The sequence below is a fragment of the Perognathus longimembris genome, chromosome 3 (genome assembly GCF_023159225.1).
Source record: "Perognathus longimembris pacificus isolate PPM17 chromosome 3, ASM2315922v1, whole genome shotgun sequence".
Taxonomy (NCBI): Eukaryota; Metazoa; Chordata; class Mammalia; order Rodentia; family Heteromyidae; genus Perognathus; species Perognathus longimembris.
In genome coordinates this window covers 42,124,304-42,196,392 of record NC_063163.1, presented here as the reverse complement: position 1 = coordinate 42,196,392, position 72,089 = coordinate 42,124,304, and positions in this window count along the sequence as shown.

The window sequence follows — 72,089 nt, the reverse complement described above, 5'->3', positions numbered from 1 at the left end:
TTGTGTGTGTGCCAGTCTTGGGGCTTGAACTCAGGGTCTGGGTGCTGTCCTTGAGCTAGCACTCTACCACTTAATGTGAATGTTCATCTACTTTGTTTAAGGAAGATTAATGGGGTGCTGTCCTGGGTCTCACTGGGAATACTGTACACTGTTGTTGATTATGTGAATTTTTTAAAAAATAAGCTCCCAAATCCAGAACTTTAAGCCACATTGATGTTTCCTGTTGGGACTAAGATCTTTGGAATTACTTATTAATTGCTTATTACTCTTTTTCTGGGACAGGCCCCACTTCGAGGGAACCGGTATCACACAAAAGAAGGCATAGGCCCTATTGTCTCTGCTGCTGCTGAAGAACTTTAGTAGGTAGTGGGCTCTTCTGGGCTTTCCCTAGAACTCAGGTCTTTTTCATGAGGATCCTACAATTTTCTTAGGTGTTTTGAATCATTTTCTTGCTTCACTGAAAGTGTTGTCTTGCTCAGGACTTATTGCCTTTTCCTGTTAGAGAGATTAATCCTTCCCACTTTTCTCCTCATAGGCAGTGTTTAATCCCAGTGCATGCTGAGTGTTTCTCTCAGAGGTGTAATTAGTCTGTGTTCTACTTGAGCTGCAGGGACTTCAGCTGGAAGTATTAGGAATTGTAGCCTCAGCAGTGTGTGGTCAGCAGCAGGGAGTGGTCTTCTCCCAACAGAAAAACTTTCTGCAGTCTTCATTTGAATGTCTCTCAGCCTGTCCATACTCCCGCCCCTCTCCTTCCTGCTGTCTCCTTATTGGCTGTCACTGACTTGCATAGGGTTTTGCCTTATGAGGAACTTCGTTCTCTCCCAGAGAACAAGAGCTAGTATCTTCAAAGAGAAGACTCTCAAAAGATCTGTATTGGCTAGCTCTCTCTTGCACACGAGTGGGACAGAATGAGTTTCCCAAGTGAGGCAGAGTGGCCATCATCCCTGTGCACTTGGAGGAGCCCAGAGAGCTTCTCTGGTGTCTGACACATAGATCACGCACTCCAGGCAGTGGGGCTCTTCTAGAAGTGTTAGAAGATCTGTTTACTTCTAGTCTTGACTGCCAGTGACTTCTTGTCAGGGCCATCCTCTGATCTAGAAGCACCCACTAAATAGAACAGACTCCCCCTACAGGCATGAAGGAGAAGAGCAGGAAGCCTGGAAAGAAAAGCCAGCAACAAAATGAGCAAACAAAATTGCAATATTAACACCATCTGTTTTACACCCCAGTGGGCAACAAAACAAAACAAAAAACCCCAACTAATGTGATTATCTTTAGGGATTGCCAGGGTATCTATTGGCTTTCTGTTATGGAGCCACATACTTGGACAATCGATTTGGAAGGAGAAAAGGGTTTTCTTGGCTTATGGTTTCAGCACTTTCAGTCTATGGTTTCTTGTCCCTGTTGCTTTGAACTTTGTTTACTGTGATGTGGAGGAGGAGGCCTGTTCACCTCATGACATCTGGGAAGGGGATAGGAGGGAGAGAAGGAAGGGAGGAAGAGACACAAGGCCTTTCCATAGGACACAGGTTCCTTTCCATAGCATGTTCCCAATGAGCTAACTTCCTTCCATCAGGCCGACTTCCTTCCATCAGGCCGACTTCCTAAATGTTCTATCATCTCTCAATAGTGTCACAGGCTGGGGTCCAAGCCTTCAGTCTATGGGCCTTGGGAGAGCATTCCAGCTTCAAAATATTTGGAACCTTCTTGTCCCCTTCACTTAAAGTTTTTACACCCTAAATATACTTAGAGAAAAATAAAAAATAATACCACTCACGTTGAAGAAAAGAAAAGAAAAATCCTCTGGTGTCTTGCTGGGTAGAGAGGACCACTTTTTTCCCCCTTTTATTTTGGTACAGATTCCAGTAACCTTTTTCCTATGTTTATTTTTTTTTAAAGTGCTCTGGAAGTTAGAGGATTCACACTTTTCCTAAGTGGTTTTTTTTTTTTTTTTGTCTTCATCCTCTTGCTGAACGGAGGCTTCTGTTCTGAGCTCATCCTAAGAGATGTGTAGGCTGAGTACTTTCCAAGTCACAGGAAGAGGACTCCCCTCACTCTCATTTCAAATGCAAGACCCCCTGTTGTGCAGGTTCCTGGCCAGAAATGGCAAGGTGAGCCCTGGAGGTGAGCATGTCCCCAGGTGCATCCTGGGAAGTGATGGTCATATTGTAGCCAAGGCAGGGATGATGGTGGCCACAGAGTTTATCTGGCTCCCTCCCAACCATGGAATTGGGGCACTGCTCGCACTGGCTAATGAAGGATGCTAGAGTCTGTACATATCCACCTTCTACCCCCCGGGGAGGCAGAAACCAATTACCTGCTTTAGAGCCAGTCAAACCTTTCCTGTGTTTCGCATGAGTCTGAGTTCCTCTATTTTGATGTGTCTCAAAGGGGAGCTAATTAAAGGTGTTAAATGACTAAGTAGTGTGGATCTTCAGAGCCCTTGAGACAGGTGTAGGCGAAGCTCCCACTCAGAAGGGAAACACTCTAATAAATGCCTGTGAAGACCCTCAGACTTTCATCTTGCAGCCAAATCACTGCTTAGGCCAAATTGCCAATAGGCTGTTCTGAAGAGATGATTCTGTGATGGCTTTGTTTTCCTCCTATCTTTCTTCATCATTTGCTTTGTCTCTCAGATAGACAATGCACACACACACACACAGTGATAAAAAACATGCTCTGTCTCCCTGTGTAGTATGAAGGCTATGAAAGGAAGAGTCAGTATGTGTGAGGGAATGCCAGGAAATTTTCAGGGTAAAAGTAAGTGCTACCATAGCATGTGGAAAGGCACAGCTTTCTGTTATGGTGTCTTCCCTACTTACAGTTTAACTAGAGTATGTATCGGACACACACATACAGTTTGTGCCAGTACTGGGGCAAGGTTTTGAATGCTTTTCCACTCAAGGCTGGTGCTGTATCTCTTTAGCTCCAGCTGTACACTTCTCGCTTTTTGGTAGTTAATCAGAGATAAGAGTCTCATGAATTTTCCTGCCCAGGCTGCATTTGAACTTTGATCCTCAGATCTCAGCTTCAAGAGTAGTTAGGATTACAGGCAGGAGCAACTACTATCTGGCTAAGTGTTCTGTTTCTTTGGCTAGGAACAGCTGTAATATATACTTAAAAAAACTGGAACTCACCTATTTTAAAAACATTTTGTTTCAACTATAGATGAAATGTATAAATAAAATATGTAAAATATTTATAAATTTATCAAAGACACACACACACACACACACACACACACACACACACACACACACACATTCTGCTTTTCCCTGTCAAGCTATCTGTCTGGTTTGAAGCCTTTGGAAATCACTCTTCTAAGGATCAGGCTGGGGCTAATTTGCACACAGTTGCAGAATCAGTCAGGGTAATTCCATAAAATTCTCTACCACTAGTAGGTGTTTGCTAAGGAAGTAATGCTCTCCCCTCAGCTCTGCTTGCAAAGCTTTGAGTCACAATACATCATCTTAAATCACCACGGTAAGTTAAGTACTGTGTTGTCAGTGAGCAGGATTTTCCGTTTCTCTGCAGTTTGGATCTGTTCCAGATACTTATTGAATAATGACGCTGGAATATTTTGGCCTCATTGTAAGAATAAGGGGGAAAAAAAAACCTACCTCAGAGTCTCATTATGCAAAGTAAAGCTTCTCAACTAATGATCTTTTCTATTTTTTTTGAGATAGTGGACAAAAGCTAAAATTTTAAGAACTTCTTCGATTTGAATGTTTTTAGCCTTTCCCCTAACAAGGAGCCTGTAATGATAAGTCATTTGTTCATCTTTTTTTCCCCCTAGTTCTGGAGCTTGAACTCTGGGTCTGAAGGCTGTCCCAAGCCTCTTTGTGCTCAAGGGTAGCAGTCCACTTGAGCCACAGCACCACTTCTGGCTTTTTCTGTGATTAATTGGAGATAAGAGTCACATGGACTTTCCTGCCCCAGTCTGCTTTGAACATCGATCCTTAGATTTCAGCTTCCTGAGTAGCTATGATTACATGTACGAGCCACCAGTGCCTGGATGGATATTTGTTCATCTTAAAAATTTTTAAAAAATTGTTATTATAAAGGTGATATACAGAGGCCTTGCAGTTATATAAGTCAGGTAAAGAGTACATTTCTTTTTGGACAGTGTCACCTCTTTCCTCATCTCTTCTAGTTAATTTGCTCATCTTAAAAGGGTAAAATTTACTGCTGTTTAGAACCCCCTCTGGCAATCATTTGTGTTTGGTGATCTTTCTGGATCCCCACAGATTCTAATGGTTGGCTTGTGTTTTGATGTCAAAAGACTGCCAACGGCTGAACGATTAAGATTTTAGTTTTAGACAACTTGATTGTTCCCTCTCACTTAAAATATAGAAACAGTGCCTATGCAGAAGCACAAATGCTACTAATTGCTCTTTGTTTCTCTGGCTTCCAAACACTCACATTGTATCACAGGTTAATGTGATCCCTTAATGTTCCCTTAATGTTACATTATAAACTTTCTCCATAATTTTATCCTTGGCAGTTGGAAGATAGCAGTATTTCTACAAACTGAATACACTGCATATCAATGTAATTTATCTTATTATAGGATCCCCTGGATCTTCCATTAAAAGTATTAAATATGTCTACTGAGCTATAATTCATACCCAATCCACCTACTTGAAGTACAGAGTCCAGTGGCTTTTTAGTAGTTTTACTATTTATGATGGTCACTCCTGTGTACTCTGAGAGCATTGCCATCATCCTGTAGTCATTGTGAGACACCCGTCCTTCTTTCCAGCCCACCCCCAGGCCTGGGGGTGTAGATTTGCCCCATCTGAACTCAGGCAATGTGTGATTCTTTATGTCTGACAGCACTTAGTGTAACATTTTCAAGATCTACCTAAGTGGTGGTCTCTGTCAATAATTTCTTCTTTTTTATATTACTGAATAATCTGTTTCATGTAGAGACCATATTTTGTTTACTCTGTCAGTTGTTTGGCATTTTAATTTAGGTTTCATTTTTTTCTCAGTATTATTAAGGCATAGTTGACAAATTGTATACATTTGTGATATGCCGTGTGATATTTTGATAACATGTATACTGTGAAGCGTATATCTAGTCAATTAACATGTCAGCCAACAATTTTTTTGTCAGAAAAATATCTTTTTAGCAACTCTCAAGTATAAAATATACTGTTATGAACAAGTCAACATGCTGTAAAATAGATCTTCACAATGTGCTGAAATTATCCAACTGAAATGTTGTGCACTTTGGCCAACATTTTTCAGTACCCCTCTGGCTGCCTCATCCTTGTCCTTAGCAACCACCATTCTACTCTCTACTACATTTGGATTCCACATCTCAGTGAGGTCACATGACGTGCCACTTTCTATGCCTGGTGTATTTCATTTACTCCATTTAACATCGTTTATACATGTTGCAAATGACAAGATGGCCATTTCTTTTAGTTGAATAACATTTTTGTCTCTCTCTGTCACTCCATATATGCATATTATGTCTGTTTGTGTATGTATGAGTGTATCTATATCTCCTATCCATCTATACACACACACACACACACACACACACACACACACTCCCACTCTTTATTGGGTCATCAGTTGCTGGGCACATGGGCTGATATCATTCTTTGTTTACTATGAATGATGCTCCAATGAACATGAAAGTTTAGATATCTCAGTGACATAGTGCTACTCACAAGCAGGATTGCTGGATCATTGGGTTCTATTTCTAGTGTATAAGGAGCCTCCATATTGTCTTCTGTAATGGATGCACTCATTTACATTCTTACCAACAGTATGTGAAGCTTTTCTCTACATGCTCACGAACACTTATGTTTGATCTTTTTAATGATGCACATTCTAACAGCTGCGAAGTGATATTATGGTTTTAATATGCATTTCCCTCATGAATAATGATGCGGAACACTTCTTTTGTGTATCTTTTAACTGTTTGTATGTTGTCTTTGAGACATGTCTGTCTGGGTCCTTTGCCTATTTTCAATTGCTTTTTCTTTTTCCTATTGAGCTTGAATTCCTTATGTCCAATTCACGTGTTGCACGTGTCTCCCATTCTCTGGGTTGTTCTTTACTCTGCTGGCAATTCCTTTGTTATGTAGATGCTTTTTCTGGTTTGATGTAGTCAAATCACATCTCACCTTGCTTGCCTCTGATTGCAGCTATGAGCTGTCCCATGTCTAGTCAGGGGCCTGCAGAATAGGCAGCGTCCCACTTACAGAGCAGGAGGCGTCTCCATTTCCTACCCCATGGCTTCTCCCGTGGACAGAGAAGAACAGGTGCAAGAGCAGGGCAGCTGCTGCTCTAGCAAGGCACTCATCAATGGAGGATGGGAGATGTCTCTTCCTCTAGGCAGAAACAATTCTGGAAGCCAACCTCTCTACCACTTTCTTGCTTGCTTATTTCTGCACGCGGGGTTGGCGGGGGCACTCTGCAATCTTTGATTTGCTCTTATATCCCAAGGACATTCAGAAGATGCTGTCTTTTAGGACATAAATTGGTGCAGGTTCTTTTTTTCCCTAATTTTTAATTGGCAGGTATTAGTTGTACAAAGGGGTAGATTCCATTCTGAGGATCCCTGTACACACAATGTCCCACAACCCAAACCATCCCCTTGATCACTGTCCCTCCTTTCCCTCTGCCCTTCCTATCCCAAATAATCTATTCCAAAGGCTCTTATGTTGGGACCTCTTCAATATCAAGAGCACCTTGATGGGAGCTTCAAAGGTGCTCAAGTCTCAGCATATGACTACACACACATATAAATATATGGACACATATATCTGTATATAATTATACAGATGTATAATGTATACATGTCACATATACATTGTATTCATGTATACATATGATATGGATATCTGCATATATACATATTGTGTGTACATATATACATATACACATATATATACATACACATTGCATATATGCATACACATATACATTTATATATACATATGTACATAAATATATCTGTATGCACAGATAAACAGGATATAAGTTTACATAAGAACCTTCTTGGAGGAGGAGAAGGAGGAAAAGCAAGATAGTGAATAACCTTTTAGGTGTATCACAACTATGTATGGAAGCAGCATAAAGAGCCTCCAAGAAATCTGATAGGGGCTTGGAGGTGGTGAAAGAGGAGCAGGCTCCATTGGAGGGTGCCAGCCAGAGGAAGTTGGGCTAACAAGGTTGACAGAGGATAAACATTGTTGAAATGGATTGTAGGCAAACGTGAAAATTGAATAGTGAAACTTCTTGACATTGTATTGGGAAGAAGAGAGCAGAGAGAGTGATAAATGCGGGGAATCTGGGAGAGTGTAGACATGTGTGGAAATGTCCCTCTGAAATCCTGCCTTGTGTATAGCTAATGTATGCCAATAGAAAAGGATGGCTCCAGCCCAGCTTCAGTTGTGTTCTGTTTCACATTGTCCCTCCGCTACCAGCGCTCTCTGTTCTATTTTCCCAACAAGATGGCCAGATTTAGCAAACAAAGCATAGGACATCCAGTGACAGCTGACTTTTTGATAAACAATGCATAAATTTTCAGTACAAGTAAGTTCTCTGCATCTTGTATTTTTTTTTTTTCTGGCAACCTTATGCCCATACTCCTGTGCTTTTCTGAAATGGCATGCAGATGAGAGTTCAGGAAGACCACTGCCCACTGAGAGAATAAAATGCTGGTATTACTTGCAATGGGCAAGCAGAATGCTGCTTTTTTGCTAGCTCCTTGCTCAACTTGAGCACAAGGAAGTGAAGAGTCATGGTGAAGACTTGCATTTCTGTTCACTGGTCCCTTCAGCGGTTCCTTTGGTCATGGTCATCAGGTTTGCATCATGGGCTAAGAGAAGGAAGGATAACACATTTTGGGGGATGTCTCTGTGGGGGCTTTGAGCCTGAGTTTTCTTGGCCTCAGCTTGAGGTGCATGCTGTACATGTGGTGGGAAAAAGAAAACTTCCCTTCTGAATCTTGTATCTGTGAGAGCAAAGCTACATCAAGAGAATCCTAGGCTTTCTCTTCTTCTTTTATTTTTTTTTTTTGGCCAGTCCTGGGCCTTGGACTCAGGGCCTAAGCACTGTCCCTGGCTTCTTCCCGCTCAAGGCTAGCACTCTGCCACTTGAGCCACAGCGCCGCTTCTGGCCGTTTTCTGTATATGTGGTGCTGGGGAATCGAACCTAGGGCCTCGTGTATCCGAGGCAGGCACTCTTGCCACTAGGCTATATCCCCAGCCCCTGGGCTTTCTCTTCTAAAGCTGAGATCAAACTTGCTTTTGTTATTGCTTGTATTTCACCAGCATGTGGACTTGGTAAAAACCATATGTTACCTTATTCAGCTTCTTTCCTTTTTCCTTGTTTAAATATTTAACATTCGATTTTTGTTTGGCTCCCTTTTTGAGAACTTGAGTCTTCCTTCAGATGAGACTCTTCCATTGGTGAGGCATTCAATTTTGATGCACCTCACATTCTTTGTGTGTGAGCCCATATCTTTCTAAATTCCCTGAATTTGTTTCTGAAGCCCTTTGTAAACAATGTGAGGGAATCCAGCACTACCCAGATCCTCCAGGATCACCCGGGTTCTCACATGTCAAGGTATGACAGCTCATCACTTAGCTCCTGCCATAGGAAATTGCCCTGGACTAAAGGGAACTGCCCCCCTCCCCCCAATTTGGGACAGCCTGCTTTCCACTCCTGGTGATAGCCGAGGAGGTGGTGGTACAAAGGGCTGGTCATGTGCACAGGAGTTGGGACAATTTCACCTTAATATTGGGGGGTCTCTTTGGACGATTTGTCTGTGTCCATTGTAATAAATACATTGCTTAAATCTCATTTTTTTTGTTGTTAAAAACAGGTTATATGCTAAAAATTCCTTAAAAACAATGGAGTTCAATTCCAAGTGCGTTTTGTTGTTGTTGGTGGTGGGGCTTGAACTCAGGGCTGGGTACTGTCCCTAAGCTCTTTTACTCAAGGCTAGCACTCTATCACTTGAGTCACATCACCACTTTTGTGTGTGTGTGTGTGTGTGTGTGTGTGTGTGTGTGTGTGTGCGTGTGTGTGTGTGTGTCTAATTGGAGATAAGAGTCTCATGGACCTTCCTGCCCAGGCTGTTTTCCAATCACTATTCTCAGATCTCAGCCTCCTGAGCAGCTAGTATTACAGGTGAGAGCCACCTGTGTTCTGCTACATTGTATTCCTGACTGTATTCTCCTCCTTTTCTCCTCTTCATTTCCCCTTGACTCCATCCCACCCCTTTTAAGTACCCACTTCTGGTGTTTATTTTGTTGGACTTTCACTTTGCTTTTCTAAAAAATTACATTATTTGAGTTCTTTCTTGAGCCTACCATAGTTCAGTTAATACATTTGTACACACTTGCATACCACCCCATGTATTTACTTATAATGTTTTATAAGCTAAATCTAGCTTCCACATATAAGGGAAAGCATCTACTCTTTGTCTCTCTGGCCTGGCTTATTTCACTGGACACAATTTTTTCTAGGCCTTTAAATTCACTTTAGCATATTTTGTGTGTATTGATGTCTCACATTGCTTATGACATTACACCTTCATGAAGGCTGGTCTGGCTTTTGGTAAAATGCTTACAGTCCTGCTGATTGCCCCTATCTTTGCTTGTCCTCATACCTTTAACAACATCCTCCGCTCTACATAGATAGTGAATGGAGTTGACAGTCTATTGAGTTAAATTCTTTGTGGGCTTCCCACCATTAAAGAAGTAGGCTTTAAACTATGTTTGGTGGAGCTCTTTTGGTTCGGAAGTAGACCTCAAAGGCTGTGGGTGAGGAGGAAGTGAGCCTAAGTTAGCAGTGAGGGGGGTACTTAAGTTCCCCCTTGGAACTTAAGTTCCAAGTTCCACACTGGCCAGTTCAACTGTGGTTTCTGGTGTATCTAGTTCCAGATTTTCCTAAACATTTTAAGAAATTAAAAGGATATTGTGTGTGTGTGTGTGTGTGTGTGTGTGTGTGTACTCACACAAGTGCACACATGTGTGCTGGTCCTGGGGCTTGAACTCAGGGCCTGGGCATTGCTCCTGAGCTTCTTTTGCTCAAGGGGAGCATTCTACCACTGGAGCCAAAAGCTCTATCTCCAGGTTTTGGTGGTTAATTGGTTAAGAGTCTCACAGACCTTTCCTGCCCAGGCTAGCTTCAAACAGCCATCCTCAGATCTCAGCCTCCTGAGTAGCTAGCACTACATAGTATTACAGGCATAAGCCACTGGCATCCAGCTAAAAGTATGTTTTTTTTAAAAAGCTCCTTTTTCTGTGATATGAGTTATATATCTACATATAAATGTGTATATAATATATTTACAGTTCAAATTGTTACATATACTATAGGATAATGATAGCCATACCCTTCCTTTTTTTCCATTTCAACAACAAGAATAAATCAGGGGGAATATTTGTATGCTAAATCAGGAGAAACTTCAGCATCTTTCTTTCAGGACAGCCCTGACTTGTGAGCTCTAGTTGCCTATACTACCTATGTGAAGAGCTGAAGTAAAGATACCACACTCCCCCACAGGAATGACAGATGTTGTTCTGACTTCTTGTGGCCACAAGGTGGCACTGTGGGCAACTGGTCATTTTGACAGATGAGGCCAGTTTGTTTCTGGCTCAGGTCTATGCTGACCACTCTTTGAAGGCTGGTCTGTAGTGGTAGATGGTCCACTATCTTTGTGCTATCATTAGTTAAGTGCGCCCCACACCCACAATCTCAGGGACACAGCTCTTGATATTCAGTGCTTTGTAGCTCATATGAAGTCACTTGCCCAAACACCAGAACCCTGTGAGAACTGTTAACGAATTGATTCTGGGCTTGCTGTTTGCAAAGCAATCCCTTACCTTCTCTTGTAGTTTATGTTACTAGAGGTTGAACAGCTTTACATTTTCCAACTCCTAACCTATAAAGGGTTTTATTTCATTACCTTTCTTGGAGACAAGGACACTCTGTACCCTTCACCTTAATGGTGGTTATCCTGATGTCCTCCAGTGGCTACAATGCCTTCCCTACAAACCTTACCTTCTATGGTGGTTCACCTATCATGAACTGAAGATGGATTCCCAGCAGGACTTGCTAGAGAAAGGAGGAAACACAAGCAGGAAAGGAAGAAAAGAGATTGTTGCTGTTTGCTGACATCATGAAGTTATGTGTAGAGAAGACCCTAAAAGTTGCACCTCAAATCCCCTAATAAGAGTAGCCTAGTTGTTGGATGCAAAACTATCCCAGACAAGTCAGTATCTCTGAGCTGTGTGTGTGTGTGTGTGTGTGTAAATCAGAGGCAGAGAGCTTATTTAGCATGTACAAGGTCTTGAGTTTAGTCCCCAGCACTACAAGAAAATGAAACAGTCAAGATTGTCTTTTCCATTTAATAACAATCACACTTTTGTAAATCAATCACAAGAAAATATCATTTGAATAACTACAAAATAATAAAATACTGTGGCATGAATTTACAAAAGGTGAAAAATCTAAAATAAAAAATTATAGATTTTTTTTTGCCAGTCCTGGGGCTTGAACTCAGGCCTGAGCACTGTTTCTGAGCTTTCTTTGCTCAAGGATAGCACTCTACCACTTGAGCCACAGTGCTACTTCTGCCTTTTCTGTTTATGTGTTACTGAGGAATTAAACACAGGGCTTCATACATGCTAGGCAAGCACTCTACCACTGAGCCACGTTCTCAGCCTACAGAATGTTTTGACTCATAAATTTATACTTGAATTGAAGCCACTTTGAACAACTACTTAAAGGTAATAAAAAATAAAAATAAAATGAAACAAAAGTAGGGCTGGGAATATGGCTTAGTGGTAGAGTGCTCGCCTTGCATGCATGAAGCCCTGGGTTCGATTCCTCTGCACCACATATACAGAAAAAGCCAGAAGTGGCACTGTTGCTCAAGTGGCAGAGTGCTAGCCTTGAGCAAAAAGAAGCCAGGGACAGTGCTCAGGCCCTGAGTTCAAGCCCCAGGACTGGCAAAATGAAAGTAATTCAGAATGTTAGTGGAAGAAATTGAAGATACAAATGAATTGAAAATCAATAGAGTATTTGTGGATTGGAAGAACTAATATTGTCATAATTTCTACATTATTCCAAATGATGTACAGATTTAATAGTTTATTTGAAATTCCAATGCTATTATTTCTAGAAACAGGAAAAAGAATCTTACAGTTCACATGGCACCAAACAACCAAACCAAAACAAAACATCTTACTCTGAATGGCCAAGATAGTCATGAGCTAAAAGTAAAAATAAAAACAAAGAGTAGACTTCACACTGATTTCAAACTACATGACAAAGTAATTGTGATCCTGGCATAATAATAGATTCATAAACAGAATAGAGAGTACAGAAATGAACACAGGCATGTATGGTCAATTGGTTTTCAACTAAGGTGCCAAATATAAACATTAGGAAAAAGGCAGTCTTTTCAATTCATGTTGCTAAGGAAACCATATGCATGTTTTTTTCATCACATGAAGTATGAAAATTAAAGTGGATTAAGTACTTAGACATAAAAGCTCGAGGTATAATATCTGCTAGGAGGGAACACAAAAGAAAAGTTCCACCTTGTTCTGTGAAATGATTTTAGATATGATGTCATAAACAGAAGCAACTATAGCAAAACAAGATTACATCAAACTAAAAAGCTTCTGCACAACAGTCAAGAGCAGCCTGCGGAATAGTGGAAGTCATATATAAAACATGTATCTCATAAGAAGTTCATTTTCAGAATACGTAAGGAATCCAAACAACTCCACAGTAAGAAAACAACACAATTTAAAAAAATGAGCGAAGGATCCAGACAGGCATGTCTCAAACAGGCATGTCTCAAACATACAAACAGCCAACGGATATTTGTAAAAATGTTCAACATCACTATTCATAAGGGAAATGCTAATTAGAGCCGCAATGAAACAATCACTTCACATCTGTTAGATGATGTGTCATTCAAAAAGATCAAGCCTAAGTGTTTGAGAGCATGTGGAGAAAGGAGAACCTTCAGATGCTGTTGGTGGGATGTCAGTGAGTGTATCTGTTATAGAAAACAGTATGGAGGTTCCTCATAAACTAGAAATAGAGCTACTCTAGGATCCAGCAGCCCTGTCTGTGGGTAGCAATATGTCACAGAGATATCAAAATGTCTCATTGCAGCATTATTCACAATAGTCCCCAAATGGCATCAATCTAATGTGCCCATCACCTGATGACCAGACATGGGACATGTGTGGCGTATCTACATTCTGTGGATACTTATTCATCCTTATAGAAGGGAAGTTTGTCATTCACAGCATGGATGAGCAAGGGGCATTATAAGTGCAATAGGCCACTCCCACAAAGACAACGATTTCATATTCTCACTTGGAAAATAACATGGAAAATAATCCAATTCAAGAAGCAAAGAGCAGAATGGAGCTCTGGAGGCTGGAGAGTGGGAGGAATGAGGAGAGGGTGGTAGGGGAGTGAAAAGCTTCCATAAGACAGGAGGGGAGGTTGTTAATTAGACAGTAGGAATGTTTGTTAATTGTACAATAGGAATACATTTGTTTTTTTTTTAAATTTTCTTTGAGATATTGCAGTTTGGTTGATATTGTAAATAATTATGTATCATATATTTTAAAGTTATGGATGGCATTGAGAATGTAGGGTATGGCTTACTTGGCACCTGGCCTTCTGACTCCTCTCAAACAATTTGAGTTGTAATCACTTGGATCTTTGGTCCATTAGAGCCTTTAGGTTGTAGACACATGCAGGAATCAAGTTAATTAATAGTAAATATATCATTAGATCCCTGTAGAAGTGGAAGTGTTTGAATTGGAGGGTTGGTTGTGTTCTTTCTCCAAAATACAGCTTTGCCCTTCACCGCATGTTGAAAGATCATCAGGAAAAAGGATGAGACAACAGATTTCATTTTGAACTCTAGAAAACTTTTCCAGAGTAAGAAACTTCTCAAGAAACTTCCTGGGAAATCTACAATGAGAAATTCAAGAATCACGCAGTTCCCCAAGTGTTAGTGCCAGTAGGAAACATATATGCTTCCAATATTCAAAGCTGTTTTGACACTTGATGTGTTTTACTGTGGAATCTCACTTCCTACAACTGTACCAGGAGTTCTTACCACATAAAAAATTTCACAGAAAGTTCCCAGAGATCTTATGTGTTTAATACACTTAAACATTTTTCTCTTTTAATTTCAGTCTGAAGTAATAGAAAGACTAATCAATTAGAGTTCAAAGAAAGCTTTGGAAAAACCTGATGATGAACCATTCTACCTTTATTTCTCATTACTCTCAATAAATTATATCCATAGCTGATATAATTCAGTGTTCTGTGTTATAGAACATACGGGACCTTTTTCTTTTGGAATATTATGAGTAAAATGCTTAGCATTGTGTCAGGTATACAGAAGCCATAAATGTGAGCAATTCTAGGAAGTTTGATGGGAATGGGGAGAATGGATGGACAACTGAGAACTAGGGGGTGGGGAATGAGTCTGCGATCTCCAAACTATTATTATTATTATTATACAGATAAAATTAAACACATTTGTTATATACATCATGATGTTTATAGACATATATTAAAGAATGGCTAAATCAAACAAATTAAAAACTACAATAGTTTGCATTATTACTGCACTGAAATCTCTTTTTTCCACTATTTTTAAAATAATATAATGTGATTCGTTATTGTCAACATATTATAGAATAGAACTTTAAAAATTTATGTAAAAGTTCAGTATTAACAGTGTGTAGAGGTCTTTGGGAATGTTGGTGATTATTTCAAGAGAGTTAAAGTCAGTGGGTGCAAGCAAAAGGGGTGTGTGTGTGAGCAGCCAGGGCCCAAGCAGAAAGGGAGTGTGAGCAGCCTGTGGGGAAGGACCGTGTGCATATTATTCTTATGTAATGGACTCTCAGAACTTGTATCAGGCGTCCTCAGTGGAATCCTAGTATTTTGCTTGTTAACTTGGAAGTTCTGTGAATGGAACTTGAGTCCAGGAGCATTTTATTCATTCTGCCTAAGAGTGGTAGTCTAATAATTGAGCCTACCAATCACTTTCTACTTCTAACATCTTTCCTTTAGCTTTGGAGAAATGCAGTGACTATTTCCAAATAATTTCAAAAAGGGAAGAATTGGATAAAAAAAAGTCAGGTCTGACTAGCTAGCTCAGTTAAAAAACAGAGTGAGTGGAGGGGTAACGCTCAAAAAGACATGTTTTTTTTTTACCTGACTTATGTAACTGTAATCCCTTTGTACATCACTTTTATAATAACACTAAAAAATTAACAACAAACAACACTAAACTATGATATTGTGTTAATGAAAGGTGATCCAATTCCTAGCTTAAAAAGATTGTCCCAGCTGGGTGCCAGTGGCTCACACCTGTAATCTTAGCTACTCAGGATCATGGTTTGAAGTCCACCCAGGCAGAAAAGCCTCTGAGACTACTATCTCCAACTAACCACTCAAAAACTGGCAGCGCTGCTGTGGCTCAAGTGGTAGAGTGCTAGTCGTGAGCACAAAGAGGCCCAGGGACAGCATCCAGGCCCTGAGTTCAAGCCCTACAACCTACAAAAAAAAAAAAAAAAAAAAAAAGGACTGGCTCACAGTGTGTTATGTAATCCTAGTTACTTAGGAATATGAAAAATCGGAGGATCTTGGTTTGAAGCTGGACAGGCTGTAAGACTCTCACCTCCATATTAACCACCAAAAAGCTGAAAGTGGAGCTGTGGTTCAAGTGGTAGATCACTAGCCTTGAGCAATAAAAGGCCCAGGAACAGCACCCAGGCCCTGAGTTCAAGCACCAGGACTGACACATACACACACAAAATACTGTCCCTATATTTTAAACATAATTACTATAATATTGATTATTGATCACTCTTATTAGATATCCCTAGATATTTTGGAGATGGTGACATGAACTGTTTTATTTGTGAATGCAAACTAATTGTATGCAATGTAGCTTTCATCAGGAAAGCAACCTCAGTGAATTTCCATGGTGTTTTCAGAGCAAGTGGGTTGGGGTCAGGGTCCTCTGCCACTCTTCTTGACAGTCTAGAGCCTTTCCCTTGATGTGAAAGGTGATCAATGAAGTCAATTCAAGATTAATTCTCTCATGAAATAGCTTGTATGCTAAGTTAGTGTACAGGTCTTAACATGGTGGCATAGTCCCATAAAGGCAGAGTTGTATAAATTTAAGAAGTTGGAAGAGAATACTTAATTTCTTTGGAAATCTTTTTTTGACAACTGTCAACATCTTCCCACTTTAAACATCCTATCAACTTGTCTTTCCTGGTCCCCGGCAGGAGAGAGGTGGAAAGGAAACAATCTCTAATTAGGTTGCAGCTCCATGGCCTCTGTGTTTTTCATTAAATCAGTGGAGAATCAGCCAAAGTCGTTTGGCATCTTGAAAGCAAAACAATTCTCTGATTAACTAAGTTTCTCACTTTTTAAATTGGTGGTTTTCCTGTTGCATAGATACGGCATTTGCCAAACCAAAAAAAGAAAAGAAAAGATAAAAGAGACATTGAGGACATCAATTGAAGAAGCTGTGGTAGAGCTGTGTTGGGAGTGCTTGGAGCACGCTCAGCTTTGGGTCCTTCAGACTCTATTAAAGCCTCTTCCTTTCCTCTGTGGGCATCCCAGGTCAGTGTTCCCACACAGCTCCTTGTCCCGTGAACCTAGCCACGACTTCACTGTGAAATAGGCATCTCTGTTCTCCAAATCCAGAATATGAAATGCTCTGAGGCCTAACAACATTGAGTACTGACATGATGAGAGATGGAAAATTCCACATCAGCCTTTCACTGGACAGGTTGCAGGCCAAACACAGGAGTACTGAAACAATAACATAAAATAGTTCCCAGACTATGTGTGTAAGAAGTATATGAAGCACCACCCAATTTCTGAATTACACTTGGGTTGATGGCTTAGATTTCTCATTGTGTAAATGCAGGCATGGCTAAACCTCAAGAAAAAAACAACAAAACCCTGAAATCCAAACCTTTTCCTTTCCTGAGGAAAGGCTCTGAGCCTCCAGGAGATAAGCAGCATTCAGCTGAGGGTTGGGAGGAACAGTGTCTCTAATGATGATATCTCAAGATGGGGTGAAAATCAGAGGGTGAGGAATCTCAGGTCTCTGTAGGTATTGGCTTACCTCTGCTGCTCTGGAGTCTGGTCCAGATGAAGAACACAGTGGATACAAAGATTATAGCCAAGAGCTGACATTGAAGACATCATCCTGGTTCTTCATCCAGACTTTATTTAGATGGCTGCTTGTATTTTTATGGGGGCAATGGCGTGAGGAGAAGGGAGAGGAGGAGGAAACAATAAAATACCATTGGCCGGCACAGGTGACTCACACCTGTAATCCTAGCTACTCAGGAGGCTCAGATCTGAGGGTCATGGTTTGAAGCCAGCTCAGGCAGACAAATTCAAGCGACTTTTATTTATAATTAACTAGTTAAAAAGCCAGAAGTAAAGGTGTGGCTCCAGTAGTAGAGGCTAGCCTTGGACAGAAAAGCTAAGTGCCTGGGCCCCAAGTTCAAACTCCAGAATGAGCACACACACACACACACACACACACAGAGAGAGAGAAAGAGAGAGAGAGAGAGAGAGATAGAGAGAGAGAGAGAGAGAGAGAGAGAGAGAGAGAGAGAGAGAGAGAGAGAGAGAGAGAGAGAGAGAGAGAGAGAGAATGAGAATACTGTTGGTGTCTGCTGAAAGCCAGGCTCTGTCTCCGTCATCTAATCGGAAGCAGCGGCTGGGCTGGGAGCGGGAAAAGCCTGTGGGTGTCCTTTGGAGCAGGAACCTGTGGGAGCTTAGTCCATCCCTGCTGTGATAAGCTGTGTCTTACCTAGGAGCTGACCTGGCAGGACAAGCAAGCAGGGGACAGGGTATCTATGTCCCATCAGGGGCCTATACAAGCGTCCAGTCACCTCCTACTACACAGGGCCTAGGGAATGTTGGGAACTTTTGGAAAGGACTGGCTCATTCCAATGTGAAGCAAGGCAGGAATATGGAGAGAGTCTCTCTTTGTGGTGTCAGCCTCTTGAGTAGTGAGGATTCCAGTAACTGAAGCCTAGGATTGAAAAGTGCTCATCAGCTTCATACAGTGGCATCCTTGGCCACCTGAAAAAGAGTCGTGCCAGTGGTGATTCCATTTCACAAGTTGAGGTTAGAAAGATGAATTTCCTACTCCTAGTTCAAGCCTGGCAGCTTAAAACAGTCTGCAATGCCACTGCTTGTAATCCTGGTACATAATTCACTCTCTGTTGTAAACTGATGCCCTCTTTTATGTTGTAATGGTGGCCAGCATCTTCAGATATTCTGAGAACTTCTTTTCTTTTCTTTTTTGGCGAGTCCTGGGGCTTGAACTTAGGGCCTGAGCACTGTCCCTGGCTTCATTTTGCTCAAGGCTAGCACTCTGCCAACTTGAGCCACAGTGCCACTTCTGGCCTTTTCTATATATGTGGTCCTGAGGAATCAAACCTAGGGCTACATAAATACGAGGCAAGCACTCTTGCCACTAGGCAATATTCCTAGCCCTCCAAGAACATCTTGAATCTCTAATATTTAAGGCTCTTTTACATTTTTTAACCAAGATTATGGCATTTATATTTTACATTTAATATTTATATTTTTTGTAAGTTTTTATAGTGGTACATTATTAATTTCTATCACTAAGTCTTTAAACACCTTCTTGGTTAGGAGACCCAGCCAGCTAAAGCAAATTTATTGAAGAAGACTTTCAGTTAGTCTTGTAACAACAATTTCACCTCAAACCAAGAACAGCCACTTAAGACCTGTATTGAAGAACTAATTCAGTTTCAGCACCGCAATTTTGTAAATAAATACTTGTATAATAAAATTTAAATTACAGCAGTTCTTCTCTGGAAGTTATTGTGTACATATTTGTGACTTTGTAATACATGCTTTTGTGGTTGATTTAATAGTCTGTTTTTCTTTTTCTCCAACACATTAAACTCCTGTTTATTTGATTTCTGGATTCTGGACAATGTCTCTATGATGGTGTCTCATGTGCAGTCTTGCTTTTAAATATCGAGGGCAAGGGGCAGCCTTGTTTTGGCTAATTTGTAGCTGTGCCTTTTCAAGAGTCCCAAAAAGATTTAGAAAAACACACATGTAAATCATCATCCTAGCTAAGAAATAAAAACAATAAAAAGGATGAAGTACTTGGGGGGGGCTAAAACACAAAAGGACAGTTAACCCTGAAAAGATGGCCATGGCCATGTGGATGGGCAAACTAATGATGAGACAGCCCACCAGAGAGATTGACAAAGAGAAGAAGAACCAGAATTTTCGTTTTTTTTTTTTTTTTTTGTATTTGCTGTAGTTTAGATCTGGAATGTCCTATGGCTCATGGTGTTACTAGAAGGCATCCTCATGTCCCCAGCCCTTTTTACTTTAGTTATTTTATTTTTATTTTTTAGATAGTGTCTCGTGCTTTTGCCAGGGCTAGCCTCAGATGAAAGCCTCTTATCTACAGTGGAGCTGGGATTACAGGGGTGTGCCATCACTCTGAGCTTATTGTTGAAGTAATAATCCTTCTTGTCTGGGCAGGTCTCAAACTATGATCCTCCTAATTTTTCCTTCCAAGTCCATGTTATGACAGGTGTGGAGTACCACACTCACCCCAAGGGTCACAAGATAGAAGATCCTTATTTTTATGTAGTAGTGAAACATCAGCAGAGTTTGCGCACGACATGGGGTCTGAGCCCTAGAAGAGCCCATGTTCCAGTTTGTCTACATTCTCTTCCTCAGTAGCACTCTCCTCTTCCTCACCTTTTCTGCTCTCTGGGGAATTCCAGGGATCTGCCTCTTGTTCCCTGCATGTCTCATTTGGTCTTAAGAAATCTATTTGACTTTTTTCTTTCTTCTTTTTTTTTTAAAGTAATAGTTACACCATCTCATGTATAAAGCATTGGGCTTAGACTATGTCCTGATTTCATGACTGATCATTTTCTATGTAATTTCAAAGGATCCCACGCCTTGGTCACGGTGTGTGTAAATTCCCCAGTAACAGTCCCTAATTTCTGCATCAGGACAATAAATGCCTTTTCAATGGGAGAAACCAACCAAAGGCCCCAAAAGATAATTGCTTGTCTGTTTATTTATTCATTTCCTCCTTAAGCAATTCAAAGGGAACTTTAAATGCAGATAGTATCAGGTAGGTGCCAGGGGCTCATACTAATCATCCTAGGTGCTTGGGAAGTTGAGACTTGGAGGATTATGGGGCTGGGGCAGAAACATCCACAGAGCTAGCCCTCACCACCTTTGGGGAGGTGGAAGCAGTAGCCCATGTTTGTGATCCCAGCAAAGAAGGGAATCTAATGGGCTCACACCTCAGTGCGTGCCAGGCGGGAAGTGAGACCTGATAACCAGCCAGATCAGTGTTATCACACCAGCCTAGCAAGCGCAAGGCCTTGAGTGTGGCCACAAAAATATAGATAGCCTATTGATATTATATTAATATACCTGGTAAATTAAAATAATTTATCACTATTATAATCGAATAAGTATTACCCTATAAATAATACCATTGGGGTATAAAAGTAATGTGGAACAGTGTTTAAAAATTATCTGTTTAGAACATATTGACCTAATACTAATAAAAGTAAAAAAAATCCCTCTTCCATAATGTCTTTTTTTTTTCTTTTATTGGTCCTGGAGCTTGGGATTCAGGGCTTGAGCACTATCCTTGGCTTTTGCTCAAAGTGCGTACTATACTTTTTTTTTTATTTGTTTATTAATTGAACATAAATTTTTTTACAAGGTGTTGTGCAAAAAGGGTACAGTTACATAGTGGGTCAGTGTGTACATTTCTTGTGATATCTTACGTCCTGCTTTTCTATCCCTTGTCTAGGTCAGGTAGACATATATACAATATACAATGTATCAAGAACATATACAGTATTCACAGACTTGGTCTCTACTGTCTCTCTGTCTCCGTTTGTTAACAGTCATATATCAGGGAGATCATGCCCCTTTGTTTTCTGTGTTCTAGGCTTGTCTCACTCAACATTATTTGTTCGAGTTCTGACCATTTCCCTGCGAATAACAATATTTCACAATTCCTAATCGCTATGTAGTATTCCATTGTGTATAAGTACCATATTTTTTGGATCCATTTGTCTGTGGAGGGGCATCTGGGTTGTTTCCATATTTTGGCTATTGTGAATTGTGCCGCGATAAACATGGAAGTACAAATGTCTTTTTGATATCTTGGGTTTTGCTGTTTAGGATAGATGCCTAGGAGTGGTATGGCTGGGTCATAGGGTAGGTCTATATTGAGCTTTTTGAGAAACCTCCATACTGTTCTCCAAAGTGGTTGTACTAATTTGCACTCCCACCAACAATGGAGAAGGGTTCCTCTTTCCCCACAGCCCCTCCAGCATTTGTTGTTGCCTGAGTTCAGAGTATAGGCCATTCTAACTGGGGTGAGGTGGTATCTCAGGGTTGTTTTTATTTGCATTTCCTTTACTAGCAGGGATGTTGAGCATTTCCTCATGTGTTTCTTTGACATTTTTATATCTTCTCTTGTGAAGTCTCTTTTTAGCTCTTTTGCCCATTTCCTAATAGGTTTATTGGGCTTGGAGGGGCTTAGTTTTTGAGTTCTCTGTAGATGACCGATATCAGGCCTTTGTCTGTTGCTGTGCTGGTAAAGATCCTTTCCCATATGGTTGGCTGTCTTTCTATTTTGGTGGCTATGACCTTAGCTGTGCAGAAACTTTTTAATTTGTAGTAGTCCCATTTGTCGAGTCTTTCCCCTATTTGTTTTGCCCCTGGGACTCTATTCAGGAAGTTCCTTCCTGTGCCTATAAGTTCTAGCGTCTTTCCTATTCTGTCTTTCAGTAGTTTCAAGGATTCAGGTCTGATATTGAGGTCCTTGATCCATTTTGAGTTGATCTTGGTGCATGGTGATAGGCTTGGGTCTACTTTGAGTTTTCTGCATATGGCTGCCCAGTTCTCCCAGCACCAGTAGTTGAAGAGGCTATGTTTATTCCATTGTATGTCTTTAGCTCCTTTGTCGAATATCAGTTGGCTGTAAGAGTGCGGTTTTATTTCTGGGTCTTCAATTCTAATCCATTGGTCTTCCGATCTGTTTTTATACCAATACCATGCTGTTTTTGTTATGATGGCCTTGTAGTAGAGCTTGAAGTCTGGTATTGTGATACCTCCTGCACTGCTTTTTTTTTTGCCTAGAATTGCTTTGGCTATTCTAGGTTTTTTGCTGTTCCATATGAATTTATGGATTTGTTTCTCTATTTCAGTGAAGAATGTGGCTGGGATTTTGATAGGTATTGCATTGAATTTGTATAACAATTTGGGCAATATGGCCATTTTCACTATATTGGTTCTGCCTACCCATGAGCATGGGAGGTCTTTCCATCTCCTTGTGTCTTCTTTGATTTCCCTTATTAGATTTTTGTAGTTTTCATTGAATAGGTCCGTCATGTCCTTGGTTAAGTTGATCCCTAGGTACTTTATTCTTTTTTTGGCTACTGTAAATGGAATTGTTTCCATAATTTCCTTTTCTGTTTGTCTATTGCTGGTGTACAGAAAAGCTGCTGACTTTTGTGGATTGATTTTGTATCCTGCTACTTTGCCAAATTGGTTTATTAGGTGTAGGAGTTTGGGTACTGAGTTTTTTGGGTCCTTCAGATATAAGATCATGTCGTCTGCGAATAGGGATATCTTGATTTCTTCCTTGCCGATGTGGATCCCTTTGATGTCCTCCTCTTGCCTTATTGCTATGGCTAGGGATTCCAGCACTGTGTTGAACAGAAGTGGGGAGAGTGGGCATCCTTGTCTTGTTCCTGAGTTTAGGGGGAATGATTTAAGTTTCTCTTCATTTAATATGATATTAGCAGTTGGTCTGTTGTATATGGCTTTTACTGTTTTGAGGAATGTTCCATCTATTCCTGTTCTCTCCAAAGCTTTTAATAGGTATGGATGTTGTATTTTGTCAAAGGCTTTTTGGGCATCGACTGAGATAACAATGTAATTCTTAATTTTAGATCTGTTTATGTGGTGAATTACGTTGATTGATTTACGGATGTTGAACCATCCTTGTGACTGAGGGATGAAGCCTACTTGGTCATGATGTATGATTTTCTTGATCAGTTTCCGGATCCTGTTAGCTAATATTTTATTGAGGAGCTTTGCGTCTGTGTTCATTAGTGATATTGGTCTGTAGTTCTCTTTTTTGTTGTGAAGTGAAGCTGTGGCTCAAAGTGGTACAGTGCTAGATTTGAGTAAAATTGCTCATGGACAGCACCCAAATCCTTAGTTAAAGTCCCATGACTGACAAAAAAGAAAAAGTCCATAATTAAAGGGAATAAAAAAAGCATAAGCAAATTTGAATAGAAATATCCACTTTTTGGGGTTTTCTCCTCTGCAGATCAGACTATCTGTCATCTATCTATCTATCTATCTATCTATCTATCTATCTATCTATCTATCTATCTATCTACCTACCTACCTACCTATCTATCTATCTGGTTTTTGTGCTTGTCCTGGGGCCTGGGTGCTATCCCTGAGCTTTTTCACTCAAGGTTGGCAGTCTACCAATTGAGTCACAGCGCTGCTTCTGGCTTTTTTTTTTAATGGTTGATTGGAGGTAGAAGTCTCCAAGGCTTTCTAGTGAGTTGGCTTTGAACCACAATCCTCAGATCTCAGCCTCCTGAGTAGCTAGGATTAAGGTATGAGTCACTGGTACTTGGCTCAGCTCACAGTCTACTGGAGAGTTTAAATTATATGCTGCTTTCCCAGCTATGAGTAAGAAATCCCTTCACAGCTGCTCAGAAGTGTCCTCAGGTCACCTATTTATTTATATGTCTTCTGCTCGCTCTATGTGTATAAGCTCCATAATGTCACCTCTGTTGACCTTCCCAGCATCTCCACAGCAGAATATGGTGATGTTCATCCGCTCTGCCCAACCATGGAGTCAGCTAAGGGCTTTTATTGTACCAGCATCTCTCCATCTACAACACTGCCTTCCACAGAGCAGGAAAGCCTGGGAACCAACCCCACCTTACTTTTCCTAATGCCATCACAGATTGCCATAGCAACACAGCCTTTGGACCCAGTGTATCTACCACTCTCAGGCACTGTCCAGATGACACCTGCCAGAGATGATTACTCTTTTCTTCCATAATTACTTTCCTCATCTCTTCAAAGATCTGTCGGTGTGGCGATACTGATATTTTTATCAAATAGCTAGTATTCCATGGGAATAGACATTGTGAATCAAGACAACTGCACTTCTATGTAAGCGTTTCACTGAAAATACTGCCGTTAACTCAGCCATGAGCTCATTTGCAAATATTTTTTTTATTGCTAGCCATATAGGATGAAAGAAGGAAGGAAAGGAAGAGAAAGAAGGAAAATGCCTGTTGGGATAATTGCACTCCTTCCTCTATGCAGGACATAAAAAAAATTCCTTTATCCTTTCATTCTTTCAAGCAAGCCACTTCAAAATGCTCGAAAAAAACTCATAAAGGTTAAATTAAAAAAAGCCTGGATGATATTTCCAGAGCAATACATTGTTGGACTTTTGAGAAAATAAGGTGACTAATGGCTAAGCAGGCTGGTCATGTGACCTGAAGAAGCATAGTAGTCATGATTAAAAGTGATTCATCTTGGGCTGGGGATGTAGCCTAGTGGCAAGAGTGCCTGCCTCGGATACACGAGGCCCTAGGTTCGATTCCCCAGCACCACATATACAGAAAACGGCCAGAAGCAGCGCTGTGGCTCAAGTTGGCAGAGTGCTAGCCTTGAGCAAAAAGAAGCCAGGGACAGTGCTCAGGCCCTGAGTCCAAGGCCCATGACTGGCCAAAAAAAAAAAAAAAAAAAAAAAAAAAAAAAGTGATTCATCTTGAAGCACCAGCATCAAGCTTTTCAAATCTATGATTTGTTTAATATAGAACAAGCCAGTCATGGTGCCTTCATGGGACTTTTGCTTTCCATGCAGACTCACGTGACTCAGGATGCATTTCCTTCAATCCTCCATTCTAAGTGGATCATTATTTGCTACTGGAGCTAGGATTGCTAGGCTTCCTTATATTTGTGGGCATCAGGAAATAACAAAGTGTACTTTCTCCAACCCTTTGTTACAAACAAATCACACATTGTCAGTGCCACACCTCTTTTGATGATAGGGATGAGGAGGAAGGTCACAAGTTATTTCCAGTTGAATATAACCTAAGGCTAGACCTGCAGGGAGAGGAAAAAAAGACCAGGCCAAAAGGCAGACTGAGAGATTCGGAATTGTAAACCTAGGGCCTAGGACTAACAGAACATTCTTGGAGGGACCCATTCTTGTGTGTTTTTAGGGAGCAAGCTGTGAACCCTGAGTGTCCTGCTAGTTCCTGAATGTGTTCTCGCCTGAGGACCCCTTGCACCCACCTCCCAGTGTCCCTCCTTGCCCTCCACCAGGAATACCAGAGAGAAAGACTCTGAGGATCTTCCCAGATGTGTATGAAAACGGGACTTGTTTTCTTTAAGCAACCTCGAAAGCAAAGATGGTTAGGAATTCCCACCTCAAGACAAGGTCAAAGCCTTTTTATTCTGACCTTCAGCAGTTTCCCTTTGGAGACACCTCACAAACTTCACCTCCTGGCAAGAGGCTGGACTTCTGGAGGATGATTAGGAGAATGGGATATGTCAGAGAGGTGCAAACTCTGTCGTAATATAGAGAGGAATATGAATGTTGTACCTAAAAATGCTTTGCTCCCAAAGAGACATGACTTTTTTTATTCCATTGCTGGGTATTGAACCCATAGGCAATTGCTTTACCACAGAGCTGCACTCTGGCCCTGACACTGGAGTTTTGAGTGTACCATTTCTACAGAGTCTGGAAAATCCTGGGAAAAGGTCCAAGACAGGTTGCTGGGGGCTGGTAGGCAAGCACTTGGGATGTCAGTGATCTAAGCTTCAATCTCAAATGGTTGAAGGGTAAGGCACAAGGAAGAGGCCTTGCCATTCCTTCATTCCTAACCCTTATGGGATATAGGGACTGAGTGCTTCATATATTTGCATGCATTTATTTAATTAAAAGTTTAAGAAATTTCTTAGGCAATTAACACTTTATATTTCAAAGAGTTTTTTTTTTTAAGATCAAGACCAATAAGATTTAGCCTTTGATGATGGCTTATAAGTAATAAGGTTTGGATATCTATCCGTCTGTCTATGCTGGTACTAGGGCTTGAACTCAAGGCCTGGGTTCTGTCCCTGAGCTTTTTTTGCTCAAAGCTAGAAATCTAACACTTGAGCCCCGCTTTTGACTTTTTGGTGGTTAATTGGAGATGAGTCTCCAATTTCTGACCAGCTGGATTCAAACTTTAATCCTCAGATCTCAGCCTCCTGAGTATCTATGATTACAGGTATGAGGCACAAGCCCCAGCTCTTGGGAATGTTTATGAATTACTGGCTTGCATTGATTTGCAAGCCATTGCTAGATAATTGCTGTAAATGGCATCCTGCGTCTTGCAGGCCTTTCTAGTCTTTGGGTCCCTCCTCCTTTCACCAGAGGGTGTCTTTGCTCATAAATAACTGCCCATGTACTAGCCTTTTCCCATCTGTTCAGGTTGCTGATCCCATAGAATTCCTTATATCTGTTCTGTTTTTTATTGAGGTTCTGACATTATAATGAGCTTCTGAAATTTCCTCAAGGCACTGTAATTAATCATTTTAGAATTTTTTTTATCATTTAGTATTAAAGTAGGACACATGTTATCATAGCTATTGAAGAACGTAGGCCAAACTTTGGTTAACAAATGAATATACTACTGAATTTACTACCATGGCCTTCTAGTGTCTTGGAGAAAATAATTTACTTTCTGACAGAAACTTCTAATTACTCCCCAGTTCAATCCAATTTGCTTGTCTTTCCAGGCACAGAGGAGGGTCTGCTGCCAGGAATGCAGGTGACTAGTTACTGCTGCTGGGATATGAGGCATCTCTTATGGTTAGAGTGCTTCCTGGCTCCAGTGTTACTCTTCAGCTATGCTCTTTCTTTTTTTCTCTTTTTCTGGTGCTGGGACTTAAACTGAAGGCCTGGGTGCTATCTCTGAGCTCCTTTTGCTTAAGTGTAACACTCTACCACTTGAGCCACAGTGCCTCATTTGGCTTTCTCTGAATGTGGCTCATGGGAGATAAGAGTCTCATGAATTTCCCTGCCTGGGCTGGCTTTGAACAGTGATCCTTAGACCTCAGCTCCCGAATAGCTAGGATTAGAGATGTGAGCCATCAGCACGCATCTTTCTTTAGAAGAATTACTTTTTATTGTATTTAAATAGGTGTGCAAAGAGGTTACCATTCAACAAATCCAAATTATTTTTTTCTTTTTTTTTACCAGTCCTGGGGCTTGGACTCAGGGACTGAGCACTGTCCCTGGCTTTTTTGCTCAAGGCTAGTGCTCTGCCACTTGAGCCACAGCGCCACTTCTGGCCATTTTCTATATATGTGGTGCTGAGGAATCGAACCCAGGGCTTCATGTATACGAGGCAAGCACTCTTGCCACTAGGCCATATTCCCAGCCCCAACAAATTCAAATTTATAAGTACAATACAACTTGATCAGTGTCATCCTTTTTTTTTTATCATTTGCCCCTAACGCTTCCCTTCAGTTTTCTTAGTTTCATAGAATATGCCCTGGATATTATCTGCATTTTCCTCCCCTTTCTCTAGTCTTTTATTTACCCCCTCCTCCTGACATCTCTCCCCATATCTTCCTCCATCCTCCACCTTTCAAGTACCATTTTTCTGGTATTCATTTGGTTGGACTGTGAGTTTTTCAAAGGAGTTCTACCATTTGAATTCTCCCCTGAAAATTCCATACTTTGGTTAAGACGTTTGTTTATGCTTATGTACAACCCTGCACATGTTTACTTCATGTTTATGAATGAGATCTAGCTTCTACATCTAAAAGAAAACATGCATCTTTGTCTCTCTAGACCTGACTTACTTCACTTAATAAAAATTTTTCTACTCTTTCTTTGGAAAGATGAATCCTAAGGCATCTTGGAGATGTGGTGGTGGGAACCACAGAGATGTAATGATCAATACTAGAGCAAGGTGGACCTGCAAGTCTGCACTGTATATGTAATGTGTGGGGAAATGTCAACTCTTGTATTTTTGTAAGCCGCTGAGATTTGTAGGACTATTGGTTTGTGAAGGATAACTGAACTTATGCTAACTGTCTTATGCGCCCTCTTCATGCCTGTTCTGAGTTAGCACCTATCAAAAGAGCACTCTGTAGTTAAATCTGGCCTGATATTTGTTTAAATTTTTTTTCTGCTTCTTTTCTATGGCCAAATGCACAGAATAAGGTTGACCATCTATAAGTGTACAAAGATTCTGCGATATTAAGTGTGGATATCACACTGATGTTCAGTCATTATCTATCTTCAAAACTCATCTTCTTCAGCGGAAACATTACCCATTAAACGCTATATCCCAGTCACTGGCCACCACCATGCTGCTTTGTTTCCATGGATTTACTTACTCCACGGACCTCATGTATATATGAACTCAGTTTTTGTCATTCTCTGATTTATTCCACAAAGCATAATGTCTTCAGGATTCATCTATGTTCTAGGATATATCAATTTTCCTTTTTAAGGTATTGTCTCTCTATATAATATCTTACGGATTGATGTTTGGATTGCTTCAACCTTTTGGCTATGGTAACCAGGCTGCTGTGAACTTTGGTGTATAACTACCTGTTCATTTATTTTAGCTAAAAGTAGAATTTCTGGATCCAGTGATGATCCTGTGTTTAATTTTTTTTTGAGAAATCACTACACTGTTTTCCACAACAGCTGTATCATTTCATATCCTACCCACAAAGCAAACATGTTCTAAGTACTTCACATCTCTGGCAACACTTGCTATTTTCCATATCTTTTATAATAGCCTTGTCAGCAGGCAGGAAGTGGCAACTCATTGTGGTTCGCTTCATGTTTCTCTAATGATTATCATTGTTTATCAGTTTTTCATGTTCTTGTCATTTGTTCAGCAAAAATAAGTAGGACAATTACTGGGGGAAAGGCTGTCGGTTGAAAAGTAGAAGTAGATTTGGCAAATTTCTAATGGCCTTGAATGCCAGTTTGGATTCTGTTTTAGCCTGTGTTGTGTTATTATGATGAAACAAGTGAGCTGGGTAACATTGTAAAGAAAAAAAAAAAGATCTATTTAGCTCACAGTTATGTAGATTGAAGAACAGGCACAGGCCTTTGGTGGGAGCCTCATGGAGTTATCATAATGACAGAACTACATGGCATGTAAGAGAGAAAGACAAGAATCCCAAGAGCCTGGGTATATGGCAAGCTGGTTCTTTTATATCCAACTTCTTGTGAGAACTAACCAGAAATATCAGGCCCTTCTGAGCAAAGTCTCCCCAATGGACTAGAGATTTCCCATAAGCCTCTGCTTCTTAAAGGTCCCCACCACTTTAACACTGCCATCAACAAGGACCAAGCTTCCAGTGTAAGAGGACAAACCATAGCAGACGTTTAACTTGTGAACCATGGTGGGGCTTGGCTGATAAAAACCAATCTGGAGTTGTAAAGAATTAAAAGCATTTTAATGAAATAGAGGAAGCAATCCAGAAATTCATATGGAACAATAAAAGACCATGAATAGCAAAAACAATTCTAAGCACAAAGAACAGTGCCAGAGGAATTACAATACCCAACTTCAAGCTGTATTATAAAGCTATAGTAAAAAAAAAAAAAAACAGCTTTGTATTGGCACCGGAACAGGCCTGAAGACGGATGGAACAGAATTGAAGACCCAGAAATGAACCCACAGAACTATGCCTACTTAATCTTTGATAAAGGAGCTACAAAAATAGGATGGAAGAAAGACAGCCTCTTTAACAAATGGTCCTGGCAAAACTGGTTCAACACTTGCAACAAACCTAAACTAGATCCTTATATATCACCCTGCACCAAAATCAATTCCAAATGAATCAAAGACCTTGAAATTACTACCCTGAAAACACTAAAAGAAGGAGTAGGAGAAACACTTGAGTTCCTTGGCACAGGATGGATTTTCCTTAAGAAAGACCTAGAAATGCTACAAATCAAAGAAAGGATGGACAAATGGGACTGCATCAAACTGCAGAGCTTCTGAAGGGCAAAGGACATAGCTTGCAAGATAAACAGAAAGCCCACAGATTGGGAAAAGATCTTTACCGGCCATACAATGGACATAGGCCTCATATCTAAAATATATGCAGGACAAAAATAAATAAATTCCTCCAAAACAAAACCTCAAAGAACCAACAGCCCCGTCAACAAGTGGGCTAAAGACTTAAAAAAGACACTTCTCTGATGAGGAAATGAGAATGGCCAAGAGACATATGAAAAAGTTATCTACATCACTGGCCATAAAAGAAATGCAAATCAAAACACTGAGATTCCATCTCACCCCAGCAAGAATGTCCTTTATCAAGAAAACTAACAATAATAAGTGTTGGAGGGGATGTGGCCAAAAGGGAACCCTACTACATTGTTGGTGGGAATGTAAACTGGTTTGGCCATTCTGGCAAGTGGTATGGAGATTCCTCAGAAGGCTAAACATAGAGCTGCCCTATGACCCAGCAGCCCCACTTTTGGGCATCTACCCAAAAGACCACAAACAAGAACACACTAAAGCCATCAGCACAACAATGTTCATCGCAGCACAATTTGTCATAGCTAAAATATGGAACCAACCCAGATGCCCCTCAGTATCAGGAAAATGTGGTATATATATACAATGGAATTTTATGCCTCTAACAGAAAGAATGACATTGCCCCATTCCTAAGGAAATAGAAGGACTTGGAAAAAATTATACTAAGTGAAGTGAGCCAGACCCAAAGAAACATGGACTCTATGGTCTCCCTCATAGGCAATATTAGCACAGATTTATGCTAGTCACATCAGAGGATCACAAGAGCCCAGTAGCTATACCCTTATGAACTTATAAGATGATGCTAAGTGAAATCAACTCCATGTTATGGAAATGAGTGTTATATCACTGTGTAATTACTTTCAACATGCCATGTGAAACCGTAGCTTCTACTGTTGATGATCCTCTTGTATCCTCTTCCTGTGGTTGTACCCGCACTATCACTCTATCTCATCTGAGTACCCTGGATACTGTATATACTGGTATTAGAACTAGGGAAGGGAAAGGGAATATCAAATCGAGAGACAAAGGATAAAAAGACAAATGACTACAAAAGCAATACTTGCAAAACCGTTTGGTGTAAACCAACTGAATAGTTATTAGGGGGAGAGGGAAAGGGGGAAGGGGGAGGGGGAATGAGGGAGGATGTAAGAAAGAGTACAAGAAGTGTACCCAAAGCCTAACATATGAAACTCTAACCTCTCTGTACAGCACTTTAACAATAAAAAATAAAAAAAAATAAAATAAAAGAATTAAAGGGCAGGTGAAGAGGCAAGGGGAGAGAGGACTTGGCAGAGGATTGTAGTAAGTTAGCAGAATGATAAGGGTTTGGGCTAAGATGCTATAAATTTTAAAGTAGATAATGAAAAATCATAAATCTATTTTCTCAGAGTAATGACCTCTAAAGATATATCTAGGTTAATTTTATCACAGAATTTAGGCTGTCCCTCTCCTTTCTCTCTGTGTCCCTGGCTGAATTTTTTCATCAACCATGCAGGATACTGGGCAGTATGCCATAATAAAATTGGGAAATGGGATGCATCGTTCCCTGAAGTTCCTTTGGCAACAGCAGCAGTTATTTGTGCCTTCCTTAGGTTTTACTGGGGCTTTCTTAATGTACATAAAGACAGCACTTTACTTTGATTGCCTTCCAGTTACTAATCCATTGCAATCTCCATTGTGTGTGACATGCATGACTCTTTCTAATGCTTTCCTCACTTTCCCAGATGAGCAGAAAAGAAGAGATCTCAGGTGCTTCAAAGATGTCAGTTGCCAGGAGCAAGTGAAATTGTATTGATAACTGCTCAGAGGTCCTGTGTATTTCAGAGGTAGAGGCTTGCCTATGTCCAGGAAGGCTCTGATTACTAGAAAAGGTCCAGAGATAAGAAAGGCTTTCAGTACATTAAATGAGGAACATGTAGCAATTATTCTTAGCTGTTTGCATCTATCCAAATTGGAGTTAACTTACAACCTACGCAGAGTGCATTTGATTCACATGACTCATGGACGTTATGCTTTGCGTAATCCCTATAAGAAATTTAGAGTTTAGGTTTTGGGGATCCTCTGTTCTTAATTCATTCAACAACAGATCAGTATATTACTGTGTTTTATGGTGTGTTTCTGTTTAAAGACATCTTACTTAACATACATGGTTGATTTATTAATGCTGAACTCATGGCTATGGGCACTATAACTCATGTCTGAATGCAGCTTGTCCAACTCATAGTTCTCTCCATAATATATATCCTGTGGTGGGAGGATGGGGACCTCCAGATAGTACTGTAGTATCAGGCTTTGGGACCATTTTAAATCACAGCATCACAACCAAAGAGCACAAAAGCATACACAGGTGACACAAAGGGACACTTATTTACATTTGAAGAGCTGAAACAAGAGGGTAGAATGTTGCTTTGTCATGCCTATTTGTGACTCCATTTTTTCTTTTGGCCACTCTAAATGTGTTCACCAAAAACCACAAGATCGCCATGAGTACTGATTATGGAGGTTACAAATCCATTTCAGTAAGCTGGCAAACTTGCATATATGGACTCCATGGATATCAAGAATCAATGCCATGTGATTCTGAATAAGAATGTAAAACAGGTCTTGTCTGTGGGGGAGAGGAGACAACTGGAGAGAAGGAAGGAGAGATTTGGTCAAAATACTTTGTGTACTTATGTGAAAATGGAATAAAAACAAGCTTGTCAAGACTGGTTTGGAACAGGCAAAGAAAAGATGAGGGAGAGTGACAGAGATCAAGATACATTGTATGTATACATAGACATATTTAAAAACTCTCTTGTACAACTGATTGATACTAATTAAAAATGTGGGAGGAAAAAGAATTGACTGTATGTGATTCTGAAATGACATGAGTTTTTGTAACACAAGTTCAATTTGGCTGTGTGCTAACTGATGATTAGTTAATCCCTTTCTGAGGAAATCCGGATCTTACAGAAATCTGCTGTGATTTGTTGGGAACAATTGAGCCAGGTGCCTGCTTTGTAAGGCTAAGACCCTAGACAACACTAGAGCCCTTTTTACTAGTCTAGGTGTTAAAAATACTATTCTGAGTACTGATTAGTGCTACCCTACTCATGAGAACACAGAACATAACAAAATATTGATTTCCCTGTTAGAGCATGTGAAGAAGGGAAGGGTTTTAACTTTGAAAGAGAACTTCATTATAGAGCTGTCAAGAAACCAAGGAGATTTCCAGACTGAACACTGCTTTCATGACTCTCAAGACAAGACCCTAAGTCAACCATCAGCAAAGGAGGATGCAGTTTGATGCAAGCCAGGAATTAAGTCCAGGCACAGAAAGGTAAGGCCATTGAATCTAAGTTTTACCTAAAAAATCTGGTACACAGAAGATTAAGTTTCCAGAACTCCATGTTATGAAAACGAGTGATATATCACTGTTGTAATTACTTTCAAAATGCCATGTGAAGCCGTAGCTTCTATTGTTGATGATCCTCTTGTATCCCCTTCCTGTGGTTGTACCTGCACTATCACTGTATCTTATCTGAGTACATTGGAAACTGTATATACTGGTATTGGAACTAGGAAACTGAAAGGAAATACCAAAATCGAGAGACACAGGATAAAAAGACAAACGACTACAAAAGCAATACTTGCAAAACTGTTTGGTGTAAACCAACTGAACAACTCATGGGGGGAGAGAGAAAGGAGGAAGGGGGAGGGGAGAATGAGGTAGGAGGTAGCAAAGAGTACAAGAAATGTATCCAATGCCTAACATATGAAACTGTAACCTCTCTGTACATCACTTTGACAATAAATAAGAAAAAAAAAGAGTTAGGGAGGATGAGCCAACCAATTAGTTTGAAGAACTGATCTCACTTTGAAGGCTATGAATTCCCCATCATTGCATATTGTTGCCCCTCTTGAAGAGTGCCCATATTTGAAGTCTTCTCAAGCTTTGAAAGTAATGGCTCAACATAGAACTGACTTACTTCTCAACCTCCTGAGTCCAGCATGTGCCAGAGCATGGAGAGGATGCCAGGTCCCAGTGGGCAGCTTCTGCCTTCCAGCACCTGCAGAGCTACAGGGTTGTGGCTCCCTACAGGCCTGCTGTCTATGGTAGGGCTCCAGGCTTCCAGACAATTGGTGGATGTGGTTGACATATGGTTAGTGAGATGCACAGCAAAGTCAGCTCCAAAACCTCTGGGAGAAACCCTTCCCTTGCTAAACACAAATCAAAACATGAAACATGCTAGAAAGTTCTCTCATGGCTGCCTTCCCACTGTCTTTCATTTTTTTATGTTATTGGATTGGATTGTGATTAAATCTACGGTAGGCAACTTCGTGTCCTGAAAGGATAGACTACTCATTACCATAGGCACTGGAGAGGGAGGTGTGCTCAGTACTGGCTTTTGCCACTAAACCCCAGAATCAACCCTGGTACTGCTTTTATTCAAACTGCTTATTATATGAGAGGATTAAAAACTCCTTAGAGGTTATTATTATTATATTTTATTTATCTTTGCTTTTTTCCCCCAAATAGAATTGGATTTTAGACAGACAATATAACACTGGAAACAAATACATTTGAGAACACAATTCTCCCTTTCCTGAGCAGAAACAGGTCATGCTGGAGATTGTAACAATACAACTCAGTATTGGGCTGCAAACAGATTAGTATTGGCACCATAAAGCAGACCTGAGGATCAAGGATCTATTTTGAAAGCAACTGAAGTGTCAAGTTGCAGAGCTGATCATATAGATGGACTCTTAGAGAAAGTGTCTAATAAAGTCAAAGCTGGACATGAGTTTCTGGGCAGTTTGTTAATGCTTATGAGTTGGTGCCAACTCACCTGAGAAGCTCACAATAACAGCACACAGATCATAGGAAAAAAGCTTGTACTGGGCAGTTAGGATGTAGGGGTTTCTATTATTAGATGTTATACTTAGTATCTTACTAATTCTTCACCAAGTTTAGTTTCCATGGTGGCTCAACCTCTTCCTTGTATGTACACCGATTGTACAGTCACTTCCAACATGGTGCTAGGGTTGATCTTCAGGACCAACATCCTAGGGCAGAAAAGATGGCACATCACTTCTAAGATTACATTGTAGGACTTCAGCCTCCTTCTTGGCAGGAGCTGATGTTTTTTTTTAATCCCACACTCATCAGGGAACTAAGGCTTGACAGTACAGTATGAGAGAGTCTGGGTGATCTTGTTCTAATTGCCTGTAGCTCTGGCCCAGCAGTCTAACTACCACCTCCCAAGAAACCCTGAAATAGGGTTCTTTTCTTTTCTTTTCTTTTTTTTTTTTTTTTTTGCCAGTCCTGGGCCTTGGACTCAGGGCCTGAGCACTGTCCCTGGCTTCCTTTTGCTCAAGGCTTGCACTCTACCACTTGAGCCACAGCACCACTTCTGACCGTTTTCTGTATATGTGGTGCTGAGGAATCGAACCCAGGGCCTCATGTATACGAGGCAAGCACTCTTGCCACTAGGCCATATCCCCAGCCCTGAAATAGGGTTCTTGATCTATCTAAACTATTGCTTTACACGGCTACATTTGGGGGGGGGGGATACAGTGTGACCAAGTGTGATGATGCATAGCTATAATCTCAGCTACTTAGGAAGTAGAAGCGGTAGGAGGATTTCTACCTGAAGTCAGTGGAAAAATAAATTAAAGCAGAAGGATTGGTGGTATGGCTCAGGTAGAAGAGTACTTCCATAGTAAATGTGAGACCTTTAATTCCCAGTCCTGGAAATAAAAAAAATGCAACAGTAGATAATTAATACAAGTAGATACTATTACTTTTTCATGTTACAGGAGAAAATGATACATTGATAGGTTACTTTTCCATGTCTACATGACCATTAAATTGTGGAATTGGAGCCAGGTGCTGGTGGCTCATCCCTGTAATCCTAGCTAGTTTGAAGGCTGAGATTGGAGGACTGTGGTTCAAAGCCAGCCTGGGCCAACAAATGAGACTCCTATCTCAATCGCAAAAAGCTGGAAGTGGAGGCCTGGCTCAAGTTTTAGAGTGCCAGCTGTGAGCAAGAGTTCAAGTTCCAATACTGGCATACACATGGGCATACTTTTGGAAGGGGTGTGCAAACCCTGCTGTAGTAGTACAATCCACCCCATTGCCCTTAAACAAAGGGCCTGTGGCACAGTTACCAGTATGACCTGTATGATACCTGGGGGTGTTGGCTTAGCATAGATCCACCACCACTCTCGAAGCACTAACTCCCTGCTCTTGGAAAGAGTCGGCTTCCTATAGAAAAACAATATACACAGGATGCTCAGGCCACTCAGAATTGCATCTGACAAAATAGTGACTACAAAGGCTCCAGGGGACTTAAAGCCTCAGCGCTACAGGCCTCTCCCACCCAGTGTTTGTTGACTGCTAGGGATCCAGTATTGAGAAGAACAAGGACAATTGTTAGTTCCTAAAATTTTTTAAATCCTAAAATTTAGCTCATCTCTTTGGAGGATTGATTTTTCTTTTTTTTTCTTATTACAGATTGATTTCGCTCCAAGCAATGGGTTAACTTGGAGTTCATGTTCCTTCCAGATTTACATGAAGTAATCTCTCTTTACAGTGACCTCTGTATATGTCAGAGGTCACTTGTCTGGACAAGTTGAAGTCTTGGAGGTGATGTCAGACCTCTAGAATGATCGGAGAATATTCATTGGCGAGAGGATGCATACAGTTTACCAAGGTGAAGGTTGGCACAAGATAAACATTCCCTTTGCAATAAACATTACATCATTTCACAATTGACTTTGCTTCTTTAACTTTACAGAATGGCTCCACATATGGTCTTTTTTAAAAAATTTAATTTTATTGTCAAGGTGATGTACAGAGGGATTACAGTTACATTTGTAAGGCAGTGAGTACATTTCTTATTATACTTGTTATATGTAGTCTTTTTACCCTTTCTATATACTTCTGCAGATGAAGAATTAAGCTGATTGATTTATTAAGGCTTTACAGTAATAGAAGCTTCTATTTTATTGAAGAAAGTGTTTACTTATTATTGCTCTTTACATATATGAACTCTTTTAATTCTGACCACAGATTAATATGGTCCATCACCAGCCTCTATTGGGGAGATAAGTAGGACTCAAGTTTGCTAACTTTTCTAAGATCTCACAGCCAGGAAGCAATTGAGACAGAATTTGAACTCATGAAGTCTGAAGTCTGACTCATGAAAGCTGAGTCAGACTTGCTTATTATTAGGCCAGGCTGTGTTTTATTAGCTATTATTTTGTTGTTTTGATTTTTATAATGTTGAGGATCCAACCGGGAGTCTCACGTATCCTAGGCAAGCTCTCTACCACCAGGTTACTCTCCCAGCCCAAAGCCACTTAGTTTTGCCATAAGTAGGAAAACAGGCCGTGACTGGAATCTAATTTCACATTTTCAACTCTAATATTGATTCCTATGCTTGAGCAGTAGACATGTTGTTGCTCTACCAAGTATCATCAAAGGCTATCAGATGTCCTTTTCACTGAAAGTGGACATTTTCACTTTAGAGAGCTGTTTATTTGTAGGTACAGTTTGTTTCTTCTGCTTAGCTGCCTGCGATGTTTGCTGGAAAGATGGTTCCCATTATAGCCTTTGGTAGCCATCCCATAAACCTGGGGAAAGTGAGCTACCTGATTGGAATGCTGATTGCTGAAGATGCCGTGCAGACCACAGAGGGAACCTGAAGGTGTCAACAAGTTATTGCTGCCTTGGGTGCTGACTTCAGATTGCATTGTGTGCTTCTCCCCTGGGATGTGGAATGCCCCTCTTTCCTCTCTAGCCTGGGACTTAAATGGAAATCAAGTCCAAATCTTCCTATGTTGCTTTCTCCATGCCCCCATTCAAACTGACTCTCCCATTGTAGGTGAGAACTGAGACCTGGGCCATGTGCTCATGGCTTCATGCTATTTGGTGTGACTCATACTTTCAGATTCCAGGAGATAGGAGAGTGTAGAAGAGGCTGGGCTCAGGGTCAGCTGACTCTAGGTCATCATTTTTGTTTTTCTCTTCCAAATCTTCCTTTGAGGCACACAAAGCTGAGTAGCAGTAGCATATGATATGGCTTCAAGCTATTTCTTCTGCTTGATATCAAAGGTGGGCCTCTGCCTTTTTGCCTTCTGATAATCATGGTCCCCGGTAGGTCTCACATTCAATCTGAGGGAGGCGGTGAGGGGGAGTGGCTGGGAAATATTCTTTTTTTTTTTTGCCAGTCCTGGGGCTTGAACTCAGGACCTGAGCATGGTCTCTGGCTTCTTTTTGCTCAAGGCTAACACTCTACCACTTGAGCCACAGCACCACTTCTGGCTTTTACTGTTTATGTAGTGCTGAGGAATCAAACCCAGGGCTTCATGCATGCAAGGCAAGCACTCTATGGCTAAGCCGCATTCCCAGCCCCAGTGGCTGGGAAATATTCACACCTCTGCAGAAGCAGCTCTATGTGTTGTGAATGTGGCAGTCTGGTGCTTTCTGGAGAGTATTTTCCCCAGGTGGTTACAATGGGTTCTCACAATTCCATCCTCCAAGTAGGACAGTCATTATTACTATTTTTTGGTGTCACTACTGGGGCTTGAACTAAGTGTCTAGTTGCTACCCGGTAGTTTTTTCACTCATGGATGGTGTTCTATCACTTGAGCCACACTCCCACTTCTAACCTGCCTGGGCTGGCTGTCAACTAGAACCCTCAGCTCTTAGCCTCCTGAGTAGTGGTAATTGCAAGGGCTTGTCTTCACATCTTCTAGTCACACCCCACTGAATTACCATGTCCTTTTAAAGAACTTTCCAGGACATTAAAAAAAGAGACCTTTCAGAATACCCAACCTCGCCCATTGACCCATGCACAAATATAGATTCTCTGATAATAGGAGAAGAATTCACTGCTATTACTGACTTTCTTATGTTCCAGGCACTGTGGAAAAAGCCCCATGTATATGATGTCATTGAATTCTTAGTAATAATCTAGAGAATCTTTGCTTCTCAAAATGTGGTACACAGGAGGATGTGTGGTATGAGCATCTCTGGATGGCTTATTAGGAAGGTAACTCCTCTCCCAGGCCTCCTGAGGCAGAGCCTGCATTATAGCAAGGTCCCAGGTCATGTGTGTGCACTGAGGTTTGAGAAGCTCTGCTGAAGAGACAATCACAGCCCATCTTACAGATGAGCCAAGTGGAGCAGGAGAGAAGTAACATAGATATCTGGTTCACTGGTAGAGCCTGGCTAGTGTCTGCCTGCAAAGCCTTGAACCATGGGTTCTGGTTATCTTCCTTCCTCCCTCCCCCATGTTTTATATGTATTTTAATCTTTATTATAAATGTTATTTTAATCTTTATTATAGAGTTTACAAACAGGGGATTACAGTTACATAAGTAAGGTAATGAGTACGTTTCTCTTTAAACACTGTTACACCATCCCTCATTTTCTTCCGCTTACACTTTCCTACTCCCCTCCTCCTCCCAAGTTGTATAGTTCATTTGCAACATAGTGTCAAGTGAGTATCACTGTTGTATTATTTTGTCCTTTGTCCAGCCAGTTTCTGTGATTCCCTTTCCCTTCCATGGATCATATAAACTTATGTACAAGACAAAGGGTACAGAAAACTAAATCAGAAAAGAAAAAAGAAATAACTATATTAGGTGAAGTAAGCCAGGCCCAAAGAAAAGTAGGTTGCATGGTTCCCCTCATTTGTAATAACTACAGTGTGTCTGTGATATTCTTAACAAGGGATCTCAATAGCTCAATTGCTAAGTGCATAGGATCATATATAATGAAGCATATTGACATGAACTCCAAGAATTGGAAACAAGAGGTTCTTAGTGTGCCCTGTATGCGGTTAGTTTTTCATTTCCTAGTTTAAGTAGTTATATGATGGAGTTGCCATTTAACAAAGCAGTTCATGAATAGAATACCTTTTGATCAGTGTCACCCTTTTCAATATTCTTGCCCATCTCTCCCCTACTAATCTCTTCCTTCACTCTTCTTAATCATATAGGATATATATGCTGACTGCATTCTCCCCTTCTTTTCCTCTTCATTTTTCTACCCATTTCCCCTTGATCCCATCCTACCCCTTTCGAGTACTCACTTTCTGGTGTTTTATTTTGCTGAACTTTAATTTTGCCTCTCTAAGGAATTACACTATTTGAGTACTTGTTTGAATCTATCTCCCTTCTTTGAGAATGCCTGATTCATAAAAATAATTTTGCCTCCAATTCTGGGTGTCATTTTATAAAATACATAGTATAAAATACTTGGCAGTCATGTCAAGTGTCAGTCTGTAGCCTCTAGCCTTTTAGAAAGGACAGCTCTCTCAGTCTCATTTCTGCACACTGGTGTTAATAGCATTCCCCAGGCAGCATTTGAAGACTTCTCACTGTAAGGCCTAAAAGATGTTGCAAAGGTTCAACAGATGGTGCTTAAACTCATGGTTCAGGACTGGATTCCAAGTAGAGATTTCTAAGTAGTTTCCTGGGGGAAAATCTGATTTCTGAATGCTTACAAAGGACAGACTCCTGACTGCATGCACGTGTGCGTGCATGCGTGCACACACACACACATCTCAGATTGGCACACTTGGGAACAGAAATGTCTTAACTATCCAGAGTCCTCAGGGTGAAATGATTTGCTTAGTGAAGATCAAGATGACCAGAAAGCAGCACATGGTACTTGGTAACCTCTACATTGCAAACATTTCTTGCTCCTTTGGGGTGTAATTCCAGAAGGGTGTGGGCTTGAGTGAGGAGAAACCAGGAAGAAAATGCTATGTATTCTTATTCACCTCTCTTCTTCCGATGGCTTTGGAGGCCTCTTTTCTTTCTCACTGGGGATGACACCAGGGCAGCCCACACTGGGAGGTCACCTGAGGGCCATTCAGAGCCTAACTGCTGTCCCAGGAGTGAGTCTGCCCTCTGGGTCAAGGGCACTGGTCCCTGACCCAACTCTGGTCTTTAGCACCCTCCTTTGATAGAGGCAGAGGACTTTTTCTAAGGTGGATTGCCTAATGACACTTCCTTCAATGCTTTACTTCATGCAGCTACGAAACCTAGAGCTTCTATTGTAATTGATCTCTTTGACAATGACAGTTCAGCAGTGGTAGCTCCCTGGTGCTTGAGTTCAAATCCTGGCTTGGTTCTCAGTTTACTCATCCTTCTTGTGCCTCGTTTCCTTGGCAAAAAGAGAATCACAAAAATACCTGCCTGCTTCACAAGATTATGAGAATTTAGACAACATAGGACTGTACTTACATGGTAAGCACTCAGTCATGGCTTGTGGTATCTTCTGTTCTTTCCAGAAAGTATGTGATGCAGTTAAGACAATTGTGTTTCTTCTTCAAGAAATGAACACACTAGGGCTGTTGAGCTGTTGGTTTATAATCTACCTCTCCTCCCTGCCTCTTCTGTTGATACTGGGTCTTGAACTTAGGGCTTTGTATGCTCCCTTAGCTTTTTGTGATCAAGGTTGTGAGTCACAGCTCCACTTCTAGCTTTTTACTGGTTAAGTGGGGAGAAGAGTCTCTTGGATTAATATACCTGGCTAGTTTTGAACTATGACCATCAGATCTCAGCCTCCTCAGTAGCTAGAAGTGCAGTTGTGAGGCATTGGCACCTGGTAGGTTCATAATATCTGATCAAAAAACACTAAATGCAATAGAGCATTTTATTTAAGCTAATTCATTTAATCATAAAACCTGACCAGATGGGCATAGTTGTATATATCATGTTTACTTATTCTACTTTATGGATTAAAAAAATACCATAGTGCTGGGGATTGAAACCAGAGCCTCATGTATGTGAGTTAGGTGCCCTACCGCTTAAATACTCCGAGTCTCCCACAGCATGAAACATTTATACATTCACATCTAATGTATTCTGTTTTGTTATTCTGTATGCCCCATTGGGGATGTGACAAACCTTTTGGAGCCACAGGTTGCTTGTCTGTAAAGCAGCATTAATGCCTATTTCCTCCCAGGTTGCTGGGGAAGTAAATAGAGTTAGATATATCATGAAGAATCTGGGCCATCCCACTCCGCTTTAGTGAGAAACACAAGTTCTAGGAAGAGATTAGTGGGGCTCTTTCCAGAATGGACCATTTAGTGAGTTTCTTGTGAAATGATTGAGAGGTGCCACTAAGATGAACTAAAACCTAGTTGCTTATTTTATGGGTCATGGGGAGATAGGGATTGGGAATCTTTACTAGCACAGACACGTGGTACTGCCTAGAATGTTCCGAAGAGGCACAGGGAGGGAGGGCTACAGGGAGGGAGGGCTACAGCCAGGCCAACCCGTATGCTCCCAAGGACTACACACACCCAGTAACAGAATTCTGACCATCTTGAAGAAAACCTTTCCCAAAGACTGTAAGCAAAAGGAGAGTGGCAGCAAATAGAGGCTCGAGGTTGAACTTGTGCAACAGGAAAATGAAAAAAAACTGGAAGAGGTTGCACAGACAGCCCCTTCCTCAGCTCAGAGTGCCCCATACAGCTCAGAAGCCTTTGAAGTGTAGGCATCGTTGTTATTGTTAAAAGGTGCAGAAAACAGGCAGAGAGATGGCTCAGCGCAAGCACAGATTTATGTGGGAGAAAAGCCTGCAGAGGAGTATCCAGGTAAGAGGGAGAGTCCACAGCTGCTTACAGACTTTAGTGTTTTATAGGAAAGGTAAGTGGGTTACTAGCATAAGGACATAGGAGGATACTCATTGTGACAGGAAGTGGGGAGGGGCATGCCCAGGGGGCAAGGTTGCTCTGAGGGTATCTAAAGATATAGCTTGTGGTAAGTTGGGGCACAAAATGTCACTTGTGGTGGACTGGGGGCACAGAACGTCATTGTGATTTGGCTAGGTGTTAAGCTGACTAAGTGATACCCTAAGGGGGTGGTGAGGTAGGGGCTCCTTTTCTTGCTTTGAGCTGATGCCAAGTACAATCCTGGGAAGGGACCCCAAGATGGAGGCCTAACAGATACCCCAAGGCTGACTGTCTGTCTAGGTGATTTCAAAGAATTTTCTATACTTGTCCTTTCTTTTTTTTTTTTTTCTTTTTTTTTTTGGCCAGTCCTGGGCCTTGGACTCAGGGCCTGAGCACTGTCCCTGGCTTCTTCCCGCTCAAGGCTATCACTCTGCCACTTGAGCCACAGCGCCGCTTCTGGCCGTTTTTTTGTATATGTGGTGCTGGGGAATCGAACCTAGGGCCTCGTGTATCCGAGGCAGGCACTCTTGCCACTAGGCTATATCCCCAGCCCTATACTTGTCCTTTCTTTCTTCAGGCCTCTCTGATGAGACCAAGGAGAAGGAGGAGGTAAAGTTGGAAAAAATGTGAGAGACCAGATCATGGACCTTTATTCCTACAGTAGGCACCAGACCTATAGACCAGGCATTGAAATAGGGAAGAGGGAAGATGTTGTTCCATATGACTGCTCTCTCTCCCTCTCTCTCTCTCTCTCTCTCTCTGTGTGTGTGTGTGTGTGTATGCATGGTTGCATGGGGCTTGAACTCAAGGCTTGAGGACTGTCTCTGAGCTTTTTCTTTCCCCATGGTTGGTACTCTGCCACTTTAGCCATAGCTCTACTTCTGGCTTTTTGCTACTTAATTAGCCACAATAGTCTCATGGAATGAATTCAGTGGGGGTGACCTGAGATGTTGTCTGGGATGGAGCTGGGGTTGGACAGCAGGAAGCTTTGACATAGCAAGCTAATAAAGGGAAAAAAATGATCTGCTTCTTGGTTGCCTGTTATCATTACCAGCTCTTAACAATAAACCCCAGAGAGCTTGGCATAGTGCCTTGTACATGACAAACTCTTGGTCAATGCTAAGTAAAAGGCAGTTATGATGATCATTATTTTTATCCTCCCTGTGTATTAAGTGAGTCAGGTTCAACCCACCAGCATGCTCACAGGGCACGCTGTAACTAGAGTGAGGCAATGCCTGACCGAAGGTGCACAAGTGTTGGAAAATATCAGCAATCAAATTGTACTTGAAAGTTCACCCTCACACCACACATGTAGAACACGCTGAAGAAAGTAAAGGGAATGATGAAATCTGTCGAGCTTATATTGAACAAAGTGCTAGCCTTCCTAGGAGACTGGGTGATACTGTCCTTCCTTGGGTGACACTTGTCAGATGTGATCTCTGAAAAGGTCTCTTGATTAAGCCTTGGGGATGATTGGACAGGCTGGAATAGGTGGCATGTCCTGGCTATTGTTTTCCTATGTTCTACAGGTCATGAGAATGGCAAGATGGGAATCCATTCCTTCTCTTTTTGGATTTTGTGGGAGATTTTTTTTTTTGTAAACTGAAGTCATGCCTTCTGTCCATTGCTGTTCCTGAAAGTGGAGAAGAACATTACTATGTAAAAGCACTCACTTGAAGGAGGAGGACTATACGAATAAACCCAGATTTTTCACAGAACAAAGTGGATAAGGGTGGAGCCATGATGACTGAAATTCATGCGTAATCCAAATATATCACCTCAGGCTTTTGTGTCAGTATTTACGACCATTTTTTTTTCTGAGTTCTTAGTGGACAAATTTGTGCTTTGTGCTCTAATTCTTGCTAATCTAAGTATTTGAGGTTGATTGTAAGCACTAAAATGGAAAGAAAGTAGGTAAAGTAATGGAGCAGGGAGCCCAACCCATAAACTAGATTATCAGCCTTAGAATGCTTTGGAGTTAGCTGTAAATATTGTTTTATAATTATAAGGAAGCATCTGGGTGATTTATTCTGACAGTCTGGAAACTGTGACAGGAGAGATGTACTTTGCAACTGTTTTGCCTCTTCTTTGGACTTGACTCTGTTAATAAAGCTCATACAACTTAAGAAAATTGTTGCTGACACAGACTCACAGGAGACACAATGCTCTGGGTATATAGAAATTTTAGGCAGTTGTGTCTATATTGAAAACAAACATTTGTTATATTAGACATTTCACGAAATAGCACCATTATTGATCACTTGGTATGATTGATTTGGAGAATTCTGGGGTCACTTTTTCTTCAATTGTTAGAAATATACTACCCCCCACTCAAATCAATATGGTCTAGGCAAAAAACATATCCATCAATCTTTAGGAAAAGACCTCATCTTTAAATCACACGAATTCTTTGCTCTTTTGAGTACTGACCCTACCTTTATTTAAACTGACCTGAAAAAGTCACTTGACAGAAACAATTTCTTCAAACAGGTGATACAAGTTGACTCACTAACATGGGGACAAATGTTATAAGAAAGAGTTTCTCTTAAAATTTAGCTCTTCTGTTATTCTCTTTTCATAGACATATCTAAATACTTTTCCCTCCATGTTTACTTCATTCATTTGCTGTATAGTTTTCAGTTTACTTCATTCACTTGCTCCCTATATCTATATCATTTATATGTGCATCCATCTTCTATACATTACCTGTCTGTCATTTATCCATCTCTCCACTTATTTCATATACTTGTTACATACCACTCCATTTATCTTTCATACACTCCTTGCTCTTTTTATTCATTTATTTGCCTCCTTGTTATTTAGTTAGTAGTTAAATATTTATCATTGTTCTAAAAAGAAATTGTTACCCAACTCCATGTTCACTTATAATACACCTTTCCTCAGTACCGTTAGTCAGCTTGGGGGAGAGGGCTGGATCAATGGGAGTAAGCAAATCTGCACAGAAGGAATGGAAGGTGTAATGCCCACTTAACTGTAAGTTTAAAGAGACCTCGGAAAAGCTCAATAGAATTCAGGCTGGTATCACTATACAGGGAATCAAATTGAACTCTTAAAAGTACCAAGACACTTTAATTGATGATAGGAGTCTGTTCAAGTGTGAGAAAACTTCAAAAGGGCATGGACAGGAATCAGGCAAATGATATGACATTGTCTTGCCTGGTTGGAGCTCAGGACCCCATGTGGCATCTCCTATCTCTAGAAAGATGGTGGGTAGGTAGAATAGCTGGGTTAATAGGGAGACTCTAATAGCTTGGGGGCAAAGATATGAAGACCTAATCACCCACATAGAATCAAAACAGTGGAGAGATAAGCCTTTGTTTATTGCACTTGTGACTCTTTGTCCCTGGATATTCAGATTGGTTATGAGAGATAGCTAAGGGTTTCCTGATTTGCTGCCAGGCTGAACTCTATTGCTACAGCCGGGCTTTCAGATGACAGATCTTATTGCATTTTCAGTAGTCTGAGTGGGATGTCCCTTTCCAAGAACACAATCTGGACCTTTACAAGCCTCAGTACCTCTCATTGGACACTGAACAGAATCAGCGTGCCAAACAACCCTGGAATAAACATTTCAGACTTTAAGCTCTAATTGCTTATATCACTCATTATTATAATTCAAAAGACTTCGAGATCACAAAGACCTGTGTTTGAAGTGAAGCTGCATTGGTTAGCAGCTGGGAGATTTTGGGTAAGTGGCTTCCTCTGAGTCTCCTTTCCTTCCCCTTCCATTGTGGAAAACACAGCTGTATCTCATGGTGTGGTGAGAAAACAAAGCAGAGAGGCTACCTAAGGGGGTGGCAAGTAGATGCCCAGCTTTTCTTGAATCACCTTGTGCTCCCAGACCATAGATTCTGTTGGCCTCGGTGGTCAGTGTATCTCTCTGTGTACTCCTTTCAACTATTGTTAGTACCACAAGATTTCTAATTTTTTCCCAGTCCTGGGGCTTGAACTCAGGGCCTGAGTGCTGTCCCAGAGCCTCTGTGCTCAAGGCTAGTTCTCTACCACTTAAGCCATAGTGACACTTCTGGCTTTTTCTGAGTAGTTTATTGAAGATAAGAGTTGCACAGACTTTCCTGCCCAGGCTGGCTTCATGTAATATTTTTTAAAACTAGCATAGCCAAAGAATTTAAAGTGACTAATCCACAGTCATAAAGCTGGAGTTTAACATAGGCAAGTTTCCAACCTAGTTCTTTCAAACTGCTATGCCTACATGCTTTTGTAAAAAAATAAAGTTGTCTGGCGCCGGTGGTTTACTCCTGTAATCCTAGCTATTCAGGAGGCTCAGAGCTGAGGGTTGCGGTTTGAAGCCAACCCTGGCAGGAAAATCCATGAGACTCTTACCTACAATTAGTCATAGAAAAAGCTGGAAATGGTGTAGTGGCTCAAAAGGTAGAGCACTAGTTTGAGTAAAAGGAGTTCCATGACAGTGCCTTGGCCCAGGATTCAAGGCCCAGAACAGGGGAAAAAAATAAAATTTTATCCTTTTAAATCTATTTTTTAAACTTTAATTTTACTGCCAAAGTGATGTACAGAGGTGTTACAGTTACATACATATGATCTGGTACATTTCTTGTTGAACATTGTTATCCTCTGTCTTGTTTTTCTCCTACGTTCCCTTGCCCTGAGTCCCTCCCCCAGTAGTAAGTTCATTTCTAACATATTGTTTTGTGAGTATCGCTGTTGCATTATCTTCCTTTTCTTTTTTTCTATAGTACTGGAATTTGAACTCAGGGCCTAGGCACTGTCCCTTAGCCTTTTCACTAAAGACTGGCTCTCTATCACTTGAGCCACAGCTCTACTTCTTGATCTTAGATGGTTAATTGGAGAAAAGAGTCTCATGGACTTTCTTGCCTGGGTTGACTTTAAACTACAATCCTCAGATCTCACCCTCTAGGGTTACCAGCATGAGATACCAGTGCCTGGCAAATTCATTGTATTTTATTCTCTTGTAGAACTTTAAAAACCAGGCTATATTCTTTCATGTGTTGTATTTTCCCAGAAGCATTCCCTAGGTAAACACAAAGCAGACATTCATGCAAGGTGAACTACTTTGTATCTTGTTCCTCAGCCATTCCAGAGGTGAGTTTCCCCTTAGTTCATGCCCACTTTTATGCAGCTAGCACATGTGGTCTGCTGAAAAATGGCCCAGAGGTACATATTTGTGCAAATTGGTGCGACCCATGAATGTAGCCTTATTGGGAAAGTCTTTGGCTGATGTAATGAAGTTGAGGCTCTTCAGATGAGATGGTTTTCCTGGATCTCCCAGTCAGGCTGTTGACCTAATGACAAGTGTCTTTATAAGAAGAAGGCAGAGGAAGGTCTGAGACAAATGAAAGATTCAGAGAGGACGAGGAGGAGGCAATAAATATCACCGTGGATTAAGACATTGCAGTGATGCAGTCACAAGCTAAGGAAAATCCAGAGCTATATTGGGAGGAACAAAGAGAACTCTATTCCTAGGGAGTTCCTCAAGGAACTTATTGGAGTTGACACTATGGCTTTAGACTCTTAGCTTTAGGAATTCATGAAAAAGGAAGTTTCTATTGTTTGAAGCCACCAAGTTTGAGTCAGTTTTGTTACTTCAAGCTCGGAGAATAAACACATTATGGATTTATATGCATAGGCTAAATATAATGATGAGAAATTTCATCTCTTGAGTGCCTACCCTCTCCTGTGATTTCATGTCCAGACTTTGAAGCATGTTTATGAGTTTGTTTTTTTTTTCCTCTTCAGTCCTAATGTTCTGGCTTCCTCAGCTGGTGACAGAGTTGAGAGGCCTCCACTAACCAAGCTGGAACAGAGCAAGGTCAAATGGCACTGAGCAAAGCTTGGAGGGCTTAGAAAACTGGGTCTTGAAGACCTAGGGTCAGTGTTTTTGTCTTTAATCACTTGCCTCAAGGAAGGTGAGGTCAGAATTCTCATTAAATATGGAAAATACTAATTAAAGAAATGAGCAAAGAAGATCATCTCATTACCCGGAAAATTGATTTTAGCTCACCAGCAACTTGGTGCCACTCGATCTGAAGTCATGCCGGTGGGGATTTAACACATCCTTTGCAGGCTAAGATAGCTACAGCGAGGAATGTGCATCTTTTGATCATTAGGACAAATTTCTGCAGGATGGAGGTAAAAAGTAGAGTGATGGGTTGACACATAAAAGTGAATGAGGTGAGCCAGGGCTATTTCCAGTGTTCGTAGTGAATCATTGCAGAATTAAGATTGGAAAAATGAAGTAAAAAGAAGTAAAATAAAGTCTAAAAGACTTACGATCGTTGGGGGTGGGGGACGCTGCTTTTCTGGAGCTAATGTGCTACAAGGAGAATAGCATTCTGATAAAAGAAACCTGTCCATGAGTGTAAAGGGGGGCTATCTGGGATGGCAATGGGAGATAGAAGGTGAAAGGAAAAGGTAATGGTGATGAACATCATTGAAGTAGATTTTATATATTATAGAAACAGCACAAATCCCATTAAAACTATGAAAAAGGTGGGATAGGAAAGAATAACAGAGAGGATGAATTTAGTCAAGGTATAGAATATACATCTAAAACATAATAAAAGTCACTCAAATGTATTTGTACCTTTGTTTACTTGTGGTTTTGCCTCAGGAATTAGATTTGATTTTATAACTATTTATAAGTAAAGGTGCAGTAGTTCAAAGTTGAGAGAGGAAGAGGGAAGGAAAGAAAGGAAAAGAAACCTGTCCACATTGATGATTTTTAGAAGGACCTACTTTCACCAGTAGAAATTCAAAGAGAAGAATAATGTCACAAGGGCATTACATTAATCTTCTTCTGAACAACAACAATACCAAAATGCAATTAAAAAGACATAGATTTATGCCTGGGAATAAATCTGTTGAAAGAGATGTGGTTCCTATTTGAGTGCAAGGAGCTATGATTTTAGGCATAAATAAAAAATACTCAGAATACAAAGAGGTGAGGAAGTTGGGTTGGATTTCAGGGCTGAGTCCTTGGCTATCCAAAGGTGGCTGAGCTCCATCACACAGGAAGGTAAATCAATCAGGGTGAGCAAAAAAATAGAAGTGATGTTCCTGTCATCCCCATTTTGTCACAGTTTTCTAAATTCTCTAAATTGTAATGGTAATATTCATCATGCATTTTTCTCCTCATGGCTGTTACTGAGTCACAGATATCCTATGGCTTTGCTCAGCAGTCTTTATGGCACTCGCTCTGTCATTTAAAAAAATGAAACCCCATGGTCATCACCATGCATGGGAGAAAGGTCAAAGGGACAGAGTTCAGAGGGAAACCTCAAATGTTAATGTCCAGAAGTAGCTATGGGGGAAAACTTGTTAAAAATATTTAAGGTATGACTTTTTTTTGGAAATCAGCTATTCAATCATAAAATAAAGCCTAAGTCTCCTGAACACATGGATATAAGCATAAAAAATCTACTATAGAGAAGGAAAAAATGAAAGTAGTGTGCTATCTTCTGCCACGCCCCCTCCCAGCTCCATCTCGTCCTCTTGGGACTCTTCAACCAGGTTTTTCATCACACCAGGTGTGAATTCATGAGTGCTGTCACTAATGAGGCCAATATTTCACTTTCAAATGACATGCATTTATCATATCAGAGTTTCTGTGGGTCAGGAAGCACCAGGTGGCTCAATGGAGTGGTTCTAGCCTTGGGTTGTGCTGAAACTGTGGATGGGGCTGTGTGGTCATCTCAAGGCTGCACAGTGGGGCCATCTGCCTCCATGTTCATTCATGTGGGCGTCGATTGCTGGTAGATCATCTCTCAGTGGTCTATGGTCAGGTTGGTCATGGTGCGTGAAAGTCCCTGTGTGACCTCCATTGCTGCCACCTTGGGATGGTGGGATACTAGCTTTTACCTTCCACTTGTTATTAAAATCTTTCATGGCTCATGCCTATAACCCCAGCTACTCAAGAGGCTGAGATCTGAGGATCTCAGTTGGAAAGACAGTTGGAAAGGCTGTGAGATTCTTCTCTCCAATTATCCACCAAAGAGTTGGAGTTGAGTGGTGGTGGTGGAGTGCTAGTCTTGAGCACAAAAGCTCAAGGACAGTACTCAGGCCCTGAGTTCAAGCCCGAGGGCTGGCACCAAAAAGAAAAAGAAAAACCCAAAAAGCAAATAGATGGACCTGTAAACTTAAAGAGATTTCACATAGTGGCATGTCAGGCCTTATTACCTCCTGTGTAGTCCCCTTTCACCCTTGAGCGTAAGCTGCCCGTCCTGCAGACGGCAAAGCTGGAGTGATGGCTACGTGCAAGCCTTGGCGTGTGTGGCTGCGAGATGCTCCTCCCCCCGCCCCCACACTCACTAAGAATAAAGAGGCAGGACACACGGGCTGTTTCAGGGAAAACTTCTGGGAATTCCACCGGTTTACTCAGGGGAGGGGTTTATATGACAGTAATGGTGGCAGGAAGGGAGTCACTAGGGATAGGCTGATCTGGGCTGTCCATCACAGTGATGTCATGGACTTCCCCCAGAGGCAGAGATCACAGCCCACAGGACCGCCCCCTGGGCTCCTGCCAGCGCCATTTTCACACACACACACACACACACACACACACACACACACACGTGTGTGCTCCGAGATGAGAGGTGGGGCTGGTTTGGGCCTCTTCCGGTTCCGACCCAGAAGGGGGTAGGAGTGGCTAACAGCCATGCAGCCCCAGGGCGGGAGGAAGGGGCAGTCTCTCAGGACCTGCCAAGCCGATGCTCCAACATCTCCTGCAACTTTTTATTTTTTTTTGGCCAGTCCTGGGCCTTGGACTCAGGGCCTGAGCACTGTCCCTGGCTTCTTCCCGCTCAAGGCTAGCACTCTGCCACTTGAGCCACAGCGCCGCTTCTGGCCGTTTTTTCTGTATATGTGGTGCTGGGGAATCGAACCTAGGGCCTCGTGTATCCGAGGCAGGCACTCTTGCCACTAGGCTATCTCCCCAGCCCGCTTTTTTTTTTTTTTTTAATAGCAGGAGGTGCTGTCTACATAAGGCATGTGTAGGCATGAGGCAAATGTTGACATAAGATATATGTGGGGCCTCTTCCACAAGGTGGGGGGGGTAGGTTAAGGGGCCATCCATTTGGCTCAGTCCGGAGAAATTGGAGTCCTTAGCTCATTTCCGCGCCACTCAAGATAATGCAGACATCACTCTTCTCTTCTGGCGGTGAGGTAGAAGCAGATTCAAGCTTTGGTGACTCTGGTTGTCCACAGCAGCCAAGGCGCTGGTAACTTAACACATGTGGTTAGTAAAACATTTTATCATAAACATTGAAGTAAGGTGCTAAACCCTTACACCTATCTTATAAACATTTTATCATAAACATTGAAGTAAGATGTCAAAGACCCCAACTCCTATTTCCCTCCAATTAGAACCCCTAAGTTTAGCAGCAGGGGAGAGACAAAAGGGAAACAATATTCCTTTCCAGTTCTTGTGCAAAGCCATTGGCAATATTGCCACTGCAAAACATTGCACCAGAAAGATGCCCAAGGAAGAGTCTAGAAAGCAAGCTCCTTCCCGCACTGATTTGGGAATATTAAAATTTTTTTGTATGTAAATTTAAGATATTTAATGTAAGCATAGCTGTCCTTAACTGGTCATGGGGGCTGTTCCCCCCTTTTTGTTTTCATTAATGACAGAGGAGGGCACCAGGCTGGGAGTATGGGTGCAGGTAATTTCTTCTGGAACTATTTCCTGCTGAAAGGGGGCTAAGTAGTCAGGAGCCCCTGATTTGCCTGGTACTGTCCAGTTTGGTTGGTAAAAGTCCTCATCATTACTACGAGAATGGTTATTAGGGCCAGAGGGTGTCATGGTCTCCTCTAGCCAGCTCCTGTAGCTTGGGCACATCAGGAAGTCCCTAGGCCTGGGGGCCTCCCGGGTCCAGATCTGTGATGGGCACAGCGGTGTAGAAAGATGATGGCCTTGAACTGCAAGTTCCCAGGTGGTGACCTCAGTGAGGGATGTTATCATGTTGAAAGAGACTTTTGAAAAGGTCAGGCAAAAGGCTGACAAGTTCACATGACCAGTTAACATGAATGACATAGGAAAACATGCCCTGGGCATAGCCAGAAAAGTTCCATTCAGAATATAAACCCAATTGTGGCCCATTACAAGGAAGGAGGAATAACTAAAGGAAGTGTTTAGGGCTAGTGGGCCGGCCGTGGTGGTGCACGCCGGTCATCAAAAGGAAAATGGACAGGTATGGGCATTGGGTAGGTGACCAACTATTCCTCCTGATCTCCCAGCTCTGATTAGTTTTGAAAGGGCGAGACGAGGCGACTCCATTTAGGATGTGACATCATTCTCCTCTTACTCCTCTCCATGATCCTTGTTCCCTGGACTGGCTGAGTCCCAAGGGTCTAGGTGCTTGTTGCTGGGATGGCACGCTCCCATTGGCATTCACGGGGTTTGAACTCAGGGCCTGGGCACTGTCCCTGAGCACTTCTACTCGAGGCTAGTGTTCTACCACTTGAGCCACGATGCCGCTTTCCGCATTTCTCTGGTTCTCTTGAGCCAAGCTTCCAGCCTGGCTCTTTGCTGGTTAATTTGGAGATGGCGTTTTAGAGAGATTTTCTGCCCGGGCTGGCTTCGAACTGCAATCCGAGGAGTTCTAGCCATAAGAGCCCTTTTTATGTCCAATTAAAATAACAAGGAGAAAATAGGAACAGAGTTTCACCTGCAGCTTGTCGAGAATTGACCAACAACCACTTGTTAGAGTTTACACTTAGAGAACAGCAGACTGAATGAGATGAATGAGATCCATATGCTATCAAATCATATCATCATTTAACCTTACTGGAGGGTGGAAGAAAACACAAATGAATTACAGTCGAGAGGGAAAAGGTTCAGGATAACGTAAAAGTCTCAGCTATAGCAGTGGCTGTGTCCTCCTTCCTGGATTAGCAGGCCTCATTAGCCACATGTGATGGAGGCAGGCAGGAGAGATCTGGGCAAGGCTGTAGGGGCACCTCTTGGAATCCTCTGGATAGACTGTTACCTCCTGCTGGATTGCCTGCAAAATTCTACACAGACTGGTTATTTGAAATCTCCCGGTATTCCTTGGTTGCTTATTCTGAGTACTCTCTGGCTTTTGTAGGCTGACGCCCTTCTGGTTCAAGCAGGGTAAAAAGATTTCCCTAGTCACAAAATCCACACTGCTAGCACACATGTTAACCTATATTCTATGAAGCAAAATGTTAGCACTCTGGTTGTTCAAATTCTTTATCTAGAAATGTACTTTAAGCCCTTAAAGGTAGAGAGAGAGAGGCTTTTACACCTTTGCCTCAGCCTTATTTGCATCCAAAAAACTGGAACCCAGGGGGCATCTCGCCTCCTTGGCTGCCTGTTTTAAAGGAACCATTTTTTTTTCTTTAGTCCCGGCTACTGTACGACCTTTGAACTCAAATGACAATTTTTTCTTAATGCTAGAATCACAATTACAAAATTAGAAATACTTATCCATTCAGCTTTCCAAAAAATTAGTGAGAAACATTAGCTTGCTTTGCCATTTTTTTATATACAGAGTTAATGAGAATTTACTTTTATCCCCACTAGTTTATTATACATACTTTAAAATACTTGCCTGATTATATGTAACTTAAAATAGTTAGGAGTCTTACTTATTACATCACAGTATGCACATAGAATTTAGTACCTGAATCATTAGACTGATATCCAAAACAATTGTAACAAAAGTACTTTTACCAGTGTTCACCAGAATTACAAACACAAGAAATCCAGTCTCAGCATCTTTGCCTTTTCAATATATCTAAATTGCAAAAATAGCATAGGAATCAAATCACACCAGATAAATAAACTTCTTAACCATTAAAAAAACTTTTCTAATTCTTAGTATCTCTCAAGGGGCAGTTTTAGAGATTCCAGTCAATCACTCATTGCTGTATATTAGAACGTTTTGGAGTTTTTCTTAGACACGTTTGCTTGCCCCCAAACAATCCATTTGGGTTAAAAACCTGGGGATTTTCCCTGCTGTAACCCCACCTACAGGCTGCAAGGGAGAGTTTAACACAGAACTTAAGCAGGTTAACATAGTAGTTAAAGAGGCAGTAATTTTAAACCATGATGCTAGATTTTATATGCTTTTATCCACAGGCAAACGGACAGACAAACATACACAGACAAACGGTTGTGCACAAGGTTTGAACGCTCTTAGGAAAAATATCTGAATTGGCCATGTAAGTCTACTGGAATTCCAGTGGCAAAATGATACTATTTTGCCCATATTTTAGAACCATGTGGTCAGTTAAAAGGCAAAAAAACCCTTTCCTAGGAAACAAAAACTTTCACACTTTATCTGGCCAGGAAATGAAGAAGCCACATTTTGAAAAAACCAGTTCAGCTCTTACGACTGGAGAAGGTTCAGGAGATGGGAGACAAGACACGACCAGGACAGACACGTGGCACGGCTTAACACAGCAAGACATCTTTAAGCCCCTGCCCAGCCGTGGGGGATTTGGCACGCCCATCACCTGGGGTGAGGGCGGGAGGAGGCCACCCCAGAACCTACCAAACATTAACAAAAATAATCTAAGGCCTTTTTTGTCTAGCAGGCCTCAGAAGCAGGAAAGAGGGGAGGGGGGAGGGGCGAGTAAAGGCAGCCAGGGCAAATGCGCATGCTGCCGCCTCCGTTCTCCAGGGCTGTGCCACCGCCGGGCGGGGGGAGGGGGCTCCCTTCTCCCTCAGCCACTGCCGGGCCAAAAATAGCAATCCGGGAACACCTGCTCTGCGCCGGTGGCCCGGGAGCAGCGGCCTCTACACGCCGCCGCCGGCACTGCCGCTGTCCATCCCGCACGTCCCAGGACCACTGTTCACAAATCAGGACCCGGAACCCTGGAGGGGGGGGTCTGGGCCCAGATGGCAGCACCTGTTCCGTGCACCACCGGCCTCCCACCTCTGCCGCTGCCCGGTGCTCGGCTCCGAGGCAAGGGTGCCTTTGGGCCGACCCGGCCCCGCTGCTCCCCGCCTGGGCCACCTCGGGAGCCGCCACCACTGCCGCCTCTCCGCCGCGCCAGCCACGGGATCTGCATCGCCTGACCGGCTCACCATAAAGCCGCACCGGGACCCACACAGGAGCCTGTCTCCCCAGGCAGCAGAAAATCTGTTCCTCTTCCTAGCAGCCCGTTTAATAAGGGCAGCAGCATGTTCTGAAATCCCTCAGTCCTATGCCCGAGTGTCCCACATGTCCAATCCGATATTTTGGAGTGTGAATCTATTTTGGCACTGCCCCATCTCCCTGCCGATGGGGGGGACCCCACACCTGGAAAACCGTCCGCAAACCAAGGGTTTACCAGTAGATCAGTCTACGACCCGTGGGCTTTTTTTGCCCAACGTTACGGTGCCATTATGTCAGGCCTTATTACCTCCTGTGTAGTCCCCTTTCACCCTCGAGCGTAAGCCGCCCATCCCACAAATGGCAAAGCTGGAGTGAGGGCTACGTGGAAGCCTTGGTGTGTGTGGCCATGAGACACCTCCCCCCCCCCCACCTCGCTAAAAATAAGGAGGCAGGAAATGCGGGCTGTCTCGGGAAAATTTCTGGGAATTCCACCAGTTTACTCAGGGGAGGGGTTTATATAACAGTAATGGTGGCAGGAAGGGGAGGGATCTGGAGTCACTAGGGATAGGCTGATCTGGGCTGTCCATCACAGTGATGTCACAGAACTTCCCCCAGAGGCGGAGATCACAGCCCACAGGACCACCCCCTGAGCTCTGGCCAGTGCCATTTTGACACACACACGTGTGTGCTCTGAGATGAGAGGCGGGGCTGGTTTGGGCCTCTTCTGGTTCTGACCCAGAAGGGGGTAGGAGTGGCTAACAGCCATGCAGCTCCAGGGCGGGAGAAAAGGGGTGGTCTCTCAGGACCTGACAAGCCAATGTCCCAACAGTGGCAGGTCCTAAATTTTATGTGACATTTATTTTCCACTCTTGGGTGTATTAATATCTCACTAATGCACTGAAAGTAGCCACTCTCAATTTTCAGAATCCCACATCAGGCCATTAATTTAATGGATAACCTGGATCAGGACAAATTCCATCATGAGCATTGCAAAATTCTAACATAGGGCTGGAGAATTGATATACTTTTAAATAGGACAGTGAAACTATTTTGCTAGCCTTACTAGGTGAAAGCAAACTGCTTCTGATGGTCTGTTACTAATAGATGTATAGAGAAAAGTTAATTTGCAGATCGATGCTTACATAATAAGCACTGGGGGATGTGGTGACTTCTAGCAATAAACATACACAGTTGGAAAAGCAGCTGCAACTAGCGTTACCACCCAATTAAACTTAACAATAACCCACAGTCACTGACCTCAGAGAGCTCACATCTCCATGAATTAGAGTTTATGTCCAGTTAAGTCTCCAAAAGTCTGATTATTTCCCCTAATAGATGCACAGTGGCTCTAGTAATTGCCATAGGTTCTGCATGCAACACAGCCATCACAACCTGCAAACCACTTCCTACCTCTGTGTGTTCCTCAGTGTGTCTTGTTGGTTCTGCCTTTCTTGGAGGAACCTAGCTGATACCATTCTTTCTGCCAGCCTCTTCCAAGATTTCACTCTTACCATGTTCCTTCATTGGTCACCATTTGTCTTTTCACAATGTTAATGCAACAGTCATAACACAGAAGTCAAAATAAACTTCAGTGTCATCAGATTTATGTCTTTAGCAAAGAGGGCTTTATTATCTCATATAAAAGCTAGTCTAAAGGTGGCAATCTGACCTGGGTCCTCAGGGAAACTTCCACTCATGACTTCTTGTAGCCTTTCATGCCTATCTCTCAAGCCTGGTATTCCTACTCTGGAATGTAAGGAAACAGCAAAGGTCTTCTAACCTTCTTCATATATGCAGCCTTGTGCTTGCTTTATGGCAGCAGGAGGAGGAAAAGGCAGGAAGTTAATGAGGAAAACACTCCTGGCTTGTTGAATCTAGTTAAGAACTGATACTACATCTTTAACCTTCTGGAACAAAGGCTAGGAGGAGGAGGATGAAATTGGTATGCTATAGGAATGGTCCCTTTTGTGCTTAGTGAACCTAGTCATTTTCCATGCATGTATGTTCATGTTCGCTTTCTAAGAGAGGTGGCCTGGGAGATAAGGCTTCCTTCATTCTCCTGTCTTATTCCCCCACCACTGCTTGTTGAGTCTTATGAGATCTCATGGAGTCCTGTGAGGTTTGGTAACCCTCTGGCTTTTCTGCCTCCAAGTGGCTACTTTGCTTTGGGTTTTCAATTCCCTGTTCCTTTTGAAACACTGACTCTGTATTAACTGTCTAAAGTAAATAAGTGGCTGCTTTAAAGAGTGGTGGGGGAATGGTTTTAGGCTGAATTGAAAAGGGGGAAGAATTGATAAGATCAGTGGAAGATCCACTTTCGGGTAAGTGAGATATGAGGCATGTTATATCCTGAAGGAAGTTTCCTATTTGGCCCAAATAATGGTGTTTTGGCTATGAACATTCTTCTTAAGCTCGTTCTAGTAGCCAGGACCATATAGATGCCCCTTAAATTCCTGGAAAATAGGTTTTGAACAGGGTGGTACGACTTGGAAAAGTCTACTGTCTTTTGATAATAAATATCCATTAAATGTTCGGTCTTCCTGCCAATCATTTCCTCTTATGCCATCTTAGGGTACAATACCAGACGATTTTCTGAGAGGGTAGTTAGTTTATTATAAGAGTAAATCTAATATATATTATACATAATGCATCAATAAATGGATAGGCTGAAACTATAGCTGTGAATATAACTGGAATAAGGTGATAAACTTGGTTTCATGCCTCATAAACTATGTAGGAAAAGATATTAATTCCTTTTGCTCCAAGTATCTTGTTCTAATATTCATATCGCTACTCTCAGTGGAGAACTATATTTAAAAAATCAGTGTTTCTCCTTCTTGAATTAGTAGGGTTTAATAACTTAAACTATGTCTTTGATTTCCAAGCTGTCTCCATGGTAACTTAGTAGGAAGTCTTTGCGGCAACAAGGTGGGTTGACTTGACTTGTGGAAAACTGCCAATAGCTTTTCATTCTTAAGAGTCACAAAGCATCTCATTAGAGCTGACATATCCTCAGATTCTGGACCCTGAAGAAGATTTAAACCCTTCCAGTTCAGAGTTGGGACTCTACTCTTTTCCCCTGGAGGTGGTTGCCCTACCTCCCCTTCCACAGTCTCTATCCCAGTATAGACAGAATCCTCATTCCACCATTCTCCTGAAAATCCAAACTCAGAAGCAGAAGGGTGTGTGACTGATCTCCAATCACTTTTGTTAGGAATTGCCATGATCTATGTGTTTTGTGATCTCATTGTTTCTGTCTTTTCCAAGCTAGGTATAAGCTTGTTCATCTGCTCTACCCCTACTCGTGAATAAAGTTTCTTCATGTACATGACCCACTTATGCACAAGAGCATACAGCAAAAAGAGGAGGAACAAGGCTTAGAGAACCCAATTCTTCACTGCCTGACACCTCTCCTCTGGCAGCTCCATCTACAAAGCTGCCAATTCCCAAGGTGAGATATCAAACTACCTTGAGGATGACACTTACTAAAAACTTCATTTGTAACAGACACTCAAGGGAACTGAAAGAGAGTGGCAGGGCAAAATTAGGCAATGATATCCTTTTCTGAATCTATTTCATCATTGTTACTTTTTTCCTTGCAACTGTCAGAATGCATTTGAGTGCACACTCATTTCACACAAGGTAGGAGAGTTAGTAGACATCTACTTTTCAACTTATCCTCTGTGGGGATCTTATGAAGGATAGTCTATGGTTCTTCTTCATTTCAGGGAGAGAGAGAGAGAGTGAGAGTGTGATCCCCTCAAATATTGATCAAGTCATGTTGAATGTACAACTACTTAAAAATAATAAAATATTAAAAAAGTAAAAGAAATATCCTCATAGCCTATTTTTTGGTGGTGGAGGGGTCTGCCTTTGTTTAGTATAATTTTTTCCAAGTTGTTCCATTTCCTTATGAATGAGGCAATGCCATTCTTTCTGGTGGAAGCATAGAATTCCATTGTGTACACAAACCACATTTTCTTTTTTCTTTTTTTTTTTTTTTGGCCAGTCCTGGGCCTTGGACTCAGGGCCTGAGCACCGTCCCTGGCTTCTTCCCGCTCAAGGCTAGCACTCTGCCACTTGAGCCACAGCGCCGCTTCTGGCCGTTTTCTGTATATGTGGTGCTGGGGAATCGAACCTAGGGCCTCGTGTATCTGAGGCAGGCACTCTTGCCACTAGGCTATATCCCCAGCCCACAAACCACATTTTCTTGATCCATTCATCCACTGAAGGGCATCTGGGTTGATTCCATATCTTAGCTATGGTAAACGATGCTGTAATGAGCATGGTTGTGCTGGTACAATAGTCAGGTCTAGTTTGTGATCATTTGGATAAATGCCCAAGAGTGGGGTTGCTGGGCCACAGGGAAGCACTATGTTTAGTCTTTTGAGGAACCTCCATACTATTTTCCAGAGTGGCTGAACCAGTTTACATTGCCATCAGCAGGGTAGTAGCATTCTCTTTTGGCTACATCCCCACCAGCATCTGTTATCATTCATTTTCTTGATAATTGGAATTCTAACTGGGGTGAAGTGGAATCTCAGTGTTGTTTTGATTTGGGTTTCTTTTATGACCAGAGATGTTGAACAATCCTTCATATGTCTATTAGCTATTCTTATTTCTTCTTCTGAGAAGTTTCTATTTATGTCTTTAGTCCACTTGTTAGGTTGTTGTTTTTTACCTTAAGAAACATAGGCTCCATAGTCTTTCTCAGTTGTAATAATTAGAATATGCCTATAAATCTACAGGTAAACCCAAAAGATGGTAAAAGACAAGTAAACACTTGGACATGATTAATTAAACAGTACTCTAAACATTCACACAGTGGGAAAAAGGAAGATATTTTCAGGAGAGGATCACAAGGATTCAATAGCTATGTACATATGGCCATATAAAATGATGCTTATTGAAATGAACTCCAAGAAATGGAGTTTTTTTATTTTATTGTCCTTGGTTTTCTTTTTCTTCTTTTTTCTTTTGTTCTCTTTTGTTGCCATTTTTTGTTTCTGCACCCTTTGTCTTGTATATAAGTTTATCTGATTTGGGGAAGGAAAAAGGAAGCACAGGAAAGGTGGGAAAACAGGCCAACCAATTCAGCAGTGATACTCACTAGACATTATGTTGTATACAACTTGAGGGAAAGGGAAGTTGGGAGGGGAAAACTGGGAGAGAATGAGGGAGGGGGCAATGTAGTGAGGGAGGGGGAAATGTAGTTATTACCTAACTTATGTAACTGTAGCCCTTCTGCACATCACCTTTACAACAAAACTTAAGAAATTAAAAAAAGAACCCCCCTCACAAATGTACTGTAGAACTTCAGTACTTCATTTGCCTTCTCTGTTCTTATATTCCTCTTTATTTTCTTCCTATGAAAAAGTATTTTCTCTTTTTGAATTTTGTCTTCAGGTCATCTATAATCTAAGGTTCTCTAGTTTAGCTGGCTAGGGCAGAGATAATGAATTGTCTACCATCAATTCGTGCTCTCCTTTACACAGTGGGCAACTGTCCAGTCATAGTCTGTGTTTCTCGATTCCCTTGCCTTGTGGTTGAGTTGTCTGGCTAGTTTTCTCTGCTAGAATGGGAGTAGAAATGACTGGCTCTTGTACTGTGCTTAAAGAAGTACATTTTCACTCCATGTTCTTTCTTCTCTGGATTTCTGTCTGGATTTAAAGTACTTTGAAGCCTGAGAGGGTGGTGGAGCTATAAGAAGAAAGGTGCCCAAGTCTTGAATTTCTGTGTGAAGAAACCATTGACAGTTGACAAACTCCATTGTACATTTGGACAGTACTACCTATAAGAAATAAACTTCTGTCTTCCTTTGTTCCTTTTTAACTTCCTATGATTTTCCTGGATGAATAGCTAACTAGGTAGGTAAGACTAAGGGTAGAGGGCAGATGAATGATGAATTCTGATTGGAGATTTGAATCTGAGTTTTCTGTGAAATATCCAAATAAAGATGTCAAGCAAGAATTTCGATATTTCAAAGAAGTGTGGGCTAGACAGAACTACCAGACCCATTTGTCTAACACTTATATTTAACTACATAAAATTATTGAGATTATCTAGGAAAAGAGTAGAGAATGAGATTTAGCTTCAAGGTTCCTTGACATTTGGAGGATGTATTGAAATGAAATTTGAGAAAGAGTAGAAGGGAAGAAGCAGAAACATCAGGAGAACATGAGGATAAAATCACTATAGGAGAGGAGTTGTTCAAGGAAGGAATGGCCACAATTTTGACTACCACTGAATGGCAGAGTAACTATGGAAGTCATTGGTGATTGTGACAAGACACAAGGTATTTCATGATGGAGGAAAACCAGACTAGAGTAGGCTGAGGAGAGAACCAGAGGTAAAAAAAAGTCTAAAGGATCTTTACAAGAAGTAAGAAAAGGAAGAGGAACTTAGAGAAATATGGTGGAGTGGGACAGGATATAGGGATGTTGCCTAAGAGAAAGATTTCCTTGAGATGAAAAGTACTTGAGTTTATTATATAATATTGAGCAGGACCAGGTGGGAAGGGGGAAAGGAAGAGTACAGGAGAGAGGGGGAGGGAGAGTAGAGAGAAAGAGGGTGAGACTGAGGAAGAAGATATAGTAAAAACAGAGGCTAGTGGTGTTGTGGCTCAATAGAGTGCTAGCCTTGAGCTGAAGAGCTCAGGGACAGCACCCAGGCCCAGAGTTCAAGCCCCAGAAAAAAAGCAAAAAAGCAAAATAAGCAGAGGTATGGGGGCTTGGGCATTCAGGGGTGAGGAGACATGATAAGAGAAGCTGAAAAAAAAATCAAGAAATGAATTTTCTTGAGTAAAGGTTGTTGTTTTTTTTTTCCTTCTTCTTCGTCGTCGTCATCATCATCATCATCATCATCATCATCATCATCACCATCATTATTATTATTTCTGTGCTGTTCCTGGGGCTTGAATTCTGGGGCTGGGTGTGTTCCCTGAGCTGTTTTTGCTTAAGGCTAGTACCCTAACCATTTAGGGCACAGCTCTGCTTCTGGCACATTTTGTTTTGTTAGTTAATTGCAGCTAAGATTCTTATGGACATTTCTGCCCTGGCTGGCTTTGAACTGTGACTTTCAGATCTCAGGCTCCTGAGTAGCTAGGATTACAGTTGTAAGCTACCAGCGCTTGGCCTCAAACATTATTTTATATGCTTTTTTTAAACTTAAAAATTAGTTTTCATTAATAATACAAAGGGATTTCATTGATAAAATTCCATAGTTGTGTGCCATGTGCTTTGACCAAGTTCATCCTCTATATTATATTCCTTTAACCCTTTTCCCTTCTTCCTTCCTTCTGTTTTTCAAGGAGTGTTTGGATAGCCTGATTCATTTCCATCCTTTGCACTCTCCAATGCTTTCTCTTTTCCTCCTCTTACTGAACCTGTCCAGGCAATCCCCAGTTTATACTCATTTTTGTGGTTGTTATTGTTATAATTTCAAGTCTAGATTCAACATATGAACCAACACATATAATATTGGCTTTTTGTCTTTGGCTTATCTTGCTCAACATGATAATTTCTAGCTCTAACTACTTTCTAGGAAATGCCATTCTTTCTTTTTTTTTTTTTAAATGTTTTTTTTCCCTTTATTGTCAACGTGAAGTACAGAGGGGTTACAGGTTAATTTGTAAGGCAGTGAGTATGTTTCTTGTTCACCTTGTTACCTCCTCCCTCATTTTTCCCCCACCTTCTGCCTCCCCCTTTCCCTCTTCCCTTCATGAGTTGTACAGTTGGTTTATACCAAATAAGTATTATACCAAAGTAAGTATTACTTTTGGAATCATTTGTCTTTATATCCTTTGTCTCTTGATTTTGATATTCCCATTCCCTTCCCTAGTTCTAATACATGTATATACAGTATCCAGGGTACTCAGATGAGATACAGTGATAGCGGGGGTAAAACCACAGGAAGGGAATACAAGAGAAACAACAAAAAAGGTGCGGTTTCACATGGCATGTTGAAAATAATTACAACAATGATATAACACTTGTTTCCATAACATGGAGTTCATTTCACCTAGCATCATCTTATGGGCATGGTCATTGAGCTATTTTGATCTTCTGCTGTGAGTAGCCTAAACCTGTGCTAATTATTCCTTATGAGGGAAACCATAGAGTCCATGTTTCTTTGTGTCTGGCTCACTTCACTTAGTATAATTTTTTTCCAAGTCCTTCCATTTCCTTAAGAATGGGGCAATGCCATTCTTTCTGATAGAGGCATAAAATTCCATTGTGTGTATGTACCACATTTTCCTGACCCACTCATCTACTGCGGGGCATCTGGGTTGGTTCCATATTTTAGATATGACAAATTGTGCTATGATGAACATTGTGCTGGTGGTTTTAGGGTGTTCTTGCTTGTAATCTTTTGGGTAGATGCCCCAAAGTGGGGTTTCTGGGTTGTAGGAGAGCTCTATGTTTAGCCTTCTGAACCTCCATACTGCTTTCCAGAGTGGTTGGACAAGGTTATATTCTCACCAACAATGAAGTAGGGTTCCCTTTTGGCCACATCCCCTCCAGCAGTTTTTATTGTTAGTTTTCCTGATAATGGACATTCTTACTGTGGTGAGGTGGAATCTCAGTGTTGTTTTGATTTGCATTTCTTTTATGGCCAGTGATGTAGAACACTTCTACATGTGTCTATTGGGCATTCTCATTTCCTCCAGAGAAGTCTCTTTTTAGGTCTTTAGCCATTTGTTGAGGGGGCTGTTGGTTCTTTGAGGATTTGTTTTGGAGGAATTTAATTTTTTTAGTTCCGTGTATATTTTAGATATGAGGACTTTGTTTGCTGTATGGCTGGTAAAGATCTTTTCCCAATCTGTGGGCTTTCTGTTTAACTTGCTAGCTATGTCCATTGCCCTGCAGAAGCTCTGCAGTTTGATGGAGTCCTCAGATCTGTTTTTAAGCTTACATCTTTTCTATATAATTCTTCTTGACATCTAGAGTCAGATGTTACGCTGACATGTCCTGCAGAATTGCAAGCAGCCACCTGCAGTATACTTACCACATGGAAGGATAACGATCCTAACTAATCTTTTTTTCTAATCAGCTCTGAGCACGCAGAATTCAGGGACTGGGCCCTATTCATCCTTAAATATCAAGTGACTTGTGAACTGTCAATCAAACAATAGGCATCCAAAAATGTCTAATGAATGAATAACTGAAACCAGCATGAAATTGGCTGATGTTTTATAAAGTTGGTTGTTTATCTTTATTTGCCCTGTAGCTAAGCAATATCCTTTTGTTTATGTAGGCTTGAAATACTCTGTCTTTAATCATACATTGTACCATGGCACCAAAGAATAAAGAAATGTCCATTCAACTGCTAAAAAGTTTGTAAACTGTATTTCAATAATAGATGACACAACACAAGAAACTTTGTGAAAGAAACTTGAAATTGGGTAGAACAAATAGATTCTACTGATTAAATTGCTTGGAAATAAAGGCTTTTGATTTTGAAGAAATTAAGTGGCATTATGCAGTCTATTTCTGTCAGAAAGTTAATTCTCATTGGGTGAAGAAGATTAATGTGTGATGTAATGTTGGGAATAATTATCTCAAATTGATGATGAGAAATGATCTTTCTGGTATAGCTGTTGTTGAAATGAAACGTTTGTGTTAATCTTCCACCTCTTAAGACACAGGGGGAGATATCTGTATCCTTTTCAGGGTAATTTACCTTAACAAATAATTCACTTTCAGTGAGAGCATTTGTGAACTACCTCCAGGAGACTTGAAAAACCACATTTGCAGTTTAAAGTCAGAAACAGTAGATTTGTTTAGTGAAATACAAGCTCTGTATTGGTGCTGCCAGAGCTGTTAGGATCTGCCCCATGACAAAACTGAAAAAAAAAAAAAAAAAGCCTTTCTCTTTAGAGGTTGAAAATGGCAACCATGCAGGGATTAGAAGGTTGAAACCCATGTGCATGAGCTGACTAGAATATCTGGAAGAATAAATGAGCCATGGCAAACTATCAGTGTGACTAAATATTGCATCAGAACTCAAAATTGTCATAAGGAATATTCATCCCTAAGGAGAATTAGTTTTCTTTTTTCCTCTGCACTAAAAGAGCAACAACAATAAAGGGGAGAATGCAGTCATAATATTCAAGGTGTAGCCTATGAAATTAACAAAATTGAGTGTTAGGAGTTGGGTTGGGAGGGATCGGGGAGAATGATGAAAGAGGTGACTAAACCTTATAAACCAGTTTGTTGAATGGTAACTCCCTTATTTGACTATGTAAAGATAACAAAAAAGACCAACAACAATTTTTTTATTCTATGTGGCAGTATAATCTGTAATCCTGACATCCAGCCTGGGCTATAGCATGAGATCTGTGTCAAAACCAACCAACCAACCAACCAACCAAAGTTCCCATCAACCAAAGAAAAAACCAGCCTTAACAAAGGCAAAAATGGAACTAATAAATGACTACTGTCATCAACAGAAATGTTCACAGACACAACATTTTTTGTGTCAGGAAAATGACAGCAAAAAAAATCCCAAACAACTTTCCCCTCATTCCTCCCCCCAAAACTCTAGGAATCAAATGTATGTTAGGGTTAGTAACAATATTTATACAGTTCATTTAATGATGGAAGAAAGCAGGGGCAATGGGACACTTTAGATTCCTTTTATCTTATATTTTATTTTTTTTCATGTATTAATTACATATATGGATGGGGTTTGGTGTGCTATTTTCATAAATTCAGTCAGAAAACAAGGATCAGATCCACTTTCCCCATTATGCACCATCTTCCTTTCCAACCTCTAGTAGTCTACATTTTAAATTCAGGTCCACTGGAAACTGGATTCTCAACACCAGAATGTAAATGCCATGTTAACAGCTCCAGATGGAGCCCAGCTCACCTCATGTTTATAAAGCATATCTCATCACAGAATGGGAATATTCAGGTTCACAAATCCATTCAACAGACTTAAGAGGCAGGTACAAGGAGAAGTGGCAAATGGCATCTGAGTTGTGGGGACCAGGGCTGCTGTTAGAACTGCAGGGCTGAAATTCCAGCTGCTTCCTCTACACTGCTGTGCTTGAGAAGCACCCTCTCCTGCCACTGTCCACTACAAGATTTTAGCTCAGCCATGCTGGTACCCTGTGCCTCAGCTTTCCCATCTGGAGTTTGGTGGAGTTGGCTGTTATTTCTGGTGATCCTGGGAGGGAGAAGCTTAGATCTGTGCCAGACACCTGGCAAGTGTTTTTCCAAATGGTAGCAACTTTGTATCTTGTAAAATTCAGTATGCATGCATAATTATTCCGCCAGTTGATGGAATATCAGGGCTCATTTGTCACAGTTCTGGACATGAGAGGGAGGGAGCAAGGGGGGGTGGGAGAGTGAGTGAGTGAGATATATTTAAATATGAGATGTAAATAGAAAGCTCAATGCAGGATTTTCCAGAAGAGCTGACCAGAAAGGGCAGACTCACGGATGTCTGATCATTTAAAGCATGAGCCAGACAAGTTCCGAAGGCCACATCAAATCATTCTTCTCTGTGTGGGAAGGGTTGGCAGTATCCTGTCCCTTCCCCTCCTCCATACACTTAGATCAATCACATCAATGATGGATGTAGCCCTGTGACTCCCACTTCGTCTGCTCAGGCCTCCACTGTTGACTATCACCAAATATCTGCCTGGACCAGGTGTCCCTCCAGTCCTTTTTCATTAAATTCTAAGCCTTGGGCCCAAGAGTGTTTTATCTCCCTCACTTCCCTCTCCAAACCCATCTCTTCAAAAAACATGTTTCCACATAATCACAGGTATGCCTGAAGCTGATTAACAGCTGCTTCCTGAAGATGCTCCTTCTCAGTCCCATCTCTTGCCAGATTTTTACAAGAGCTACAGACGTGCAAGGTAGCCAGAAAGCACTGCAAGGATGTACATACTCCAAATGGTGTAAAAATATAGTTGGCTGAGTTGCTCTGTAGCAAAGCTATTTTAGGGGTCTCTGACACTTTCATTGGTGTAAGAAATTCACCCCTTAGCCTGGAGTTGGAAGGCTGGTTTCTGATTCATTAGCCAAGTGTTCTTAGGAAAGTTACTTTGTCTTTCTGAACAGCTGTGGTCCTCTAACATCTGTTTCTTCCTTCTGGACACATGGCTTCCCAGCTAGAGAGGACATCGATGAGCTTCATCCAGAGCTTATGGACTCAGTTCTGACTGATGGGATGTAAGGAGAGGTGATGTGTAAGGAGATTGCCCACCTAGGATGCTTCCTAGTTCCTTCTTCTCTTCTTTCTCTTGGGCTGGATCCTGGGTTTGGGAGACACAGCTTCTTTGGTGTACTTTTGAGTTAACTTCTTGTTCACTCTGACTAGACATTGGATAATTTCCAGTATTCTGAAATTCACTCAAGGAAATATATAAGAATTAACTAAATGGAGATGAAGCCCCAGTAGTTTTTAGCAGGCCTAGAAACTTATGCAAATGGAATTAAAGAGTTAAAAAAGTTGATCATGAGTTGAGAAAGAATTATGGGTGTAATAATAAACACAATGAATGTAATGATACACATAATTATATAAGCCCCAAATTGTCAGTATCTCTAATTTAGTCTACAAATGAATATTATAAGAACTACACATACATACACACACACGGGTGTGTGTGTATGTATGTGTATGTGTGTGTACACATACATATTTTGTGCTAGTCCTAGGGTTTGAACTCAAGGCCTGGGTGCTGCCTCTAAGCTTTTTTCCTTAAGCTAGGACTCTACCACTTGAGCCACAGCTCTACTTCTAGCTTTTTGGTGGTTAATTGGAGGAGATAAGAGTTTCATGGTTTTTCCTTCCTGGACTGGCTTTGAATCACAATCCTCAGATCTCAGCTTCTTGAGTAGTTTGGATTAAAGGTGTGAGCCACCAGTGACAGATGAGAATGAGATATTAAAAATATATATATTGATGTGTGATGGTTGAATTGATGTAGCACTGGCTTAAAGTTGCCTGAAACAAACATCTTGGAGTTGTACATAAAGCATCAAGAATGCCAATTTGTTATATATTTAGTGGCTATGTATTTGGACAGATTCACAAAACATTTAGAGACTTGGTTGTTATTTATGAGGAGTGGACATGAGCAACCCTTCAGTATCTGACTATGAACTATGTAAAGACAATCTGAAAAGCCTGGTGCTGGTGGCTCATGCTTGTAATCCCAACTTCCTTAGGAGGCTGAGCTCTGAGGATCACAGTTAGAAGCCAGCCTGGGCAGGAAAGTCCGAAACTCTCATATGCAACTAACCACTAGAAAAAAGTGGAGCTCTGGCTCCAAGTGGTAGAGTCCTAGCTCAGGGACAACACCCAGGCCTTGAGTTTAAGCCCCACAATTGACCCCCCCCCCTCCAAAATAAAAGACAATCTGAAGAGAATCTATGAGTCTTGGCCTCTGTCCAGAAACTTTCTGAAGATATTTTCTGGGAACATTGAGAAGGTGCTAGTATCCAAATTGACAGAATGACAGTGAGAGGTGAGAAAAATCTCCAGAGACAGCAATGGCATCCTGGGCTGTAGTCATGACTCAAATGGGAGAGTACTTGTCTAGCAAACTCCAGGCCCTGAGTTAAAACCCCAGTACTGCCAGAAAAAACATAAAAAAGTGCTGCATCTCAAGATGAGTATGGTGGTATATGCCTGGAATCCCAGAACTTGTGATTAAGAGTTTAAGCCAGCCTGAGTTACATAATGAAAAACATAATATTTTTTCAAATAAAAATGAAGTGGAAGGGGAGTTGGGGTGGGAGGGTAGAAGAAAATGAGGGAAGGGCTAATACTGTTAAAAAAAGAAATGCACTCATTACTTTCCTTATGTAACTGTAGCCCTCTGTGTTTCACCTTTACAATAAACATGTAAATAAAAAAAGAACAGAAAAATTATAACAAGAATGTGTTAAGTATTGTTTACTATCTTTAGTGTATTCTTTCCTAGTGCCTCACAAAATAATGGTGCAGCTAATGTTGGGCTAGCTTCAACCCACTTCAAAGATTGGGAGCTTGGCAACACTTTCAATGTCATCTTCACACTGTAAACATAAGATCATGACCTTCAGAGTTATCGTTCTTGTACACACACAAAATGTGCTCTCTGCTCCCAGAAGTCTCTAATTTCCTCCAGTCCTCATTTCTACTTTCCTTCTTGATTCATTCTTGTTTTCTTCTGTAGATTTCTCCATCTGGTTTAGACTATAGGAGCCGTGACGTCAGGCTCTTCAACTTTCCCACTCTTACTCTTCCCTTTAACTGCTCTTCTGTCATAGTTGGTTTGCAAACTCTGTGTTAATATGTTTTAATTGATTAAGTTTTAAAAAATTTTCTTTAGGTAGTTGTACAAAGTAGTTTCCATTCAACAGAGCAGTTTGTGACCAATGCCTTCATCCATGTCACCCCTTTTAACATTCTCATCACCGCACCCACCCCACCCCTTCCCTTGCTTTTCTTAATTTTAGCTTATATGTTAAATATTTTGCCATTTAACGAAGCAATTTATGTATACAGTGCATCTTGCTCTGTGTTGTCCCTTCAACATTTCCCCCTTTCTGCCCACCCCTTCCTTCATTTTTCTCAGTTCTGTGGCATACATAATGCATTCTTGTAAAAATTGAATTATGAGACATTTAAAATCTGTGCTACCACTGTAAGATCATCTCCTGGCTCCAAGTCCATGCCTTTTTATCCTGCTCTGTTAAGCTTGCCGTCAACCTCTCTCAACACTCCTCTTTGCCAAATGGATTCCCCTTGTCTTCTGTTAAGAGGAATGGAAGAGGAAGATAGGAAAGAAGTGAGGAAGAGGGACCTGCTTTTCAATCAGCCTCTCAGAGCTATGAGCTGACAGCTGTTGTGTACTGGCAGCTAGAATTGGGTGCTAGTGGTGGTTTGTTGTGGCATTCTTACTTCTGGAACTCTATCACCTCAGGATGTAACCACCCATCAGTGGGTGCCCTTTCCGAGTCTGAGTGGCTGGGGCAGCTGAGCCTGGCTCTTCTTGGTCCAGGGACTAGAGCACCCCACCTGCACTCCTTAGCCAACATCTAAGACATCTCTTAGCTAGCTAGTATGTTCCTGGTTCCCATCCTGGATGGGTAGGAGTTTCTGACAGTTCAAATCTCTGCATTAACTAAGGATTCACCTTTTTACTTTCTCAGTCTATTTTTCCAATACTGGCACAACTGCTTTCCCAGGTCAAATTCTCTCTGTTAAAACAACTTTTACAGCTCTGCTTTTTTTTTTCCCCTCAAGGAATGAGTCTTGATTGCTACACCTCCTCTCTCACCCAAGAAGTAATCATTATTTTGAATTTGTATGTATTTATCATTTACATTAATGTATCCATACTTTAAGCATTATGTTACTATTTATAAACAATATAAAATAGAAATTTTGCCTTTAAAATGCACATAAATAAACTCAAAGGCATAATTTGCAGCTTGCTCTCTTAATGCTTCTTTTTAGGCAAGCACTCCACCACTAGGCCACATTCCCAGCCCTCAATGCTTCCTTCTAGAAGAAAAGCACAAGGTAAAACATAAAGATCTAAATGACTCATTTAAACTTTGAACAAGCAACATGGCTTATATCTATGATCCTACTAATGGGTGCCAAATGTCCACTTGGTTACTGATACAAAAATTGGTCACAAGGAGGATTTTTGTTTATGTATCTTTGGATTCACATGCAAGAACCTCCCAAGAGTATCATCTTAGAAGTGGAGTTGCTATATGGTATGGGTGGGCACGTACCCCAGTTCATTAGCTAGTTCACTCGCTCTATAAATACATCAGTTCTATATATGAAGTTTGTTTCTCCATATTCTTACTAGCTGTCATTTTTTTTGCCAGTTGTCTCTCCAATCTGATGATGGTATAATATGCTATCTAAATTTTGTTTGGTTGATTTGCATTTTCCTGATTACTAATCAGTATGAACACTTAAAAATTGTATGTCGGCTATTTGGGTTTCTTTTTCTACATTTGCTCCACTTATTGGGTTGTTTGCCCTTTTCCTTATGGTGAGAGGTTGTTTTTGAAAAATGAGTAGATATCATCACGTGGCCTGGGCAGACCCTGATGTCAGCAGCAGGAGAAGGGATGGGGCAGAG